At 28.8% G+C, this 72,089-nt stretch overlaps 9 protein-coding genes and 5 pseudogenes across 9 annotated transcripts; 10 read left to right on the top strand and 4 right to left on the bottom strand.

Annotated features, from left to right (window-relative positions):
* Positions 1–7,394: 7,394 nt before the first annotated feature.
* Positions 7,395–8,503, top strand: LOC126553973 (uncharacterized; annotated as a pseudogene).
* Positions 8,504–14,305: 5,802 nt separating this feature from the next.
* LOC126553983 (uncharacterized) lies at positions 14,306–15,296 on the top strand. The gene is made up of 3 exons (XM_050209095.1): positions 14,306–14,610; positions 14,681–14,840; positions 15,193–15,296. Exons 1-3 carry the CDS (start codon positions 14,407–14,409, stop codon positions 15,294–15,296), a joined length of 468 nt encoding a protein of 155 aa, XP_050065052.1. The 5' UTR covers positions 14,306–14,406.
* A 1,078-nt stretch (positions 15,297–16,374) lies between these two features.
* LOC114130658 (uncharacterized) lies at positions 16,375–21,103 on the top strand (annotated as a pseudogene).
* A 6,432-nt stretch (positions 21,104–27,535) lies between these two features.
* Positions 27,536–31,230, top strand: LOC126553981 (uncharacterized; annotated as a pseudogene).
* A 12,395-nt stretch (positions 31,231–43,625) lies between these two features.
* Positions 43,626–45,552, top strand: LOC126553980 (uncharacterized; annotated as a pseudogene).
* Positions 45,553–48,327: 2,775 nt separating this feature from the next.
* LOC126553979 (uncharacterized) lies at positions 48,328–51,077 on the top strand. Its single transcript, XM_050209092.1, has 2 exons — positions 48,328–48,369; positions 50,352–51,077. Exons 1-2 carry the CDS (start codon positions 48,328–48,330, stop codon positions 51,075–51,077), a joined length of 768 nt encoding a protein of 255 aa, XP_050065049.1.
* Positions 51,078–51,398: 321 nt separating this feature from the next.
* LOC126553978 (uncharacterized) lies at positions 51,399–53,038 on the top strand. The gene is made up of 3 exons (XM_050209091.1): positions 51,399–52,371; positions 52,662–52,772; positions 52,838–53,038. The coding sequence occupies exons 1-3, from the start codon at positions 51,946–51,948 to the stop codon at positions 53,036–53,038; spliced, it is 738 nt and encodes a 245-aa protein (XP_050065048.1). The 5' UTR covers positions 51,399–51,945.
* LOC126553982 (uncharacterized) lies at positions 53,035–53,938 on the top strand. The gene is made up of 2 exons (XM_050209094.1): positions 53,035–53,157; positions 53,262–53,938. Exons 1-2 carry the CDS (start codon positions 53,139–53,141, stop codon positions 53,750–53,752), a joined length of 510 nt encoding a protein of 169 aa, XP_050065051.1. The 5' UTR covers positions 53,035–53,138; the 3' UTR covers positions 53,753–53,938.
* Positions 53,939–55,562: 1,624 nt separating this feature from the next.
* LOC126553977 (ATP-dependent DNA helicase PIF1-like) lies at positions 55,563–57,641 on the top strand. Its single transcript, XM_050209090.1, has 4 exons — positions 55,563–55,842; positions 55,923–56,543; positions 57,128–57,292; positions 57,475–57,641. Exons 1-4 carry the CDS (start codon positions 55,563–55,565, stop codon positions 57,639–57,641), a joined length of 1,233 nt encoding a protein of 410 aa, XP_050065047.1.
* Positions 57,642–58,655: 1,014 nt separating this feature from the next.
* Positions 58,656–59,949, bottom strand: LOC114124526 (ATP-dependent DNA helicase PIF1-like). The gene has a single exon (XM_027987805.2). It carries the CDS (start codon positions 59,818–59,820, stop codon positions 58,693–58,695), a length of 1,128 nt encoding a protein of 375 aa, XP_027843606.2. The 5' UTR covers positions 59,821–59,949; the 3' UTR covers positions 58,656–58,692.
* Positions 59,949–62,438, bottom strand: LOC126553976 (uncharacterized). The gene is made up of 2 exons (XM_050209089.1): positions 62,125–62,438; positions 59,949–62,023 (listed from the first exon to the last, which is right to left on the bottom strand). The coding sequence occupies exons 1-2, from the start codon at positions 62,402–62,404 to the stop codon at positions 59,949–59,951; spliced, it is 2,355 nt and encodes a 784-aa protein (XP_050065046.1). The 5' UTR covers positions 62,405–62,438.
* LOC126553975 (uncharacterized) lies at positions 62,404–63,366 on the bottom strand. The gene is made up of 2 exons (XM_050209087.1): positions 62,909–63,366; positions 62,404–62,622 (listed from the first exon to the last, which is right to left on the bottom strand). Exons 1-2 carry the CDS (start codon positions 63,332–63,334, stop codon positions 62,404–62,406), a joined length of 645 nt encoding a protein of 214 aa, XP_050065044.1. The 5' UTR covers positions 63,335–63,366.
* Positions 63,367–64,730: 1,364 nt separating this feature from the next.
* LOC114125151 (E3 SUMO-protein ligase KIAA1586-like) lies at positions 64,731–67,210 on the bottom strand. Its single transcript, XM_050209086.1, has 3 exons — positions 67,118–67,210; positions 66,739–66,801; positions 64,731–65,966 (listed from the first exon to the last, which is right to left on the bottom strand). Exons 1-3 carry the CDS (start codon positions 67,208–67,210, stop codon positions 64,731–64,733), a joined length of 1,392 nt encoding a protein of 463 aa, XP_050065043.1.
* A 1,057-nt stretch (positions 67,211–68,267) lies between these two features.
* LOC126553974 (uncharacterized) lies at positions 68,268–71,975 on the top strand (annotated as a pseudogene).
* Positions 71,976–72,089: the final 114 nt, after the last annotated feature.

The raw sequence follows: 72,089 nt of genomic DNA, 5'->3' as shown, positions 1-72,089 counted from the left end.
ATAAGATAACAATATAATCGATTACGCGATGTTCTAAGTATTTTATCGGTATTTCGTCAGTTGTATGTCGTACACCAGCTTGCTGGTAAAGTATTGTTATTATAAGTTATACGCTATTTGTACATATTGTACGTTTATTCAATACCTAATTTTTAAAAAAATGAGTAAGCAAACATCTTTGTCAAATTTTTTTAAACAACCCTCAACATCAAATTCATCTTCAGCAGATGTGAACGGTCCTGATTCAGATGTTAGTGAAAATGAATTAAGACCACCACTTAAAAAGGTAAAACTAACTACAAAAATTTTGAACTATGATGAAAATTACGTCGAATACGGGTTTACTTATTTACGTGAAAATAATATAGATTTGCCTCAATATATTATATGTAGTATGGTGTTGGCCAATGCATCTCTAAAACCTAATAAACTTTTGCGTCATCTTGAAACAAATCACGTTCATTATAAAAATCGAAATAAAGATTTTTTTTTAAGAAAATTACACGAGTTTAAAGAAAATAAAAAAATTATCAAATCTTTTACTACTGAAGATAAAAAATACTTAAAATGTTCATATTTGGCAGCCATGCATATAGCTAAATCTAAAAAGGCATATAATCGGTGAAAAACTATTGAAACCTTGCATGATAGATATTTTTACTGAGTTGTTTGGTAGTGAATATGCAACTAAAATAAACAGTATACCCATGTCCAATGATACTATCAGCAGAAGAATAAATATTATGGCTGTTGACATTGAATATCAACTTATTCAAAAAATAAACAAATCTATATTTTATGGAATTCAAATCGATGAATCTACAGACATTAATAATGAAGCAATATTATTAATTTATATTAGATATGTATATTTGAATGACATAAATGAAGAGTTTTTATGTTGTTTAAATTTACCAACGTTTTGTACATCTGAGGAAATTTTCAAAGCTATTTTAGTGTACTTCGACAAAAATGATCTATCTATTTCCAAGTGTATTGGTATATGTACTGACGGTGCTGCAGCCATGACGGGAAAGTTTAATGGTCTTGTAGCACGAATTAAACAGATAGCTCATAAGGATATAATTTCAACTCATTGTTTCATTCACCGAGAGCAATTGACCACTAAAGATATGGGTGAAAATTTATTTGATGTTTTAAATACCTGCATTAAAATTATAAACTTTATTCGATCTAGTGCAGTAAATACGCGTATTTTTAAAGTCATGTGTGACGAAATGGGTTCAGATTACACTAGTTTGCTATTACATACACATGTCAGATGGTTATAACAAGGAAAATGTTTAACTCGTTTTTTTGAACTTAAAACCGAAGTGGAAATATTTTTGAGAGAAAAAAATCACCCTTGGGTGATTATTTTGAAAATAATTTATGGTTAGCAAATCTTGCTTATCTTTCAGATATATTCTCTATTCTCAACGATTTAAATTTGAGTTTACAAGGGCCCTATACTAATATTTTTACATCAAACAATAAAATAGAAGCATTTCTTAACAAAATCGAACTTTGGGAAAAAAGATTACAAAGTCAAAAGTTTACGTTTGATATGTCCCCATCTTTTTTTAATACGGTGGAAGAAAAAATAATAAATGAAAATGAAACAAATGAAATGCAAAATGTTATTGCGATTCATTTATTAAAACTAAAAGAAAAATTTCTTAAATATTTTGATCCAACAAAAGATATTCGTTTAAACAATTTATGGGTTATTAATCCATTTATTAAATCAGAAAAAAAAAATTATCATCATTAAATGAAGAAAAATTAATTGAGTTGTATTCAGACAAAGGGTTGGTACAGATTTTTCATAGTAATAAAAACATAAGTAAATTTTGGATCAAAATTCAATCCGAGTATCCTGCATTGACAGAGGAAGCTTTAAAAAAGTTTATTCCATTTTCAACAACATACTTATGCGAAGCAGGATTTTCTACGATGACTACAATTAAAACCAAATCGAGAAATCGGCTGGATATATCGCCAACAATAAGAATAAGTCTATCCAAATCTATTGAGCCAAGGATTGACAAAATTATTTCAAATCAACAACAAAAGAGTCATTAAATTAAAAAATATTCAAATGTACATAGTATACCTTTTTTTGTAAAATATTTAAGACGAAAAAAATTTAAATTTAATATTATATTATCTATTTATTTAAAATTATCTGTAAGTCGAATTAATTACTTTTTTTGTAAAATATATACATAAATAAATACAATAACAGTTTATTCAATTTTTTAATGCTTACTTTACAAAAGGGTCGTTAGACATCTTGGTGACATTATAGGGGGTCGCGAACTCAAAAAGGTTGAGAACCGCTGTTTTAGAGGATCATTTTAAAAATGCTCCAAAGAATGCAAGTTATTTATCACATCGTATTCAAAATGAATTTATTAATATTTTTGGGTCTATTACTTCAAATATAATTTTGGAACAAATAAAAAAACCTGAATGTTATTCTATCCTTGCTGATGAAACAATGGATATATGTGGAACAGAACAAATATCAATATGTATAAGGTATACATTTATAGAAAATCAATCCCCAACTATGAGAGAAGATTTTCTTGGATTTATAGCACTTAATAAATTAGATACAGAAAATATTTCAAATGAATTATTATGTCATTGCTTGATTGGGGATAGATTTAAATAAATTAATTGGTCAAGGATATGATGGTGCCAGTACTATGTCTGGTCATATTAGTGGGGTACAAAAACGAATTCAAGATAAGTGTAATAAAGCAATATATTATATACATTGTTCAAGTCACAAATTAAATTTAATTCTGAATGAATTAAATTCTATTCCAGAAATTAGGAATACAATCGCAATTCTTAAAGAAACAATTAATTTTTTTAAAGAAAGTTCTCTTAGAAGTTCAGTTGCTCCAAGTTTGACAAAATTGTGTTTAACAAGATGGTCAGAATCCCACAAGGCTTTGAGGAAGTTCTATGAAAACTATATTGATATTGTTGAAGCTCTTAATTATCTTAAAATAATTGGTTATAAGGATACATCAGTTAAATCAGTATATATTTTTAATTCAATAACTTCTCTACAGTTTTAGTTTGTTTAAGGGTAATTGCAAAATATTAAGCTATTATTGAACCAGTCACTAACAAACTACAAGGTGTAGATATTGATTTATTTTCAGTACACAAGCATGTACAAAATTGACTGATATTATTTCAGCGGATAGAAGTAATAGTGAACAGGTTTTTAACATTTTGATGAAAGATATTAAACAGTATGCTGACGATGTTGATATTGAATTTTTGGTACCCAGAATTACTTCAAAACAGACCTTGAGATCAAATTATCCTACAAATAATCCAATTGACTACTACAGAATGTCAGTTTTTCTTCCATATTTGGACTCATTAATATCATCTTTAACATTTCGGTTTCAAAAAAAAAATGATGATGATTTTTGCATATTTTCTCTACATCCAAAAAGTTTAAAAAAGTTCTCAAGATAGGAAATAACTGAGCATCTCAATCGAATTAAACAATTTTATGGAGAATTTGTGGACAATATTGTAGAGGAAGGTTTAGTATAGTATAATATGTGGAATTCAAAAGAAGTGTCAGATACGATGGATTTCACTGATGTTTTTAAAGAAACTGAATAACTTCCTTCTATACGAATGTGTGCTATGATAGCAATTTCACTTCCAGCAACGACTTGCAGTGTTGAAAAGTCTTTCAGGTATATTATTATTGTATTCATAAACAGGGTCGGCCTGGGTACCTGAGGGCCCAGGCAGAATTTTTTTTTGGGGGGACCCAATAATTTAAAAAAAATAAATTATATATCAAAATAAGGAAAGGAAAGTATAATTATTTTGGAATACATTTTTTAGTGCATAAAAATATTTAAATTTATCTTTATTAAAACTCACTTTTTTAATAAATGTATTATCAAGTAGATAATGTTAAATAATAAAATATATACTGCTATGTACATTAAAAAATTATTGAAGTAGCCTTTTTAATTCCATTGAGGATTTGGAAATTTCATTTATTATATCTTCTTTATTTATATCTTTAGTTAGATCTTTTTCTATGGATATTAGCATTGATGGAGTAAGTATATTTTGAGAAAGTGTTGATCTGAGTCTATTTTAATAATTTTTAATTTCGAAAAAACTCTTTCACATGTTACTTGTGTTAATGGTAATATTAAAGCACATTTGAAAACGATATATAAATTATTGAAAAGACTAGACTGTTTTGATAATTCCTCTATTAATATATAAGCACATGCTAAGCACTTATTACACTTACTACAATGAATGGATTCATAGTTAACTTCTGATTCAGATTCTGAATTGTTTATTATTTCATTTTCTCCCTCTTGTTCTGATATATTACTTTGGTGTTCTGGAATAATGCTATGATAGTAATTTGCAAATTGTTTTAATTCTGAGAGTACTGTGCTTCTTTCAACATTAGCTAATTTTGTTATTTCATTAAATACATTATCTGGAATTTCATTAATAGTTTGTAAATCACAATATTTTTTTGGATCCAACCAGCCACAGTCTTTCATTAATTGTTCATTTGGTATAAATCTTTCAGAAATACTAATTTCTAAATTATCAATGATGGAAAATACCATACATTTGAATTTATTAAATGATGTAATATTTCTTGAATCATCTGTTGCTGTTTGACCAAGAAGCATCTTTTTCTGTGAAACTCTTTTTTCAATAAAATCTTCCTCAATATTTATTAATGGTTCATCTTTAAAAAAAAATATTAATTTTTTTAGTATATTCTTGGGATCTTTTATATAAATATAAAATATGTTCATCATTTCTAAGTTTTTGAATTTTTTTTAACATAATACTAATCATTGACCATGCTTTTAGGTAATCCAAAGATTTTGATTGTAAATAAATTGATACTGGTGTGGTAATAGAATATATATCAAGAAGCACAAACGATATAAGTATAGTCCTAAAAAGTGACCATTTTTCAATTAGAGTTCTTGCCATAAACTTGGTGGACGAATTGAAATTGCCGTTATTTATTTCTATTAAAAATTGTAATAATGTAATTAATTTACTTTCTTTCAGCAGGTCAGTTTTAGTCGTGAATTCTTTATCTATAATAGAAGACAAGGCCTTTTCTTTACTCCACCATCTAGTTGTGCAAATTTTTTGGAGTATATATAATATATTATGTCCTGAATGGTTTTTCCCAGTAACACATTTCCAAACTTCCATTCTTTTATAAGAATCTGATAAGAAAACTGCTGTTTGTTCTACCAAACCAAAAAGGTTTTCAGCTTCAACAATTTTTTTTGTTGAATCTTCCATCGTTAAATTTAATACATGAGCTAAACAATGCGTATACACTATTAATGGATTGGATTTTTTCATATGTGCTTGTAATCCATTATATGCACCTTTCATATTAGCTGCACCGTCAAAAGAACAACCTATTACATCAGTCAATGAGAGATTTAGGGATTGAAGTATATTAACACAATAAATTAAAAAGAGCTAGACCACTGGAGTCACTGCATACAACCAAACTTAATAACCTTTCTTCGACTTTTCCCTTATATAAGTATCGAACACAAATTGCCAGTTGTTCTAATACTCCCGTATCTTGTGTACTATCAATCATGATACTGAATTTTTTACACTCTTTTATTTGATTAACTATAATCGACTGTATTGAAGTTCCTATCCTATTGATTATATTATCATTAATAAAATGTTTGGATAGAAATGTATTTAAAGAACCTCGACCTTTTTTATTCATCATTTTTTTGCTAGATTTAATTGATTCTTGCACATGATTATTTAGTATACTATCATAATTGGCAATTAGTAAGACCAATTCCAAAAAGTTTCCATGATTTTTATTTCGATCATCTAATGATGAGCTCCTTCATGTTTTCCTCTATATGCTATATTTTGTTTTCCAATAAATAATACTATGTTTATCAATCTATTGAGTACCATTCTACGCTGTTCTATTTCTTTTGCACGTTTCATAATGAAATTTCGATTTATCAATCTACCTATATCATTTTCCAAATTACAACGAAGAACTGCATTTGCAGCATTTTGATGAATAGTCGAATTTTCATGTCGTTCAATATCTTTATAGGGATTATGGTTTGATTTTGCTAAAGCATTATAACCAGAAATAAATTTTGATTCAGAACCAACTGAAAATGCCATACATGTAGCACAATAAAATAATTTAGTGTCGACTGAAAATGAAATCCATTTCCTATTTATTACATCACCATTGGACAATTTTTTAAAATAAATTCGATCTAAATTCAATTTTCCTACTTCTAAAAATGGCTGAATAGGATGATTTTTCCAAAATTTAAATTTGATATCTGCTGAAATATTTGATGGTGGTGGTATAAAATTTGATAAAGATGGCGTCATATTGTCATTATAAATATTTGAAAGTTCGTTTTGAAATGAGATTACATTTATTTTCATTAGTCCTTTTTCGTGTGAATTATTTTTCTCTAATTCATTTTGAGGTTTATCTAAATATAAAAATATGAATTTTATATAGTAAATAATATAATAACACTAATAACTAATAATAATATTATTATTATAAAAAATAAAAATTAACTGATAACATTATTTACTATCAGTTATCAAAAACACATTTTTATTTTTATTTTCCATTATAATAATGATATCAACTAATTGATTAGAAAACATTGATTATCATACAGTGGGACATTTGACGTATTTATTTGACGTTTTTGTATTGGTTGTGGAACGAGTTCTAGCTAGTGTTACAATCGTCCCGTGTTACAATCGTACCCAGTCTCCCCTACAGCAGAGCGGTACCCACTTACCCGCTTTTTTCAATTAAAATAAATATTCTAATTTATTCGTTATTTTTAACGAACATTTTAAATATTTTGATACATAAGTGTATAAAGTATCATACATATTTTAGTATTTATAAAACATATGAAAAAATAATATAGGCATATTTGAAAAGAGAACCCATGAATTAATATTAAAATTAAAAATTAATTATGTGCTTCGTTATATAATTATGTACAAATATTTCTTTAATTTTATTTCTATTAAAATTTTTAACAATAATTACAATATAGTAGGTACATACCATTAATATTATTTTTGATTTCATCAGTCACATTATTTTCATTTTCATTTATTTCCATAATACTCGTAGATTCAACATTTTTGTTTTCCAAATTTGATTCTATTTTTATATAAAAATAATGATTATAAAAAAACCTATAAGATTTTCTCTACATCTAATTTATCTATTTCAATTTGAATAACATACCATTTGTTGTAATGATAGTAATCATACAAACAGTGATAAGATCTATCTTATCACTGTGCAAGCATGTATATAGTATATAAGATTTAGAAAAGACAGAATATATATTTAAAATACATATTAAATGTAATGTTAAAATAATAAAAGTGACTTATATGAATATATAAAACATGGCGCAGTCGGTCGTTTCGTTCAGTAATCTGTAAAAGTCTGGATGAAAACAGATAAAAATGGAGTTCAACAAACCGGAGTGCTTAAAATTGTCTGGTAATATAGCAGAGAATTTCAAGCTGTTCAAGGATGAAGTTATTATATTTTTTGAAGCGACAGAGACAATAAAAAAACCTCAACCAACACAGGTAGCACGATTACTTAACTTACTTGGCACAGAAGGATTAAAGTTATACAGATCAATCAAATTACCTGTAGAGGAAAAGAAACAGTTGAGACAATCTTGAAACACTTGGAAAATTATTGTATACCTAAGTGTAATGAAATAATGGAACATTTTAAATTCTTTACTAGAAAACAATTGTGTGACGAAATTTTGATAAATACTACGCCGAACTGAGAGTATTGGTTCAAACATGTAACTTTGGAACAATGGAAGACAAATTACTAAGAACACAAATTGTATTGGGAATAGCAAACAAAGAACTACAAACCAGAATGCTGAGGGAAGAATTAACATTGGATAAAGCAATTCAATTATGTCAAGCAGTGGAACAAGCTGAGCTGAACAGCAAATTATTAGAAGATCAAACTAAAGAAGTTGATGTAATGGAACAATACAGAAGAAGACCATGGAATCAAGGAGGTGAGCAGAAACAGGACAGAAGACAGAACCAAAGATACAACAACGGGAGGAATGATCAGGATAAGATATTCAATTGTAATAAATGTGGTAAGCAACATAAAGTTAGGGAATGCCCAGCATATGGAAAAGAGTGTAGGATATGTAAAAATTGAATCATTTTGCCTATAAATGCAAAAACAATAAGCAAGTTGATATGGTTGAATGTGAAAATGATAATGTGAGTCTAGAGTATTTGACATTAGATGAAATAGCTAATAAAGATAATAAGAATACCTGGTTAGAAAAGGTTAAAATTAATAACATAAACACTGAAATAAAAATTGATACAGGGGCACAATTAAATGTAATGTCGATGAGTTTTATAAAAAATTAAATACAGAATAAAGACAGTAAGGTAGTAATCAAAGTGTTTGGGGGAACAATAATTAAGTCATTAGGTAAAGTAGAGGTAGCTGTTCTAGGCCAATCAGCACAAATTATTACAATATTTGAAGTTGTGAAATATGATGGAAAGCCAATTTTAGGGTATAAAGATTGTAAACGATTGAACTACATTAATGAGTTGAATGAAATAAAAGAAGAGGTTAATACAGAAAAGTTTATAAAAAAACATATAGATGTATTTACAGGTATTGGTTGCTTTCCAGATAAAGTTAAAATAAAGGTAAAACATGAAAGCGTACCAATAATAAATAGCTTCAGACGGGTCCCGATAAAATTAATGGAAAAACTAAAGGAATTGTTAAAAACGTTATGTTCTAAAAAAATAATTGAAAAGAGTAAAGAACCAAGTGAATGGCAAAATAGCTTAGTAGTTATTGAAAAACCGGATAAATCACTTAGAATGTGTTTAGACCCTAGAGACTTAAATAAAAACATTGTGAGAGAAATGGTTGAAATTCCAACACTAGATGAAGTTAGAAATAAATTGATGAATAAAAAATATTATACACTAGTGGACCTGAAGGATGGGTTCTATCAATGTGAGTTAGAGGACTGTTCTAAAAAATATTGTGCATTCAGTACACCGTATGGTACATATAATTTTAATAGACTACCATTTGGAATAGCGTGTGCACCTGAACTGTTTCAACAATTGACAAATAAATACTTTGGAGATATTCAAAATGTATGTGTGTACATTGATGACATATTAGTATACGGTAAAACAAAGGAAGAACATGACGAGGCTCTTAAAAAAGTAATGGATAAAGCCAGGTTATTAAATATAAAATTTAATCCAAATAAAATACAATATAAAAAAAATGAAATAAAATATTTAGGTTTAAAATTCAGTGAAAAGGGAGTAGAACCAGATGAAGATAGAGTAAAGGCCATATTAGATTTAAAAAGTCCTAATAATTTGAAAGAGCTGCAGTCAGTATTAGGAATGGTTAACTATCTAAGGGCATTTATACCAAATATGGCAGATATAGTAGAGCCAATGAGAGCCTTACTGAAAAAAGATAGTTATTGGTTATGGAGTGACAATTGTGAAAGGTCATTTAATACTTTAAAAAGCATTTTATCAAAGATTCCCATTCTAGCCAATTATGATGCCAAAGATGAGTTTAGAATTCAATGTGATGCATCACAAAAAGCTATCGGGTGTTGCCTATTTCAAAAAAATAAACCCGTGTATTATGCATCTAAATGTTTAAGTATAACTGAACAGGGATATGCTCAGATCGAAAAAGAAATGTTAGCAATTAAATTCTCATGTATGAAATTTCATAGACTTATTTATGGGCAGGAAGTAATAACAGTTCAAACGGATCATCAACCGTTGATTCCAATAATGAATAAAGAATTAAATAAAATACCGAATAACAGAATTAAAAGAATGAGGGTAAATTTAATGATTTATAACTTAAAGGTAGAGTACTGTCCGGGTAAATATTTATATGTAGCAGATTTGCTTAGTAGAAATTATAAACAAAAAGTTGAAAAAACAGATGATACTCTTAAGGATATTGTACATGCTATGGAGATTGATAACTTAAAATTTGAAAATAATAAAGAAGGTGAATTTAAAAAAGCTATATTAGAAGATAATACATTAAAATTAGTAGAACAGTATCTAAGAGAAGGATGGCCTAAAAAAATTAATAGTCTTGGGGATATAAGGTATTATCATAAAGTAAGAAATGAATTAATGTTGGAAAAAGGTTTGATTTATTATGGATGTCGTTTGGTTGTACCGAGAGTTATGTGTAAGTACATAATTAAAAAACTACATGAAACACATTTAGGAATAAGTAAGACATTGAAAAAAAGCAAACAAATTTTTTTTTGGCCTGGGATGGTGTCTGATATAACAAATACAATTAGCATATGTGAAACTTGTATAAAATTTGGTGTCAAAAAAATTAAAGAACCATTAAAACAGCATGAAAGACCAAGCGTTCCTTTTCAAAAAGTAGGTGTGGATATAGCAGAAATATTTGGCAATAATTATCTTATAATGGTCGATTATTATTCTAGATGGTTAGAAGTATTAAAATTAAAAAACAAATCAAGCGAGTCGGTTATTGAGTTACTAAAAGTTGTATTTAGCAGATTTGGAATTCCCAAACAGATTGTGGCTGATAATAATCCTTGTGGCTCACAAGAGTTTATAACATTTGCCAGGCAGTGGCAATTTGAAGTAATATTGTCTAGTCCATACTATGCAAAAAGTAATGGTTTGGCAGAGAAAGCAGTAGGAATAGCAAAAGGGATGATCACCAAAGCTAGATATGAAAAAAAAGATCTCAATTTATTTTTGCTCAATTATAGAAATAGTCCAGTGGCGGGTTTGGATTACTCACCCGCACAATTGTTAATGTCAAGGGAGCTAAGAACACTAAACAATTTTTTAAATCCAAAAATTTTTAAACCAAAATTAGTAAGTTGTGATGGGGAAATGCGAAAACAAGAAAAGTATCAGAAACATTGGTATGATAAAACTGCAGGACCTGAGGAAAAACAATTTACAAACGGTGAAAAAGTTTATATATATGATAAATTTAAAAAAGAATGGGATGAAGGAGAGATTGTAAAGAAAACAAAATGGCCCAGATCATACTATGTGAAAAATAGAAAAGGTAAAATATTGAGAAGAAATAATAATTATATAAAAAAAAAATGTAGGGTTAAGGACAATTTTATTGAGGATGAGGATATAAGTGTAGATAAAGAAGAGAATGATGACAATAGTGAGCATGAAATTACCAATAGTCAAACTGAAATAACTGGTAAACATAACAAAAAAGAACTAGATAGTAGTATGAAAGAAAGAGTGACAGAGTGCATTATAACAAGGGCTGGTAGACAAATTAAAAAACCAAATAAACTTAATTTGTAAGATCTTAGGAATTTGTAATTAGTATTTGTATTGTATAGTTGGTAGGTATCATATTTTAAGTATTGTAAAATTGTAAGCATATAACATTATTTATGTATATTATCACTTTGTATTATTAATTATTATCATCTACTATTATTGTTATATGTAGTCCTGAAAAAGGAGATGTTGTAATGATAGTAATCATACAAACAGTGATAAGATCTATCTTATCACTGTGCAAGCATGTATATAGTATATAAGATTTAGAAAAGACAGAATATATATTTAAAATACATATTAAATGTAATGTTAAAATAATAAAAGTGACTTATATGAATATATAAAACACCATTTATATTTTTCTTAGTTTCACCGACTGTGCAGTTAATGTTTTCCGGCAAAATTTTATTTGTTTCAATTGACTCAGAATCCTTACCCTACGTGCATAAAGAAGATAATGAAATCTATGTGATGTCTGTTTTTATTCTCAAAAGTGACATCTCATTGTAATATCTATGTGCTATCATATAGATTTACAGAAAAAAAATATAATTTTGCGATATCTATATTATGTCGCGCAACAGTCGTATATGTGAATACAAAAAGTATAGTTTTGTAGAAGTTATTAGTTGGTTTTAATAATTATTAATAATACGAGTATATGACTTCACAAAGAAGTTGTAACGATATATTTAATGTATAATTTGAATATGATACATATGTGACTGGATTTTTATTTTATCATGATTTAAGATATATATGTATATCTTAAATGGTGGTTTTTATTGAAAAACTATTAATAGCTTATATAATATGAGTTTACCATAATATACGTTACAACTTACAATATAATCACATTATTAAATAGATGTATACATATTGTTTATAATACGGCTGATAAGGACCACGTCCATTTATAAAATTACAAATCACTTTATTGATGTACTTTTCCAGGGAAATGTACACTAAATTTACACTATTGTCTTAGCATACTGCAGCGTCTCCCCCCCAGAACAATATCATAACTACGCCACTGGGCCAGGTTAATAAATGAATAGTAGATATTCAGATACTATTATAGGTATCTACAAGTTTATTAAATGGAATGTCTGGCCAATCTAATATTATATTATAGAATTATGTGTATAAGCTTATATTTATTTATGTAATTATTAACTTAAATATTTCTTAATTGAAGTATCTATTATATAGGCATCAAATATATATATTTATATATATATATATGATAATACTTAAATATTAATGTGTTTGTACAACTTGGGCGCATTACTATATTAGATTTAAATATAATTAATTATAAAAATTACAAGCATTTTAATATTACCAATCTACTTATTAATTTTTTTAATGTTTGTACATAAATATAAATTTCTATCTGTATCAAATAATTAATTTTTTTAATTTTAGTACTTTGTGTATAAACATAGGTAATGGTTAACATAGGTTTGTACTATTTATTTATATTAACATTGTACACTGTATAATTATTATTATTTAGTGGATAGTTGGATACTTTGAAGGTGAAAATAAGTACTCGGTTATACCAGAAAATTGGCTTATTATTTGTGGTAAAATGTATATATCAAAATGGCCAAAATCTGGTAATATCCCAAAAATGATATCTGAATGTGCAGAATCAGACATTGACTGGCCAACTTATCCAGTGAAAGTAGTTTCGCGGTTTTATAGTAAGTACATATTATATCGTATATAATCTTTTATTGTTAATATTCAATAAAACTAAAAAAATAATAATTATAATAATTAATAACTAACTAAAAATGTTGAAGTTATAAAAAATCAATTAAATATTATGAAATATAATTTTAAAATATTTATCTTAATGTTTTGATAAAATTAGATAGTTAAAATGTTTTTTTAATTTATTTTACAACAAATTGTAAGTAAAGTAAATTTATTTAAAATTTAATTATTTTTAATTATATTTTCTAGAAGAGCTAAGTAAGTGTGCACAATTCCCAATTAAGATTTTTCATTTCTGAATTGTTAATAATGATTAATGACCTATAATATGCTTATTATGTTTTTTTGGATTTTGATTTGTTGACATATCTTACTTATATAAACTATACTAAAAACAAAATACTTTGACTTAGATAAATCTGCTATCTTGTGTGTAGATAAATTATGTTTTTATTTTCAATAATAGCTATTTGTATGAACATTTTAATTAGGTACATTTAATTACTAAATAACCTTGCAACACTTATTCTGATAATTTCATTATTTAATATTGTTATAACAATAATTTATTTTGTATCATTTAGACAATTACAATTAAGCTGCAAAAAAAGAAAGAGAGTTATTCATTTCTGATTCGGCTTCTGAGCCAGACTGCCTCTCAAACGATCTCCCAGAAACATCAAAAACATCAAGAAAAAGAACTTATATTAATTTAAATGAAAGCAATGATAGCAGTAAGAATTTAATTCTATAAATTATTATTTTAAGTACCTACCTATATAGCTATTTTATAGATTATATTATAATTAATTAATTTTTTTTTTTTTATGATTAAATAATAATTTTTGATATGTTTACTATATTCTTTTAGCAAGCAGCAGTACACAAGTATCACCAATTAAAATATATAAGCCATATGTTGAAATTGCAGATAATACTGCAATTTGCAAAAATGCCACAGATACAACTTTAACAAATTTTTCCTCAGCGGATGCTAAAATGTTTTAATCCATAACATGTACGAGTATATATCTGAATTATATACATTATATACCGAATATTAAATTCATCAAATTATTTTTATTTGTAGCTGCTTTGACTGATTTATACGATGGTGATACATTTTCAGTTCATCAAATATCAAAAGACAACAACAACCAATGCATTACTACTGAACAAAATGATGTAAATAAAATAATGTTTGAAAATATTACAACTATACTAGCATATGTCAAGAGAATTGATGCCAAACTTGATGCAATAGGATGCAACTTATATACAAGTTATTCAAATACAAATGTCGAAAATAACTTCCTAAGTTTATTTCCCATGGAAACTGTGGAATCTCTTGATGAAATTGAAAGTAAACTTATATCGGATAATGCATTTGAAGAAAAATTGGTTTGTAAATAATATTTTATAAACACATTTTTTAATATATATTTTTACTTGATTGAAACTTAGTCTTTAGATCAATTGTGTTACTCAAATTGGTGGGACAAGTATCCACAATTTTATAAAAAGAGTTTATTCTAGACTTTTTACAAACCAATTGGCAACATCATACTCGTGGACTGGATTTAGAAATAATAAACAACTACAACATCTAAGAATTACTAAAATCATTAAAGGTAATCAATATAAACATATATTTAATATTTATATATCAGTAAACTAATTTACCTTCTATACACCTATTAGGGTTTAGATAGAACTGTGATAAATTTCTAATTTACTATGTTTAAATTATGGAACTAATTAAATTTTATTTAAACATAAATAAAAAATCTAAAAAATGTAGGTTCTAACATTTCTTGGTTAAAAGAAATCAGTTCTTTTTATTTCAGTATGTATTCATATTAAACTTTTGGAAAAGTAGGAAGGTTTTCACTATAACCTAGATGATGTGTCCGTGTATTACACTAATTTGTTTTGTAAATATTAAGTAAAATTGTTTGTATTAGTTATTATGTTATTTTTCAGATGTATGTATGAAAAACTTCAAAGGAACTGAATTAGAATTTGAAACAAACGTAAAAAATTGGTTTAAAAATGGAAGTCAACGTCAATCACGAGAAAAGCAATAATTTTTTTTATTTTTTTCAATTTTTGGTTAACCTTAAGTATTAAGCTCAAACACATTAATTTTTTATATTGTTATATTTTGACTAATTAGTTTTTAATTATTATTATATTTAATTTCAAATAAATATATTCCTTTTAATTATCAAGCAAATATTTTTTTATTTTTATAACTAGATTAGAAAAAAAAGACTTGCATTTGATGTCAAAGAGGAACTTCTTACGGAATGTTCAAAGTGGATTAGCTGTTCCATCTCCTGCAGTGACTCAAAGTACTGTAGAAGTGGAACCGTTAATACAAACGCATACACCACACCAAATAAATAGTTCTTTAAACTCTTCAAATATAAGTGATATTATTCCACCATCTGATCAATTCATTAATCCTGTTATTACAACATTTAGTACCGAGGGTGGTATTCCTAATTATTTTAATAAAAATAATTCTAATAAAATTGAAAAACTTCGTTAGATATAAAACTTAGTAAATGGATTTCACAATTCCATGTTTCTCACAGTTGTGTGAATGCTCTGTTATTAATATTAATATCAGAAGGACATGATCAGCCCAGGACTACACGGACCTTACTAAATACATCAAAAGCTAAGGATCATAGTATCATAAATATACATCCTGGATCTTATATTCATCTTGGTGTAGAATATATGATGACTAAATTCTTAACGGTACATTTAGAATTGTTTGATAATGAAACCATAATTGAACTAGGAATGAACGTGGATGGATTACCTATAACATCTAGTTCTAAATCATGTCTTTGGCCCATTCTAATTTCTTTTGTAAATATAAAATGTTTATTACACACTGTAATTCCAGTAGGGCTATACCATGGTAAGTACAAGAAACCAACTTCAAGTCATGAGTACTTAAACCCTTTTATAAATGAAATGAAACATATTTTATCAAATGGAATACAAATTAATGACAAAGTTTTGAGATTTAAGATAGTGCAAGTTGTATGTGATGCCCCAGCTAAGTCATTCATTTTAAATGTAAAAGGCCATAATGCCTATCATGGGTGCAATTCTTGCACTGTTGAGGGAGATTTCATACGTAGTCGAATGGCTTATTTAGATTTAAATGCTCCTCTACGAACAGATGATTCATTTCGCTGAAAAAAAGATGAATTTTACCATAAGGATGTAAGCCCTCTAGAAGAACTGCCTATTGATATATCATCTTCAGTTGTTTTAGAGTACATGCATAACGTATGTTTAGGTGTCATGAAAAGGTTATTAATATTTTGGGTAAAAGGTAAAAAACCAGTACGCCTTGAGAATTCTGAAACCATTTCAGAAGAATTAAATAATATAAAAACTTTTTTACCAACTGAATTTAATCGTTTGCCAAGGTCTTTAGAAGAGTATAATACTGGAAAGCTACAGAATTTCGAACTTTTCTCCTTTATACAGGACCAATTGTTTTAAAAGGAAGATTGAAAAACAGACTGTATAAACATTTTATGATTTTAAGTTGTGCCATCAGATTATTAATTTCTCCTAAAACCTCCTATACATATAATAATGTTGCTAAAATTTTAATTAAACAATTTGTTAGTGAATATTCTACACATTATGGAGAAGAATATGTAGGTTACAACGTACATGGACTAATTCATGTAGCTGATTTTGTATTAACGCATGGGAGTTTAGATACATTTTCTGCATTCAAATATGAAAATTATTTACAGTTTTTGAAAAAAAAGTTCTAAAAATTCTAGGTATCCACTTGAAGACACATATAATCGTATAATGGAACACATTAATATTGATTCTTCTTTTGTCCCACCCAATTATCCAATTCTGAAAAATGAAATTAATTATGACCCTCTAGTTAATAAATCAATTGATGAAACTTATTATAAAGAAATTATTTTAAACAATTTTGTAATAAATTCAAAAAATGTAAAAGATAATTTTGTCTATGTAAAAGACCATGGTATAGTGAAAGTAATAAACATAATTAAATTCTCAAACTGTAAAATTAAAATTGAAGTAATTAAATATAACACATCTCCTATGTTTCAAAATCCTATTTCATCAGATATAATTAAAATGTATTATATACATGACATAATCCCAACACCTCCTCTAATAACAATTAATATAGAATCAATAAAATACAAGTGTTTTACTTTTCCAATAAGTAATAATAAGTCAGTAGCTATAGCATTGTTGCATACTAATAATACCATTACCATTATTATTAGCTATGTTTAAAGTTTAAACTAAATGTTAATAATCTTAATGTTTTAAAATACCTGTTGAAATAAATAACTAGTGAAATATGATATTTACTATTAAATGTATTACCGGCCTATGTTCTATTTTTGTTTAATATAATATATATTTCAATACAATATTATAGTTTTATTTGAATTACCTACCCTTATTTAATGTAATAATATTATAATGTCTATATATATAGTTTGTATGTGGTTGTACTTTGCCATGTTTTTATAAGCTGTCATTTAGTTATGGTAGTTAATACATATACAAAGCCATAGCTACCTACATCCATAGCTAAATATATATATTTATAAGAGTACTATGATGTATGCAGAGGAAGAGTTGTTGAAATAATTGAACTGGTCAAATTCGACAATTATAACTAAATCAGTAGTGTCCCAGTAGGTTAGGCGTTAGATTAGATAGGTTAGGGTAGAGGGTTCGATACCCGGACCTGATGGTTCAACTGTGTACGTATGATTGTCCGCTGAGCGTAAAATTTTTTCATTTTTTAACGGCATTATTTAAAATATTAAGAAAGATAACGTTTCATAGACTACTACTTTCCGGTAATGAGATATCTATGTGAAGTTTGCGATTAGCAGCTATTTAATTCGAAAAATGCATTCTCTATCACTGTATATATAGCGGTTACATTGTGATGGTATTTCAATAGACTTTTTGTGATATCTCACAGACGAACTTCACAAAACCGGGCGTTAAGCGTCTATGCGTTGTCTCAGAGTAGTCACTGAGTAAAAATGATAAACTTCTCATGTCACAGTGCGACTGATATGTGACGGATATGTAACTAGATTTTGCACATAGGGTATTTTTTGATATTAATAATTCTAAGTTGGTAAAGTTTAAATGAATAAAAATTTGTATATTTATTTTAAAATAAATACCTATTAATTATTATAACCTAATAGTTATTACCTTGCTGAATACGTGCAGGTTGAAAATTTAATTTCTTTTGCTTTGGATTATTAGCATCTTCCATTAACTCCTTATGAAATTTCGCAGCTCTTTTTGCTGCTCCCGATTTTGATTTAGGCCCCATTAAAAGTATTTTCGAAAAAATACGAAACACGAAACTAATATAATAATTAAATAATTATAATTCACTTAATAGTTAAAACACATTGATCTCTCGACACTCGTACGTAACAAATAACGAAATACCATAAACGAAAGTGGGAAATGCCGGGTATGTTATCGAATTATCATCGCCGTCTGCAAGTATCTGTATAATAATTTATTAATAACTATAATAGTACATATAAATAATATAATATTTATATATGATATTACTTTTTGTTTGTGCCATCGACGTTATTACCCGCATAATTATTTGTACATAATGTCGATAACAATTTTACTTATACAATTAAATAGTATTAAATACAATAAAAAAATATTTTTGTTCTTTTTCCACATTCAAATTTATAACATAATATTTTTACTAAAAATAGAATAGAAAACTAACTGAATATTACAATACGAATTACGATTGTTATATTTAATAAAATATAATTCTTTAGGTAGTGATTTATTTAACTATGGTGTATAGTGTATTATGGGGTAACACAGTACAAGGGCCCAGAAACTATAATACGGCAAGGGCCCAGACAGGAATCCCAGCCCTCCGGCCCTGGCCAGGCCGGCCCTGTTCATAAAAGCATCTATAAAAGTAAACAATTTAATTTCATGGTTTTACCTTTAGAGATTTTCTATAAACAATGATAGTTATTTCAAATCTAAATTAAATTGTTTTATTTTCCAGGATAAAAAAACTTATTTATTTTATTTTATAATTTATAACATACATCTTTAAACTATTATACTATTATTTTAGAGTTCATTAAAAAGGTTAAAAACCTGGATCCATAATTCAATCTCAAAAGATAGATTAATCCATAGCTCTACTATAGTATATTCATAAAGACATTGTTAAAAAAGAAAAAGAAAAGGTTATAGATGATGTTATTCAGTTTATTTTGTATGCAACCAAGAAGAGTTCAATTTTTATTTAATGATTAATAATGTTTAAATGTACCTACAAATTTTAATGAATATAAGAATATTGTTTACGTAAAATTACTAAACATCTAAATATTATTATTTTATTATTAAATACTACTATTAATTTGATTCTTCTATTGTTTAATTAGTGAGTATATTATATTTTAAGTAATGTTTATTTTGCCTCTGGTGGGATTTTATCCAGCGGACGCGCCTTGAATACGATGCATTTTGTATTGTTCTCGACAAGACATTGGAATTACCAGACATAAAAAAAATCAATTCTACTGAAGATACAGATAATCCAAATTGGCCTTGTCATGACGTAAACGAAGGTAATTTTTAAAAATGATTAAATTACTTTCATTAGAAAATGAAAATTTTAAACTAATTTTAAATCATTATCAAAAATAGTAAATATACGTTATCTGATATACAAAATGATTTAATTAAAGCTACATCGAATCTTACATTACATAAAATAGTAAAAGAATTTTATCTTGGGAGCAACATTTTTAGTTTAATTGTTGATGAGGCTAGAGATGAATCGAAAATTGAACAAATGAGCGTTTGTATAAGATATGTACACGATTCAAAAATAAAAAAAAAAGCTTTTTAGGATTCATTGAATTAAATGAATTAAATGATCAAGCGTTGTGTAACGGATTGATATTATTTTTAAATAACATGGGTTTAGACATTGGTAAATGTGTTAGTCAATCCATATGATGGTGCTTCAGTTATGCCGGGAGAATTTTCAAGTGTTCAAACAAAAATAAGAACTTAAGCAAAAAATCCATGCCCATACATACATTGCCATGCTCACAGGCTAAATCTAGTTCTTTTTAATGTTACACAAAATGTTCAAGAAGTAGGCGAAATAATAGGCTTATTAGAAGCTATTTTTGCATTTCAATCAGTATCTACTCTTCGTCATCATGCTTTTTTCTAAGAAACAAATTTCAAAATTCCACAGCACTGTGATACTTGATGGGTCTCAAAATATAAAAGTATACAATTCTTCAAAACTCATTTTGGTAGTATTTTAAAAGTTCTTAATACATTTAAAGAAAGTTCTAAAAAACGAGAGGCTGCAGAGGCAAAAGGGTTGATTTTACAATTTGCCAAGTTTTAAGTTATTGTCATACTTGTTTGTTTAAATAAAATATTAAACATCGTAAACTGTCTTTCAATTAACTTACAGTCATCTACTTTAAATATAGGACAGTACACTATATTAATTAAGGCAACAAAAAAACAAATTGCGGATTTACGCAAGGATAAAAATTTCTATGAATTATATGAACAGTCATTGATAATTGCACAAAATGCAGACGTATCTACACCATCAAATAATGATGTTTCTTCAAATAGGATGTCTCAATGCTCAAGTAGAATGACAGATTATTGCATAACTTTTACTACTGTTAAATTACGTATTTTTTCAAATTATGAAAAAATACTGAACTTTAAAATAATATTTTATAATATTTTAGATGTCATATGTGTTGAAATGAACAGGCGCACAGTGGTCTAAAATTGAAAAAAGGTGGCCAAAAATGTTTATTTGTAACAATTACATTTCAAAGAGTGACTAAAAATATTTAAGTGATTTAATGTACACAAACTAAGTATATTATATATTTTATTCATAAAACAAGTTAGTTATAAATATATTTATATATACAATAAGTATAGTTTTATATTTTATTCACTTTCACTGCTGCAGCTTTGCTCCTCTGGTTCACTTTCTGTTTCACTGTCGTCGATAATAAGTAGATTTTTCACTGACTGATGTAATTTTCGCCTTTTCGTTTTTACTTCTCGAGTACTACTGATTAATGGATCTGATGATAACAAAAGACGATGAAAAATATCAGAGTTTATGTTCTCTCGTGATGTTTTGCGTGTATGATTTTCTCTAAAATGTTTTATGTCTGTATTTCTAGCTTCTTGTGCTTCTTCACTTAGTTGGCCTATTGGTATCATAAATGATACGGCAATTGAAGATCCATGACATAGAATTTTATGCACGCTAGGTGGCATGTAATACCATAGGTATAATTCTACGTACATTTCTGCTGTTTCCCAACAAAATCTATCAAACTTTTTAAAATCAAGTTTATGACCACTCGATAAACATTGAAGGATTATGTAAAACCGAATAATTAAATCTTCATTTATACCAGTTATCTCAGATGATATTTTGTGGTTTTTAAAAAATCGTCTTGCCGTGTTTCCATCATTACTACTTCCGAATCCTGGTTTTGGTACGTCAACAAGTATACCTAACCTTTTACGAAAATCGTCTTGAATTTTAGTTTTCCTGTCTTTCATTTTTATGTCATTGCCACTCTTCTTGCTTGCCTAGGATATAAAAATTATTAAAAAAAAGAATGTTTTATTTTTTATACACATATAAACAGTATATTAATGATTTAAGTATATTATAAATTACCTTCCACTGTTTGAAATCAAATCTATACGATACATGTAAAAGACATTCAAAAAATCTAATGTACGCGTGTAGTGTTGATAAACCAAATCTAAAAAATAAAATAATCAACATATTACAAAACATTATTTTAACCACCTGTCCACTAAGCTATATTAATTTCGATAATATAATAAAATACGTACTTAAATGTAGATTCTACTTCTGCTTTTTCTTTTATTAAACCCAAATTATTCATTTCTGAAATTTTTATGCCACATACATAACATATCATAGATGACGTTTGAGTTATTGCATTGCAAACCTATTATATTATTATAAGACTATTAACAAATAATAATAAAAAAAAAAATTAATAATATATATGTGTGTGTGTGTGTGTGTGTGTGTGTGTGTGTGTGTTGTGTGTGGTGTGTGTGTGTGTGTGTGTGGTGTGTGTGTGTGTTGTGTGTGTGTGTGTGTGTGTGTGTGTTGTGTGTGGGTGTGGGTGTGTGTGTGTATTAATATATACCTTTCCATCGATCATTGTTAGTTCCATATTAAATTTACAGTTCCAAACTCGGCTTTATATGAAGAAAGATTACTAATTTGTTCACCCATGTATTTTTCTTCATATTGTGATACTTCATTAGTTTCTTTTATATATTGTAGTCTAATTGGTCTACAATAACGAACTGAGGAACACGTGGGATTCTGCCATATTATTTCATTTGTTAATTCGTTCATTAAACAAATAGGTACCATTGATGTAACGAACAAAGTATTATCCTCAGATTCACCAGTAGTAACTTGCTTATATTTTGAAAATCCTGAAGTCCCATCAAAACCCCATTTGCAGTGCAGAATAAAATTAGTTTCTATGTATACAGAAATACTTTGCAAAATTCTCTTTGAAGTATGGTTTAAAAGTGATTGTAATGGTACCTAATAATATATTAATATAACATAAATAAAAATTGTATAAATTATAGTGTATTTATTTTATTTTATTACCTCGCATTTTCCCTCTGTGATTATTATACCATCAGGATAAGAATCAATTTAGCAGCAAGTACTTTAGCATAGGAAGGGTATAATTCGTGATTATGTTTTTTAGCATTACTTCGTAGAACATGTATTGGAACTTAGAAAGAGAATCTGTTATAATAATTGAAAGCGCTTCTTCTGTTGACATCAAGGATGGATTAATATTTTTTTTTTGTCTTTCCCATGATGCTCGAATCTTTTTGGCTCTATTTGGTGTAGTTTGCGTAATTTCATTAATCAGCTTAGCAGCGTCTTCATTACCGTCTTTCCTCAATGCTGTAGATGTAGTGTAGCTTAGTTGACTTGAACTATGTGATTTCGTTAACTGCAATGATTTTCTTCTTTTTGATCTATCACTACAGTCTTCAAATCTTATTTTTGGACGACCACGGTCATGGTCATGAGATGAAGTAGAAACTAAATAGTAATACAAATTTATTTAAAAAATATTATGATAGAGTGTTTAAATAAATTATTATTCATTTGGGAAAAATTACCTGGATTTATATTTAATAGATCGTAAGCAGTTTTAGAAAAATTTAATTTTGTACTAAGCCAATCGCAATTTTCTATTAAAAACCGACTATTATCTCTATAACTATCATTCCATTTCTGTATGTACCTAAATGATAGATATTAATAGTAAATATTATAATATTATTCTATTATTAATAGGTACTTTTATTTTTTAACTATTTACCGATTGAACATTTGTAAAGCCAAACACTTTTTCATATCAGCGACAGCAACCTGAATTTCAATGTTATGTTCATCAAAATTAAATTTACTTAAAACTAATTTCAATGCACTGTTTTTTTTTTTCTTGTAATGAACCGGACACGTTGTTAACAATAATATATTCATGGACATCTAACCGAGTAATGATAGGTTTAAGAGCCATATTAATGAATAACACTGTATCGAACGCGCGAATACAACTAATCAACTATCAAGTATCTTCGATTTCATAAACATGTCTAATTCAATAATATCTTATCGAAAGTAGAGCAGATATGAGCAACTTATCTACGTATAAACGTTTTTGGTATATTATCTAGTTTTATTGTATGTATATATGAATGTGACTATCATTGACTAAATAACTTAAAATCGTTATAGTCTTAATTACTTATAAATAGTCTATCAGTATTTAATTGAATTCAACGTCCTACAAAGTCGTACACATAGTTTAATGTTACAATAACAAATATAAATATTCGACAGTATATATTTACAATATAATATATCCAAAGATAAAATTAATTTTAACTAAGAGTCGTTTAAAATTAACTAATAATTAGTACAAAATTAATGATATTTTTAAATAAAAAAGAAACATTTTTCAACATAAATACAGATTTAGCATAAGTAAAAATGAATATTTTAAAATTTTTTTTTAAATATATAATTCTAAAAGAAGTGTTTAATACATTTTTAAAACAAAATCTTTAAAATGTAATTGTTACAAATAACTATTTTTGGCCACCTTTTTTCGATTTTAGACCACTGTGAGGCGGTTTGATGAAAATGGTGAATTTTATGCAGATTTAGGTGAATTAGACCAAACTTCAAAAGAATTTTTAGACTGTGAAATACTATGTAATTTTGCAAAAACTTTTCCACTTTATCGGTCTGATGAATTTCTCATTAAACTAAAATATCAATGTGCATTAAGGAAAACATTATTTTCATCTAGTTCTGGTCTTTTTGAACTGTTGAATAAAATACAAAGTTATTAAGTTGGATTTGAAGAATTAAAACAAGTAATTGAACTTATTGTTGTAATTCCTATACCTAGTGCTTCTGCTGAAAGAAGCTTTTCAACAATGAGAAGAGTGAAAACATACCCCAGATCAACTATGAAAAGTTCTAGACTAAATAATTTGACATTACTTTAAATAGAAAGGGAAATAAGTGGACAATTTATGGATAATCCATCGGCTATTATTGACGAGTTTGCTGTTATGAAAAAAAGAAGATTAGAATTTTTACTTTGAAAATATATTATAAATTAACAATAAGTATATTATAAGTCACAACTTTAGGAGTATATAAATGTATACTATATATATATTTATAATTGTATTTTGTAAAAATATTAGTAGGTATTTAGGTACTTAAATAAAAATAAAAGTAAACGTTTTATAGTGGGCCTACCAAAAAAAAAAAAATCCTAGCTACGCCCCTGGTGTCAAAATAAATATTCATTATCTGAATCTGGATTTAAATATACAGGAGTTGGAAATGTAGTTGAATGTTTTTATTGTGGACTTGTCTTGCAAAAATAGACAAATGATGAAACATCGTGGGTTGAACATGCACAATGGAATCCTTAATATATATTTGTATTACTATGTAAGGGAAATTAATTTATAGAAAATGTAAAAAATGAATATGTAAAAGCCGCTCATGTTTGTCATTGTAAGTCAAAATCAAATGATATAACTTGTTAAGTTATTTATTTGTATATTAAATATTATTTTAATAAATTGTATACATTTCTAAATAAATATCAAATTAATCAACTTAAATGTGTTAATATTTGATTTTATAACATATGGACTTGGTGTAAAGTAAGATAACGGATCAGGTAAGTATAATAATTATCCCTAACACGCGTTATCTGATTTCACGTTCACTTAAATTTGTTATATACATTTTAATCTAATAAGTTTGCTATATAACAATGCATGTGTAAGTAATATACTTAGTTTGTGAATATGCGTTATAACGATTATATCAGTGTTAATATCATCAGTGATTAACGTTATAATATTTATTTCGATACGTTTTTAAAAAAATTATCATCAGAAATCGACTACCTATATCAAAAAAGAAGACATCGTTATACAATATGATTCCATCAATTGTTGTAGCAAAATCTACATTCAGTATCAGAACTTTTAGCAAGAAAAGTGTGTCGGTAGGATTGTTGGTTGATAAACTAATTTCTGTTATTATATTACTAGAATGTAATTTTACTAAAAAATGTTAACGCTCGATTTACAACAGTGGTATATTATACTAATGAGTGAAATCAATTATAGTTCAATAACCAATAATCTACATTCTTATTGTAAACGTGTAAAAATAACTGATAACATATTTATTCAATCAATTTAAATCAGTTTACTATTAAGCACGATTTAAGATAGTATGGTTGCCCGACGACCTATGATAAGATCGTTTTAAATTGGCAACCAAATTAAATAACTAGAACAGCTGGAACATTGACCACTAGCGCTTGCGACGTGATGTGTACCGATATAGAAGCAGAATTTACGTGCTTATTATTTTTTTCCCGCGCTTTACTAGTATCAAATATTTTCCTAATATTACCCACAATAAATATTACCATTTGATATTACCACAGAATAAATGAAATTTTAGACTTCTATAAAAACCACGATTTGAATCCTGATAAATACTTCACTATACAACTATAATATCTACCTATTATCTATCGTAGTCCATAGCTCTATCATCTATGATAATATATACAAATTTACATCCTCAGAAGATAAAACAATAATTATTCATAGTTTTAAAATTGTATGCTTAATTGTATTTAAATTGAGTAATTGTGCTAAAAATTAAAATGCCGTGTTGTATACCTAATTTATTGTCCTTCACATGACAAATATGTAAAGATTAGTTCTTTCAAAGTTCCAAACAATATAGCCTTACGGTCTGAATGGGAAAATGTCTTAGGTATTTCCTTAACTAATAATTCTCGTGTTTGTCGTAACCATTTTAAAACTCATGATGTAATAGACACATGATGGGTATCTGGAAATGGAATAAATAAATACACGGTTAGTACCTTTACTTATAGATATATAATGTATTTATGAACTATTCAACTATAGGTAAAACATAACATAATAACATAATATATTTGTAGGTGTGTCTAAAAAAATCTAGGCTTAGAGATGGAGCTATACCGGTGAATTTATATATTGTTAACAATAATGAGTCAACAATTTTAGTAAGAATTTATAGTTAAATAACTTAACACCATAATAGACTTTTTTCAAAAAATTTAACTTTACTCATTATGAGTAGTTAAATAATAATATAACAACATAAACTATAAGAATGTTTGTACCTAGTACCTAACTAATTTAAACAAAATTTTATTTAAGAATGAAAAAATTAATAATATACCAGAAAGCCCAAATTCTGAATATATTGTGGACACCAATGATATACTATCATCTATAAATAATGATCATTGTTATGTATCAAAAAGTTCAGATTCTGATACATTAAATAAATCACCATTGCCCAAACGTAAAAAGGTTATAAGTATAAAATATACAACACATAGTGTATGCAAACATTAATGAGTCATATTATTGTTATACATATTACTATATTATAACAATAATATGCACTTATTTAAAACATTTATATTATCTTCAATTTTTATAATAATTATTTATGTTTGCATTAAAGGTAGAACAAATTACTTTATTTCAATCAGTAATGAGTAATACAAAGTTATTAAATATACCAGTAAAATGGTTTTATGATACTGATCGTACTGAAGTTGGTTCTACAAACAAAACTAGTAAAATGGTAATTTCATTCCACAAATTGGTATCATGTAGAAAAATGTTAAATAGATACATAGAAAAACAAATTATTTTAACTGAGGGTAATTATTAAAATATAATATATATCAAAATAAAATATTCGTTAATGGTACAATATTGCATAATTATTTGTATATTTAAACTCAGAAATATTTGTCTATGTTTTTGACAAAAAATTGGAGGTATTAGATATTGCATCTAGTTCATTGAATAAAATAGACACATATAGTGACTTGGAAAAATTTATTAAAATCTTTGATAGTATACCAATGTGTCAAGGTGCTGTGCCATTGTTCCAAAATAGAGATTTAAAATTATCATTTAGTCCAGTTGAATCAAGTGGCATGTGGTGGCATTCAAAATGTTGTACAATACTTCCTAAAGAAAACAGTAGTGATAAGTAAAACTAAAAATATTAAATATTTTGTGGTAAGATACATTAAAACACATTTTTTTTATATATATCAAAATTTTCAGTAGCACCTGTATCTGGTTTAAACGTTTGAAATACATAATACAAAACACAAAGTCACGGCAAAAAAGGAATCAAAATACTCGTACACTATTTTTTCCTAATCAAAAAAAAGTTATTAGTAAAATAAAGAACATTAAAAATTCATTAAAAAAAAATATTCAATGGCCAGTGTAAAAATTGGACGTTTATAAAATAATTTAAAAGAAATACAAAACCAAATGAAGATTGTCACTCAATCCACTTTAGAAGAAATGTTGGAAAGTTCTAGAATACCTAAATGTCAAAGTGAATTAATAATTGAACTTTTTAAAGCTGCTATATTAAAGGAACCCTAAAAATAGAAGATACAGCGAAAATTGGCTTTTACTTTATATGCTTATCCAAATTAGGTAAAATTAAAGTATGAAAATTGTCATGTAGATTGTCACTTACAAAACTGACCTGATTATTCCAGATCTCCAAGTGGTTATACATTTATAAGAGACCAAAATATATTGCCACTCCCATGTGTAAATACCATTAGAAAACATTTGTTGGCTGTAGAAATTGGTTGTGGATTTGATCCAAACTTTTTCAAACTTTTGAAAAAGAAGTTTTACACTAAAACCGAACAGCAAAAACAAGGTGTTTTAGTTTTGGATGAGATTTTCCTAAGAGAAAATATAAGTGTTAATAGCCGTTCATTAACATACTTGGAGTTGAAGGATTTTGGTCATGAATTGGAAAATAAAACAGATAGTTCCCAAAAAGCAAACCACGCGATGGTTTTTATGTGGCAAAGTTTAGCAGAAAAATGTGTCCAAGCAATTGCCGTATTTGCTTCACATGGAACTGTTAAAGGTTTTTATATTATATTCACTTAAAAAAGAGTTATTTTTATCCAATTTATAAATTATTTTTAATAAATATGTATTATGTTTAATAGGAGTGGATTTAGCAAAATTAGTAGTAAAAGCTATTTTATTAAAGGAAAGTTCTGGTGGTCAAGTTATAGGTCTTACATCGGATGGTGCATCTACTAATCGTACTATGTGGAATTTGTTAGGGGTATATATAAATATAATAATCAATAATAAGTATCAAAAATTAAAAATAATAATTATTAGTCATTTATTTATTTTTGATAAATTAATTTAGATTAATGCAAAGTTGGATAGTTTTAAAAACTATTTTGAAAATCCATTTGATAGTAGCAGAAAGGTATTTGTATTCTCTTATGCACCCCATCTTTTAAAGACTGTCAGAAATCGCTTATACAAAAAGAAACAATTACTTGTGAGTAACCTATATAATAATTAATTATTCATTAACTTCATAAAAATACAACCACATATGTCTATTTTTCATACACGATAGATTCATCCTTCAAAATCTTCCATAAAATGGGAACATTACCATAATGTTTTTAAAATAGAAGCCAATTAATTTACTAAAGTGTGTCCAAAAATAAACAAGAACCATTTTGAACTTAATAATCTTTCTAAAATGAAAGTTAAATATGCAGCAAAGGTAAATGGACCAATTTATAAATTTGTAAAATATACGAAAGATAATGATATTATTCCATAAAATATTTAGTTGTTTAGCATGTCAATGGCTACAGGCATAGAATTTTACAAAAAAAAAGAATTTGAATGGGTTTAGTGATTCTGATGAAACTGTGAAGTTTACCATTTTAATGAATAATCTGTTTGATTCATTGAACAGGAAATTTAGTGCAGAAGGAATAAAAAAAACTCCCACGACATAGAGGTTTTTTGTGTTATGTGTTTGTGTTATATGTTTATGATGTGATATATGTTTCCTATTTGTTGGGTGTTAAGGATTTCCAGCATAATATGCTATGTGTATGATTGAAAATACTACTCCATGTTGGATTTTAGATTGTTTGTTTTAAATGTTATAATGTTATATGGATTATATAAAACATAAGTATATGTACTAATTATATTATTTATATGTTAAATAGGTGTTAAAAGAAGCTTTGACGTGGATAAATACTTGGGAATCAAATTTAAATAATAATTTAATAAAAAAGGATGATTTTTTGACACAAGCCACAGCTGATGGTCTCAAAATAACTATTAAGTCAACCAAAGATATTGTAGATTACTTATTAAATAAATGTAATTTTATGTATGTTTTGACGGCCAAATTAAACCAAGATTGTTTGGAAGTAAACTTAAAAATAATTATACTTACCAAAATTTTTAGAAAAAGTATTCTAATATTTATTGACTTTATTTTGACAGAAGTTTTTTGGTATTATACGTCAGGTAGCTGGACCAAATGATCATCTGTCCACACCTACATTTCTCCAGCTTTATAGGATGCTGTCTGTATATTCACAACTGGTAACTGTACAATTTTTGAAGGTATATTTTTTTATAATCTAACATTATTTTGAACACCTACAATAATACAAAATCTTTTTTAAACAACATTCCAATCATTACAGTCACAGATTTAAAGGATATCATTAATGACCCAACTAATACTTCTGATAGAATTAATAAGATTGAAAAACTAAAAGAAAAAATTAATTATATTGTAGATAAGGGATGCTGGGATGCTGATGATGTTTTTACTGAACATAATTATACAAATTCTGCTGTTTTTGATTGTATTGTGTATTATTTAGCTGGGTAAGATATTTTAATATAGTTCAGTAGATATTAATAAATTGTATCATACATAGATATATAGCAAAACATTTAGTGACACGGACGAAATGTGATTTGTGTAAAATGTATTTAAAGAATATGAACACCTCTTCAACTATAACAGCAGCAAAATTGGTGAATTTAAAAAGTAGAGGTCACACACCCAAACACTAATTTATTTAAATTATTAAAATCATTGGAGATATCTTTTCAAAAATTTGCTGACTCACCTACAATCTTTGAAGATACATATGAAGATTTCTTTAGCAAAAATATCAATATTAATTTTCCATGCATTGAACATCAAACAGATATCTGCACATACTATCTGATCATGAGAATGCGCCAATACAGCTATCAACTAAACCAAAACAATAAAAAACAAAATAAAGTTAAAAAAAAACTTTCAAAATTGGTTAGTACATGATAGATGCAATTATTAAGTTTTAGATTCTGAACGAAGTGATGAATGTATTGATTTTACAATGATGTGTATTTTTATTTTTATTTTTTTTTGTTTTTTTTTGTGTCTGTGTACAGCATAACTAGTCGAATTAATTCTCCAATTTCAAACTATGGGGGTGGTTTCCGATGTAAAAGTGAATATCCTTGGTGCATTATAGAGGTAAAAAGTTTTCAAAAAAATCGAGAAAAACAAAAAAAAAAATTACGGAAAATTTTTACGCAAAACCAGTTTTCGACCAAATCGATTTTTTTTTTATAGTTGCAATTCAAAAACTAATCACTGAAAATACTTGAAATTTTCACCAAATGTTAATGTAAGTAGTATCTGTATATAGTTAAATTTTCAAAAAATTTTGACTTTTTTTGAGTTATTTATAGACCACTGAAATTTTCGATTTTTTTGAGAAATTTTTTTTAAAGTGTCAATAAAAAATTGTTGGATGACCAAAAAGTTTTGAAAATTTAATACAAGGTTCCTTATGAGTTGTTTTTATTGTAGCTAAAAAAAATTAAAAATCGTTAGTCACAATTTTTTTTTTATAAGCGTTTATAGTTCAAATTTTTACGAAATCTGTCGAAAACGCGAAAATTTGCAAGTAATTTCGAAATTGAAAAATCATAAAATTTGTTGTGTTCATAACTAAGGATTAAAATTATAACACTAAGTTTTCCTTCAAGTAGCTATAGAGAAAACTCATAACATCATTATAGGAAAAATTTTATGTGCGTTTGAATTTTAAATTTTTACGAAATAGCATAATGACAACGATTTATCCCAAACGATTTTAAATATTTGTTATTATTCAAAAAGTATAAGTCGTAGATAATTGAAAATTTTACCAGTTATTAAGATTCGCGTTTTCATTACGTGATTTAATTTTTAAAATATTTTGAATTTTTTTGAGCTATTTATAGACAACTGAAATTTTCAATTTTTCTAAAAAAATATTTTTGAAGTGTCGATAAAATTTTTTTGGCCCTATCAAAATACTTGAAAATGTAATACAAAGTTCCTCATAAGTTATTCTTATAGTGATTAAAAAATTATAAGAATACATAGGCACAATTTTTTTTTATTAGCATTTGAAGTTCAAATATTGTCAAAAATTCGTCAAAACCATGAATATTTGCAAATTATTTTGGAGTTGAAAATTCATTAAATTGTTTGTTATTATATGTAAGATTAAAAAATTAAACACTAAGTTTTCCTTCAAATAGCTATAGAGAAAAATTGAAGCGTCATTAGAGGAAAAATGTTATTAGCGTTTGAGTTTTAAATTTTTACGAAATCGTGTAACGCTAACGATATTTTATCCTAACACGAGTCAAACGAATTTAAATATTTGTTATAATTCAAAAAGTATAAGTCGTAGATACTTGAAAATTTCACCAGCTATTTAGATTGGTAATTGAAAATTTTAAAATTTGTACAATGATTGTACCACAGATGACAGATTATAATACATACATATATAATAATCCTACAGTAAAATAATAAAATGTATATATACCCATATTATACGAGATGAATATTGTGGTTACGAAATGTTTTCATAGATATTAGAGAATATCTATGAATGTTTTACAACAGGCGAAATTTGAGGGGATATTTTCCTTTTTGCATTACTAGCGCTGTTTTAGTGGATACTTATTAAACTAGATGACATTATTATTAGTTCCAAAAGTATCCCCCCGCACTCCGCCTGTTGTATTACATTTCGACTCCCCACACCCTCCAACCATACCATGACCAGTCTTGCATAATAGCTAAGATAATGTTATCAGCTTAGTTCATAAGGCCGTGGTCTGAACATTATAATCTATACAGTGGTACCCATATGTAATTTAAAACTTTCGAAAATCACGTTATATTATACATTTATACGTGATATTTCACTGACAGTCGCTATGCTCAAATTATTTTTATAGATATTTGAAATAAGTAATAACCTTAACGGCTTATGGTTATATCTAGACACGCGGTAGCGTGTCAAGCCAAGTTCTAGCTACAGAACTAGCGAGCAGCACCGTGTGTAATATTACACGAACCATTTGGAGCCACTTTTGACCCCCTCATAACTCAAAAACTATTCCACATAAACATGTCAAATTTGGCTCATATATTGAGACTTACGAAATACATATGTTTTCCAAATTTCATAAACATACCTCAAACCGTTATTTAGATATTAACGTCCCAAAATAGTCATTTTTATGACTGACTGACTTACCTATAGATCAAAATTCTAACCCAGTTCCAGATGACCTAGAAAGTTCAAATTTGGCATACAGATAGGTAGTTAGGTTAATACAAAGGAAAAAATCAGAAACTTGAAGATTTTTAATTTTTTTTAATTTTTTTAATTTTTTAATTTTTTATCAATTGATTTTATTATAATTTTGCAATTAATTATCTATTATGTTTTATTTTTCAATTAATTAATTAATTGCCTCTAATTTAATGTAGTGTTGACTTAAATTGAAAAATTAAATTAATAAAAAAAAAAAAAAAAAATTAAATTAAATTAATTTTTTTTTATACTTATGTAGGAAAATACAATAGTTTATTAAAAACCATTTGAAAATTATTTTAATATGATTTAATAGCTATTAATAATTTACTTACAAAAAAGTAATGATATCCCAACAAAACATTAATGTAAAATGATAGCCAAGTTCAATTAAATAATATGCTTTGGTTGTTGACTTCACCGACAAAAGAAGTGAGATCCAAATGGATGCCAAGTTCAATGGTCAGTCCTGAAATTTATTTATAACAACATAAAATATAATTTCTTCTTATCACATAGGATAATGTTTTGAAGCCTAAGGTCTGACTTGGCTAGTTTCCATATACGAATTATGTTATAGCCTTCGCAAGTTCTAAAGTTGTAAGTTCTTTTTTATCCTTCTAAAAATTTGGCTTGCTGGTAGAAACTAGCTATCCAACACAGTGCTCTTCCATGACTGTTTTGGTTGATACTTAATAATAATTCGTATATGACAACTAGCCAAGTCAGACCTTAGGCTTCAAAACATTATCCTAAGTGATAAGAAGAAATTATATTTTATGTTGTTATAAATAAATTTCAGGACTGACCATTGAACTTGGCATCCATTTGGATCTCACTTCTTTTGTCGGTGAAGTCAACAACCAAAGCATATTATTTAATTGAACTTGGCTATCATTTTACATTAATGTTTTGTTGGGATAAGTATATTACAGTGTATACTGTATTATAGGTGTATATAGTATAATGACGTGTAATGTGTATAGTGTACCTATATTGTGATTATCAAAACATTTAATTAATTCATAATTGTAAATTGTAATGGTATATTCATAGACTTATAATATTATATTATAAGTCTATGGGTATATTTAAACTTATAGACATTACTACATTAGACATCGATGAATGGAATAAATATAATTATTCAATATATCTGTGATTCTAGATTTACTTAATTTTGTGCTTACAGCTTGAATCTTTTTATGCTATCTTTGGTTTTTTGGTATTGAATGTTGGATAAAAATGTGCGGCTATACATTATTATATTGCCATGTAAACTATTACGATGCGCTGTGAATAATAGTTTAAATAATTGGTGCCATATTTTTCTTCGAAAACACGTGAACAACGTATGATAGAGCGATGTGATGACACCATGATTTAAGATCTTAAATCATGGATGACACTGATAACGCGAGAGGATCCGACTTTTTTATATTCTTATTCGTTATAGGTGAATATTAAGTGTAATATTAATGCCTGCATATTGCAGTATGGCAGGCACATAATTATAATTATTTTCAATTTTTTAGTGAGTTTTAATTTTTGTTAAAATTAAACGTTACCTATGCCTAGTTGTTTTTATTGTATTTTGTTAATATAATGTAATCGAATAACCTAGTGATTAGTTTAATTTATCAACGAAACTGTTTGCATTCGAAGCCCAATGAAATGAGTTTCTCTCGTTTTGTCAAGGTATGTTTACTTTTTTAATTTTTATTAGTTTAATAGTGGTTTCTGGTGTGAGTTGCATATTAATTGTAGCCTGCACGTGTGATTTATTTAATTTTTTTCATTGAAATTGTTTTGTCAGAATAGAATATATGTTGACCAATGAATTTCCAACTCCAACCGATGTGAGTATAGACAACTTTACTATAGACAAGACATTTCAATGCAATAATTGAAATAGCACAATGTATAGGTAAGTATTCTCAAATGTAAGTTAATGAAGATAATAATAATTCAATATGTTATAAATTTAAATAAACTTCCACTCTTTGAGCATTATTATGACTCTCTGATTATAATTAACAGGACCCTAATATAAATATTATTATATTTAAATATTCGATATGTGCATAGTGATATTTAAGTAGGTATTAAAAAAAAACTTACATATAGGTACGTATTATATTATTATGTTTTTTCTATTTTCTTATTCTTATTATTTCGTATGACTAAAAAAAATAAAACGGAAATATACTATAGTTAATTACCTATATATTATATTATATTATATATCTCTTAGATCGTATATGATCTAAATTCTAAGATATATCTATCGCTATGATATGTGGCTGTATGTCTACATGTTATCTACCTTAAAATTATATTATGTACCTACAAGCAATAATCAATATCAATATTACCACGATTATTATAAAAAAAGAACAAACATTATATAGATCTAGATTCTAGACATTAAATACATGTATCTAGTTACCTATTAAAATTGATTAAAATGAATAATAAATTATATAATTATAAATGAAAATTTAATAGAATTATTTGTATTTTCGGACTTTTTGACCGATTACCAATTACAAAGAACTCGTATATTATAATTTTCATGTTAAACAATAATAAATACCTATAATAGTTTAATATAAATAAAGCTCTTTAATTTTAGATATTGAACGTTTTTTTTTGTTTCCATAAAATATTTAGCATTTGGTTATTGAATATTACTGTAATAATTATTTATATAACATTTAAATCAGTCAATTTTGTTGGGTAATTGAATGGATAATATTATTGACATATGAATGTGGTTTAAATTTGTGTATCAATAGGTTAGTGTAAACTTGGTTAAGTCATAAATCTGAAATAAAGGGATTGATAGTTGTCTAACAACTTATATTATATCATAATATGTATTTATATCCATGTGTTTTCTATAAAAATAATTAAATTAAAAATATTTTTATACCGTTTAATGAAGTGATAAAATGTATTTGAGGGTAATGAACTTATATTAATTAAGTGAATTTATAACAACTACTTATAATACTAAAGTATGATACTAGTTTTTATTAAAAACATAAGAACGTGTGTAGAACAAAAAACAGTTTAAGTTTTTTGTCTTACTAAGTCATGTTTGAAAAAAATATTAACACATTTTTTATCATAATCAAATAACAATAAATTACAAAATTACATTGAATTTAATATTCATTAACTAAATCAATATTCTAATTACTTTTCTTGGTAGTAAAATAACATTAATTTGTTTAAAGAACGATTTATTCATAAGAAATGTAAACAAAACATAATTAATTTTAAAGTTTATTTTTCTATGTTCTTTTTACATATTTTACTTATTAGACACTATGAGTAGGAGATATTATTTAATATTTTAATTGTACCTAATTTTTAAAATATTAGATATATTTATTATTTATTAAGAATTAAGAGGACGCTACCCATGTGTAGTAACCAGTGATAGTTACCGCACGATTCTTTTACGACAAATGCACGTTCCGTCGTAGGTTGGAGAGATGAGGTATATAAGTTAACAATAAATTAATAAGATAATTGATATGTTTATTAACTTGTTAAAACAATAAATGAAAAGGCTTTCGTTAGCGTAAGCACAAGTACTTAGCTACCGGAGAGCAAGTGACAACACTGACTAAGTCTAACTGACTCTTAACTAACTTTAATTAAATCTATGATGAGGACTCATATTTATATGGAACATGCCGTGATGGAGAATCGGATGATCTACGTCTATGAAGTGGCGTGATGTGTTTAATCCAATCAGGACACGGCATTAGTGGTCCGACTCGGTGGCGTGATATAGTTATAGGCCACTGGACTTTAGAACTACGTTTTTATACTAAAAACGTCGGTTTACTACACATGCATTTGTTGTCTCCGTCTTACACACACCCGATATAGCAAAATTTCGTTCACTAGTTTCAATAGTGTGCTGTTAGTTTTGATATTAGATTAAATTGAACTATTATCAAACTTTTAGGTAAGAACATTATCTGTGCTTTTGGCAATTTTTCAATTTTTTCAAGCATACTATGAGCAAGTATGCAGTGAAATATCACAAATTAAAAATGCTCATATCCCGTTTGAAAATTAAACTATAGAATAAAAGCCAATGCTTAAACACAGATAATGTTATTATATAAAAATTGTATAATTGGTCAATTTACTCCAATATCAAAATTAACAGCCCACTATTGAAACTAGTGAACGAAATTTTGGTATGTCGGGCGTGTGTAAGACGGAGACAACAAATGCACGGGTAGCATCCTCTTAAAAAAAATAACTACTTTATTTAATAAAGGAAAATGAATAAAATAGGAATTTAGGGAACAAGGCCGTAACAACAATCAGCTTGTAGACGATGAAGATTGGGTACCAGACGATGTACTAATAAACGATGTTGGAGATTATGTTGAAAATACAAACACATCAGACGTAGATTCACCTAAAGATGGTGGTAAGATAATAGTGCACCTCATAGACAATGAACAGTTTAAAGACTTAATCGGATGTCTAAATGACGGTCAACGCCAACTCTTATATCATACAACTAATGTCATAAGTCAATTATGGGGAAAAGGTCATACTGCGATGAAAGTATTTATCACTGGACCAGCGGGAGCTGGAAAGTCAATGCTTATACGAGCATTAGCACAATCTGTAATTAGGGGAGCAAATCTTAGACCAGATATAGATGATCTGTCACTTCTTCCCGTATTGCTGACAGCACCAACAGGTAAAGCTGCATATGGAATAAAAGGATTAACACTTCATTCCGCGTTCAAACTACCATTGAATCAATTTGCCGGATTATTACCAAAGTTAAGTTCAGATATTTCAAATACACTACGTTGTCAGTTTGCCAATGTAAAACTTTTGATAATTGATGAAATTTCCATGGTTGGCATAAAAACACTGGATACATTGATCAACGATTGAGGTCTATATTAAGAATAAATAAACCATTTGGTGACATAAATGTAATAGTGTTTGGCGATTTCTTTCAATTAGCACCGGTATTAGCAACACCATTGTACGATAGTTTTGAAGAAATATTGTCTAAATTTCCAAGTGCTGTAGAAATGTTATTGACTAAATCTATTTGGGAAATATTCAAGTTTTATGAGTTGACTGAAATAATGCGCCAAAAAGATGACAAACAATTTGCAATAATGTTAACAAAGTTGGCCAGAGGACAGTTGGAGGAAGCTGATGTAAAATATTTCCAAAATCTTATAACCCACCTAGACATTACTTTTCAACCACAAGTAATGCATCTTTGGGCTACTAATAACGAAGTCGATGAAATGAACAAGAGAGTGCTTAACTCTATGAATCAAGTTAGTTTCATATCCGAAGCCATTGATACGTCTGCGAAACGATCGGATATTGAATCTGCCAAGAAACTGCCACTACAAAAGACTATGGGTTTAGCTTTAAGATTAGTTTTAAAAGAAACAGCTAAATACATGGTGATAGCTAACATTTCAACCGAAGACGGCATAGTGAACGGTGCAATCGGAGAACTCATGCAAATAAACAAAGGACAGACTGCAGGAGGTAAAGAAGTTGCAAAAAGGGTTTGGATCAAGTTTGATGAGCCAGAGGTGGGGTCACTAACCAGACAGAAGATAAGAGACAAACTTAAACCCGAAGGCGAACACACAGATGATATGTGCAAGTGGACACCAATTGAAATCATAAAATTAGAATTTCAACTCGGTAATGCAGAGCACCATAAAGTAACTAGATTGCAATTGCCCTTAGTAGAAGCTTTGGCATTGACGGTACACAAAAGTCAAGGTGCCACATATCAATCTGTAGCATTTCATATACCTCAAAAACTCTTGAAGTGCAATATGTTATATGTAGGATGTAGTCGAGCAACTTCGGCTCAAGGTTTGCGTATAGACTACTTTCCTGCAAAGCCACCAAAACCTTCTGCAAAAGTTGAACATGAAATGTGCAGACTCAGGACACCAAGTTGTGCTCTTATTCCGCGCTTTTCTAGAATTGTGACACACAACATGCCACTCTCCTGCATGTCACACAATATAAGGTCTTTAAAAAAATATGAAGCTCATATTAATGGGGATATCGTTCTTTTACAATCTAAAATAATGTTCTTCCAAGAAACTGGTTCAAAATCAACTGACACATATACCATTAAGAACCATACTGAATGCTGTAGAATAGACAGTATACATGCAAATGGTAAAAGTGGTTCTATTTGTTTTGTTGGAGAATCCATTAATCATAAAGAAATAACCTGCAGCACAACTTCAAGATCAAAAGAAAAACACACACTTAGAAGCCATTGAAGTTATCATTGAAAATATTACCTATATTGGGATATATTCATCGCCAAATTTTCCTGTACAGAAGCTTTGTGATTTCATTGAAACGGTAGCTTCCACCAAAAACAATGTTATCTTTATTGGTGATTTCAATATAAACTTCAACAAACCGCCAAAACAACTAGTTCAAATATTAAAACATTTCAATTACAAAATATTGGTTGACGGTATTACTACAGATCACGGAACAACCATTGACAATGTCATTACAAATGTTGACATTGCGGCTTTGGTGTACGAGTCCCTAATAAGTGATCACAGACCTATTTTGGTTATGGACATAGATACTTTCAAGGAAATAGAAAAATATTCTGAGACTGTTGATGACCAAATTGTACAAGAAGTCAAAAACAATTTTATTAAACCAAACGTTCCTGTAATCGATGGATTTCCTGTGGAAAAATCCAAAAAATCGATTAAATCAACTAAGGTCCTGAATAATAATAATAACTTGGACGATATTGAGTTCATACAGGTTGATAGTGACACTATTTTGGTTCCAGAAACTAAAACTAAATCAACCAAAATAGTTGATTATAATATCATAATTAATGATATTCAATTTATTCAGGTCAATAGTAATACTCTCAAAGTTCCAGAAAATTGCAACATAAGGTCAGATTCATTATTAGAAACAATAAGTGATAATGTAACTGTGTCAAAAAATCCAAAAACAATAAAAATATCAAGTATTAAGAATAAAGTTGACATAACATCAAGTAGTACATTTTGTGGCTTTACTAATACTGATGGTGTATCATGTTATGCTTATTCTGTCATACAGGTTCTTTTTAATTGTCAATCTCTTGTAAATGAAATTCACAATAATCAACTAGGACCAACACTTCAACATAGCCTACACGAATGTACAAGTAATAGTGGATCATGTGATACTCGAACAATCAGAGAATATTTTGACAACGAGACAATATTATATACTCTGCAACAGCAACAAGATTGTATAGAATTTTTAGAAGCACTTATGGACTGTAGTAGACCTACATTTGAATCTTTATTTGGATTTCAAGAATTGTATGCCATTCGTTGCAATACTTGTAAACATACAACGGCCAACAATGCACCTACAAGTTTGATTCTACGTTTTGAGATTCCACATCACAGATCACAAACTTTGCAAACATTATTTTCAACAAATCAAAATGTTTGGAATACATTAGATGACTACAAATGCAATAATTGTAATAACATCAGAAGTTCTGAAGATAAACATCAGATAATAGTGGCAAATGAGTATATAGTAATTCAACTAAAACTATTTATTCCAACATTTGTAAATGGTCAATTTGTTCCCAACAAGTTAACAGATCTAAAACTTAGTGGCGTACCCACCTCTATTTTGGAAATTGCTGGAGCACAATACAAAACTCAAGCTGCAATATTACATATGGGAGAAAACACGAGTTCTGGCCATTACATTGCATACCTGAGACAAGGAACTTCCAATTGGGTTTGCGCCAATGACATAATAGTTGCAGAAAAAAGATGGCCAAACAACTGCAAAGATGTATATGTTATCATTCTAAAAAGAATGTAAAAATATTTTCCAATTGGAAAAAAACAAAACATAACACAGCTAAAAATAAATTGTAAACTTAACCTGTAAGTATACAATCTGACTGTTATTGGATTCAAAAAGGAACGTATAAACCGCCAGGCGCCAACTATTCACTTACATAATATTATGTATGAGTTGTCAGTCCCAAGCCTGGATAAAAAGTGTGAGGGTGCTAACCTTATAATAATTGTTATTTTTTAACATAAGCAAAAACCTAGATTTTATTTTTATTTAAATAATATCGAACTATATATTATTATCCACACTTCTGACCTTAATACCTTATACTATGTATGTTTGTATTCAATCCTCCAAATACAAACTACAATTTTAATTGTGCGGTCTTAAGATTATCAACATTCATTATGTATTCACCTAGAATCATAACATATTTTAATAACTTATATAATATCAGTTATACAGCAAAGCCTATCTTCCAGTGTTAAGTATTTAGATGACTTTAGCCTGTATAATAGATGTTATTTTCCATACATAATTTAAATTGTATAGGACATTTTATTTTGTAATTTTGTGCCAAGTATATAATTATAATATACAGTGACTAAAAATAAATAATCAGAGTTTATTTAAATTTATTTATTCATAATACTTCATATTTTACATTGTACATTTAACTATGATACAACTCGAATACTAACAATTTATTGAATATATTATAATACATTAAAGGTAAAAAGTAAATACTTAAAAAAGCGGGCAAGTGAGTACCGCTCTGCTGTACATTAGGTGCCGTATGGATCATTATTATATATTATAGGAGTGTTAAATTTGAATCCAATGATAGTTATCATTGTATACGAAAAACGATTCTGAACGAAGATGATTTGTCAGCCTAGGATATAATTTCTAGTGGTTGGTGAAAAAGGTGGTTTATGTTTTAATGGCCTGAATACAACAAAATTTAAGTTCTTTTATAATAATTGTAAGCTAAACTTATGAAAAACCTTGTATTAAATTTTCAACTCTTAGCTACTTATACAAAAAATTTTATGAAATATACCTACAAAATAATTTGCAAGTATTCATAGTTTTGACGAATTTTTGTCAATATTTGAACTTCAAATGCTAATAAAAAAAATTGTGCCTATGTATTCTTATAATTTTTTAATCACTATAAGAATAACTTATGAGGAACTTTGTATTAAATTTAAATCACGTAAAGAAAACGCGAATCTTAATAACTGGTAAAATTTTCAAGTATCTACGACTTATACTTTTTGAATAATAACAAATATCAAAAATCGTTTGAGGCTTAACTGTTATTTAACGCGGTTTTGTAAAAATTTAAATTTCAAACACTCATAAAAATTTTTTGTCTGAATCCGGTAGAGTTTTTTTACAGATATTTGAAGAAAAATTTATAGAGAACCTTGTACCAAATTTTCAAAACTTAGTTATAAAAGAAAAAAAATTTATGATTTTTCAACTTCAAAATTACTTGCAAATTTTCGCGTTTTCGACAGATTTCGTAAAAATTTGAACTAAAAACGCTTATAACTCTACCTGTTGTGTTTTAACACTTAATAAATTAAATAAAAACACTAATTTATATTTAATTAATTCTTTATTAAATTATGCCTTAAAGCTTAGAAAACACTTATAACACATGGTCAACGAGCAACTGTGTATATATTTTATAATATTAATACTAAGTGTATTATCAACGTACATAACAACATCTAAAATCTTCCAGTGTTACCACACTACCAATCGTAGGTTATTTGAAACTTTAAGAGATGATGTTTCCATTATAAACCAAAGTAATTATTATAATTAAATCATTGTAATATCAGGGGGTCAAAAATTCAATTTAACTGTAACCACTGGCCACTGGGTTCTACTTTATTTTAAGGGAATGGGACATTTGGACGTGACCGTTTTGGCGTGACTGTTTGGACTTGACCGTTTTGGCGTGAGAAATTTGGACGTAGAATTATTATATTATAATTGTTAAAAATACTTTTTTTTAGACTAGGAATTTCTTAATATCGTAATCGTAATTGATTTTCGTTTATCACGTTGTTCTGTAATAACGACCGTAATTTATTATCATCGATAATAAGTTAAGATAGGGTACATTATTTGTTTCTTATTTTTCATTGTAGTGTTTGACAACGAAGTGCAACAATGTCTTGTTCACAAATAAAATCGGTTCGTGAACGAAATATTTTAGTTGAAAATGGTTTTATGTATTTGTTTGACGCGATGAGTTCTAATGGTCTTCTCCGATTTTGGCGTTGTCGCTATAAAACTGAATGTTAAGCTCGAGTGCATACATCAATTAACGATTTTGACATTATAAAAAGAATAAATGAACACAAATGATGCTGAAGCTGCTAAAATTTAAGCAAATGCCGCGGTTTGTCGAATAAAAAAGCGAGCAGCGGAAACGATGGAACCTACTTCAACTGTAATTAATGAATGTGTGATAGACTTATCTCAAGCAGCCAAGGTATGTAAAATTGTAATTATTACAAATAAATTTTTTTTTCAATGATTAAAAATTATTAGGTTTGGTCATTCATTAATTGATCATGTATATATATAATATATATATATATATATATATTATATATATATGTATAGACGAACTAATGATACAATAAGTAGTTATATAATATATATAGATACTAAGTCGTATATAAATTAAAAATTCTATAAAAATGCTATGGTTATTAAATACTGTTAATCATACAAAATTATATTGTTATTTGTGCATAAGTAATTATGACTTTCAACAAAAATATTGTTCTAATAACCCAACAACTTAGTACAAAATAAATTGTTGTCACGGACACAACCAAAATTGTTGGTTATAACTATCATATTCTAGTTATTATTACTAAATATTATTTTCCGTTTATAAACCCATTTTACCCCCATTATTCGAACACATTTTATACTGAAATTTCAAATTATTTCAAATATTTCAAACATATTTTAAAATTAACAATAATTTCATTATTAGGGAATAATTCAATCAAGCCAGACATTAAAGAAAACTGTCCGAAGACAACGAAAAATAATACCTACAAGCTATTCCAAACGCTCTTATAGATCTGATTTCATTGCAGATTCCCGAATCTTATAAAATATTTTCACCATCTAAAGATATAGAAGAACAATTTTTATTGGCTGATAGTGGTCCAGGGAATGACAGAATTTTAATTTTTGGAAGGCAAAAAAGCTTAGATGTTTTATTTCGCTCAAAAACATGGTTTGGTGATGGAACATTTAGGACGGCACCTCTCCTTTTTACACAAGTTTATGTGATCCTTGCTGAACAATTTGGCGGTGTACATCCCATTATTTTTGTGTTATTACCAAATAAACAATCTAAAACATATGAAAAATAGTTTGATATGTTACTTAAATTGAAACCTGGTTTAGATCCTGTTACAATATCGTTAGATTTTGAATTAACAGTAATTAATTCGGTACAAAAATATTTTAAAAATGCTCAAATATTTGGTTGTTTTTTTCACTTAACTAAAAATTTTAGAAAAAAAAATGGGTGAACTTCATTTGCTTTCAAAATATGCCAACGATCCAGAATTTAGTATAGTAACTAGGTATAATGATTATTTCACTAGCATTCGTTTGTATAAATGATCTTGATAATGCCATAGATGTACTTTCAAATTATTTACCTGAGGAACTACATTCAATGTTGGAATGGTTCGAAGATAATTACATTGGTAGAATGAATCGTAATAACCGAAATCGAAGAAAACCTCGATTTGCACCTCAAACGTGGAATTTATATGAACGTGTTTTAAATTATCAGAACAAAACAAATAATCATGCAGAGGCAGCGAATCGTAGGCTGAATATTGAAATGGGATGTGATCACCCTACGTTATGGTCATTTATAATAAATTTGAAAAAAATTCAAGCCGGTCGGGATGTATATTACAACCAGCTTGAAGCAGGGAGAAGTCCACTAAAAAAATTTAAAAAATATTGTGATACGGATAATAGGCTGTTAAAAATAGTTTAAGATTATAATAACAGAGATATCTTATCATATTTAAAAGGTATTTCTTTAAATATATCTTTAAAGTAAATAATAATATATTTCTACGTTCGGTTAAAATGTAGTGTAATGTATTTTTTGTTTTTAGATTTTAAACATAATTTTAGACAAAAGAATATTTTTTTTGATAATTTTAATAAATATTTTTAAAAATGTAACTTTTTTTACGCCAAAATGATCCTACGTCCAAAAGTTTCACGCCAAAACAGTCCTACGTCCAAAAGTCTCAAGCCAAAAAGGCCAAAAATGTCCAAACGGTTACGCCCAAACGGTCAAGTCCAAATGTCCTAGACCCTTATTTTAAGCATGGCTAAATATTTAGCTATGATTAAATAACTGCTGCTAGTGGTTAAATGTCATTGTTTGGGTAAAAATAGATAAATATAAAATATTATTAATAGATTAATATGAGATAATATTGGATATATGGAAATTATTTGACAAAATGACAAAATATAAATTATAGAATCAGTCAGTATCTATTCAATGATATAGGTACATGATATTTTGTCAAATAAACACACCTTTATGTTTATTATTTTAAAACTTAAAAGCTTATTTGTCAAAAGTCTTGATTATAATATTTTACTTAGTCACAGATATATATTTATACTTGTTATTCATTTAATTAATAGATTACTAATGTACATGTCTGATAAAAATATTTATAATTTTTATTTTTCAGATGGTAAAAACACAGTTTTATTGTATTTATTACAAGTTATACTAGTACCTACTGCAAAGAAAATTACTAAAGATCATAATGGGAAGAAGTGTCAAATAAAATACTCAATAAAAGATTCTCAAAACAGCTTCATGACATTTAAAACTTCAGTAGCTGAAATTGAAGACACATTGTTATGCGCCAGAATGAAAAAATCCAATTTAGCCATTTATTATTATTGTAGGTACCCCTACTAATCCTAAAGAAATAATTGTTTTTTCCGATTGTATTAAATATAAATTATTACTATACTATCTGCTGTAGATGTTTGCTTTAAATTATTTCATTTGTTTAACTTGGAATATCCATGTGAATCATGTGTAGTATGGCTCTTTATACAAAGTATTTTTATTCATTAACTACAAACTTTGATAAATAATTTCATGCTTTAGATCAAATTTTATCTGATTTAAGCAGTTAGTAACCACTAACCAATTGTGTTTATCAATAAAATAACATTTATAATATAAAATTTGTGGTTATATTTTATTAATTTAAAAAAGACTACCTACTTCAACCTACATTAATCTACAATTGTTTATCCTTACATATCCTTACATATCCTTACATAATCCTAGAATAATTCAAATAAAGTTCATCCTGAATTAGTATTAGTTTTTTAAACAGATTGTTGGCTCGCCTTCGGCTTTAACAATAATAGATTAATGGGCCTTAGCGGCCGGGAGGATAGGCAACTTATTGCACTACCGTCCCATGAATAATAATAAAAAGGCAATGGTTGTAATTGGAATTACTTAAATTTTGTATAATAATAATAAATTGACCACTTGGTCCAACAGATGTATAAAATTATAGTTTACAATATATATCACAGATTACAAATATCAGTCAATTTTAATAATATAAATTCTTACAAAAATAGTATACTAAATAATAATAATAAATGACCCGTCGGTCAAATGACAAGTTTATAATATAATATGGTGCACCACATACCATCGGGGTTATGACGTCTTGAGGTGCCAGGATCCGTATAATAATTAATTTAAATACAATAAAAAGTACAGGATTGATCCCGCACACACTCAAGAACGCCGCTAACCTCAACACGAAGAACAATCACAATACACACTGCTACAGCGGACACACAATTCAACAAACCACGAGAAACACAGTCTTCTGCTGGTAATCAATGACTGCCCAAAACTTGGGGAAAAACAATTAAATGATTGGCAATAAATGCGCGAACGATATTTACCAGACAGAAGTAATCACAAAACACAAGAAAAACGTGGTTTGACAGCTGCAGCAGGAACAAGAAAACAATATGGCACGGCTTGCTGGACAGTGGACAGCGGACAAAAGTGAAGTGAACGAATTACATATAATGGACGGGAGAACGAAAAAACTCAAAAGAACGGTCGTCTTTTAGTGTCACCACACTAAACAATAAAAAAATTAGAAACTTTGTGACACTGAAAGCATGACTAGATGAAAAACTTAAAGTTTTGAACATAACCGAATAATAAAAAAACATTGATAATGATTCCACAGCTGGCCGGTCGCACACTAACGCCTGATAAGCGTCAGCCGACGAAGGCTGCAATAATTGTGGAACGCACCGTTAGGTATGTGCACATATGTAACACATAACAAAATGAAACGAAACGGAACATGCTACATTGAATACCAACACAGATTATTGAACTAATTTGAGAATACCAACATATTTTAAATTTCCATCACAAGAAGTCTAACTAACTTGATATTTGAATACATAAATTATATTATTATATTATTAAGTAACAATTATTTTTGCTACACCATACCTATACTCCGTTCCACGAGAGAGTGCGACTGGGCGGCGACCAAAACGTGTTCATTTCCGCGCATCCCCACCACATTCGTGACAGGATGGCCTTCGGTCGGCATGTGTCGTTCGCCGTCGTATGATTATCGAACGACGCTGTTACAATATACAGAGTGGTTACTGGTGTAATATTATTTATTATCATTACATGTTTGTTATTCCATGCGGTTCAACGTGTACAATTTTCAAATTGCATTTTTTTTTTTTTGAAATCGTGTTACCTGTTCAACTATTTATAATGGCTGATATTTCACCTGTAAAACGGAATCGTCCTGGAAAGGTAAGTGTTTATATTAATAATATTTTATAAACAATTGTTTTAATTTTTTATGATGTAACAAAATCACTCATCGTAATTTCTTTTTACAATGATATTTATTTTGTTTCTACATAAAATACATAATCTATCTATTGATAGTATTCAAACGGTCTATAAAAACAAACATATTTAAATAAATTGTTATATCCTAAATATTTATTGTATTACTAATTTTTCGTATTTTTTTTTTAGTTTGTTGGTTCACGTCAAAAAGAAATCATTATCAATTTTTACAAAATTTAATGTTTGAACAACAATCCGTAGAGGAAAATAAAAACTGAAGTATAAGGAGATAGTCCAAAGAACTTCAAAAATGAGTGGTCTTGGATTAAAAACGGTGGAACGTACGTTGGGCAGAATATAAAACTAAAGGGACAGTTTCATCGCCGAATAAAAGAAAAATTAGAAAAACAATAATTCACAAAACGGACGATTTTGACCAAAACGCCATTAGGCAAAAGGTTCACAGTTTTTGGTTTAATCGCGAAATACCTACTTTAAATAAAATATTAGCTGCCGTAAATGAAGACATCAATTTGCCAAATTTTTCGAAGACATCTCTACACAGAATTTTAAAACACCTTAATTTTCAATATATAAAAAAAAAATCGGAATAGTGCACTTATCGAACGAAACGATATCGTGTGTTGGCGTCAGACATATTTGAACAAAATAAAGCATTTTAGACTAAGTGGTAGACCAATTTACTACCTTGACGAAACCTGGGTCAATGCTGGCGAAACGAACACAAAAACGGTTCCGAGACATTGGCGGTCGGCACATTTGCGGTCGGCACCTTTTGCGTGCCATTTGCGGTCAATTTATTTCTATCTACCTGACTATAAAATTTGGGTGCTATATATAATATTTTATATACAAATACTTAATTTATGTTAATCGGTAGGTACAATATAATACTTTTTTACTATAATTAATATAATTATATATTTGTCAATCACAATTCACTGTACTTACATAAAAAATATACCCAATTTTTTTTTTTAAAACCTTATTATAATTATTATAAAAAATGCACTAGGGCTAAAATACACGGTTGCAACTTTCATTTTAATCAAGCACTTTGGAGAAAAATTCAAAATATTGGATTAGCAAGTACTTATAAAGATAATGCAGATATTCGATTACACGTTAGAATGTGTTCTGTTTTAGCTCATATTCCAATTTGTGACATGAAAGTTGGATATTACAATGAGTAATACACCCGATAATGATAACCTTACATTATTTTATGACTATTTTATTGAACAGTGGTTGGAAAATCCAATTATTTCAAGGGAAATGTGGAACTGTCATAAAATAAGACACAGACCAATAATATTGTTGAGGGTTGGAATAGTAAACTAAATAAAATATTAAATACACCGCGACCAACGTTTATGAACTTATATAGCTGTCTTAAAAAAGAGACTGAAAATGCGGACTTTTATATGAAAGAAGCTATTTGAATATGGAAGGTAAAAGGAAAAAAAAATGTACGTACAGTTAGATGAAAGAATTAAAAAAACATTAGTAGAATATGAGACAATTATTATTATTATTAGACAATGATTTAGAAAAATGCTTAAAAAAAATAGCTATTATACAAAAATTAGAATAAGGTTATGTTTATTATGTACTGTGAGTCTGTGAATTGTGACAAATATATTATGTGCATTTTTTATATGAATACATTTTTTAAATTTTTTTATGTAAGTACGGTGAATATTGTGATTGACAAATATATTAGTATGTGAATTTTTAAGTAAAAAATACTGCCAGTCCTAAACCTGGAAAAGTGTGAAGGGAAGTTTAAATAAAATATTTGACAAGTATATAATTATATTAATTATAGTAAAAAAGTATATATTATACCTATACCTATTAATATAAATTAAGTATATAGTATATAAATACTATATATAGCACCCAAATTTTATAGTTAGGTAGATAGAAATAAATTGACCGCAAATGGCACTCAAAAAGTGCCGACCGCATCGGTGCCGACACCCACAAAAACATGGGTAGACACAACAATCGCTTCGCCCCGGGACGCATTCCTTCGAGGATTAACAACTGGACAAAAAGAACCATCTGGGAAGGGCAAGCGATTAATTGTATTACACATCGGGTCGTCTGACGGTTTCGTTCCTGGAGGCCTACTATCTTTTGAATCGAAGAAAAACACGTTGGACTACCATGACGAGATGAACGGGGACACGTTTTACGATTGGTTCATAAAAATCCTACCATCACTAAAAGAAAACGCCGTAATTGTTATGGACAATGCCTCATACCATTCAGTAAAAAAAAATCCTTTTCCAACTATGTCTTGGACAAAACAAAAAATTTTAAATTGGCTAGAAAGGGAAGGTGAGGTAATTACTCAGACAATGGTTAAATCTCAACTTTTAGAAGTGGCCCAAAAATATAAATCGTCGCACGAGAAGTATGTGATTGATGAAGAAGCAAAAGAACATGACAAAGTAGTCTTACGGTTGCCTCCTTACCACTGTGAACTAAATCCTATAGAACTAGCGTGGTCTTGGATAAAAAACTATGTACGTATGAACAATACCACATTTAAATTGAACGATGTGCATGATTTATTAAAAAAAGCCGTGGACAACGTAACAAGTGAAATGTGGACAAATTTTGTTGATCAGTTATAAAAGAAGAGGACAGTTTGGAAAATCGATTTCTGTCTGATGAAGTTTTTGACGCGGAACCTGAAACAGGAGGCATTATTAACAATTACAGCGATACTACTTCAGATTCCGACGACGAGATATTTAAATTATTTATTTATATACCTATTTTATTTTATTTTAAATTGTATGTGACGAATATTTTTTTTTTATTTTATGTTAGTTTTAATAATAAAAAAGTAATACTCAAAATAAATTATACTTGTAAATTGTTTCATATTAATAACTCCTATACTGATATTAGAGTTGAACATCATCCGAATAAAATTTTATTTGGATGATTATATCTTATATATAAAAATGAATCGCAAAATTTGGTAAGCGCATAACTCAACAACGCCTGGACCGATTTCGCTCATTCTTTTTTTGTTTGGGTCGTAATTGTCAGGAGAAGGTTCTTACGGACGAAAAATTTGAGAAAGTTATCGGGTTAGAGAAATATGACGAGGTGGTGATGAAATTACAGAGGCGCCATCTATCCAGCAAATAGTCAACTAAATTATTTTTGGTAGTCAATGGCAACCATTTAAATAAAATAAATCATTAATTTAAAATGTTTTTAAAAATGCATGCAAATAGACATACAAACAACGCAAATGTTCGCAAATGTTCGTTGAAGTCCAAGGATGGTTTTTACGGCTAGAAAAATTAGAATTATTGCTGGAAAAACCCTAAAAATAGCCCTTTTCTTTTTAAAATAGCCCTTCCTATAATATTTATAATATAATACTGATCGTATCCATGGCAACCAACAATCGTGTTTTGTGCAGAGTGTTTAGTTAGTTAGTGTTTGTTTAGTTCGTGATTAGTGAAAAAATAATTTATATTTGATATGCCTCCTATAAGACGAAGCAATTTAGGTAGAAGAACCAGAAATGCTACAAACCAAGCTAATTACCGATCTAATTCACAAACGCGTGAAGCGCGAGCAAGTTTGAATCGAGCTGCTTTTAGTTACGATGTGTCAATTGACTACAGTAACTACCAATGTGTTGTTATTGGTTCTATGAACTCGGTTTGCTCACACTGTAAGGCATTAAAATACAAAAACGAAGCCAATGGATTGTGTTGCGCAAATGGTAAAGTGAAATTGATACCATTGGATCCACCACCAGAACCATTGTACTCATTGGTTTCAGGAATAGGAACAGATTCTATACACTTTTTGACAAATATCCAACAATATAACAATTGCTTTCAAATGACTTCATTTGGGGCAACAAATGTAGTTCGGGAAAATTTTATGCCAACTTTCAAGGTATGTATTATAGCAGTTACTCATAATTATTTTAGCGAACAAATTTTTCTGTCACCAAAGTTAAGATGTGTCACTAATCTTCAATTTCTTAATCATTACGAAATATATCACTTAGTCATCATATTATGGTGTTTTTGTTTCAGTTTCAGTGACACTTTTATTATATTTTATATTTGATAGATATTAGTTAAAACTAAATATATACTTTTTAAGATCAAATATTATTTAAGTTTGATCACCGACAATCCATTAATTTATACCACACCATAATATATTTTTTTTATTTACAGATACAAGGGCAAATATATCACAGAGCAGGTTCACTGTTACCAGTGTCAGATAGCGACAACAAATTCCTGCAAATTTATTTTATGGCAATTCACCACAAGAAATTGATCTGCGTTGTGCACATAACAATTTAGTAAAGAGGTCTATTGTAGAACAATTACAAACTTTATTTCATCAGCACAATCAATTGATTATATTGTTTAAAACTGCCCTGGATCTGATGCCATCCGATAATCACAAAATTGTAATCAGAGCTGATAAAACACCTGCAGGTCAACATACAAGACGTTTTAATGCACCAACTATTGATGAAGTTGCTATCGTTGTAGTTGGAGAAAACTTGGAATCCCGTGATAGTTTTACGACGTCGTCGGAATGATCAATTACAACGTATAAAGGAAACACACCGCTCATATGATGCACTGCAATATCCCATTATATTTTGGCAAGGTGAAGATGGCTACGATTTCTCAATAAAAATGATAAATCCCATTGCAGGTAACTAAAATATTAGTTTAGCTATGGCGATAATATCTCTCAGTCATTATATTATGTATTTTAATTTTATATTTGAATGTTATTAAAACAAAATCTATTTACAGGTTCTGAAACCAACAAAAAAGTCAGTTCAATGAACTATTATTCATACCGCCTAATGATTCGGGAAAATGAAGATAATCACATATTGAAATGTCGGCGATTATATCACAAATATGTTGTTGACATGTATGTTAAAATTGAAACGGAAAGATTAACATTCATCAGGTTGAATCAAACCAAACTCCGATCTGAAGAGTATATTCACCTTCGAGATGCGATTAATACTGATGGAAATGCACAGAATGTCGGTCGGATGACTATTCTTCCAGCAACATACATCGGAAGCCCTCGGCATATGCACGAATATGCTCAAGATGCCATGTCGTATGTTCGTCATTATGGTACAGCAGATTTGTTCATCACATTTACATGCAATCCGCAATGGATAGAAATCAATCAGGAGTTATTCTCTGGGCAATCACCCATTGATCGTCATGATATTACAGCCAGAGTCTTTAGACAAAAGTTGAAATCTTTAATGATTTCATCGTAAAACATAATGTGTTTGGTGAGACACGCTGCTGGATGTATTCTGTGGAGTGGCAGAAACGAGGATTGCCACATGCACACATTTTGATTTGGTTGGTTGAAAATATAAGGCCAAATGAAGTTGATGCAGTGATATCAGCTGAAATCCCTAATGTACAAGTAGATCCTGGATTGCATGAGTAGTTATCAAAAACATGATACATGGTCCCTGTGGAACTCTTAATCAAAATTCACCGTGTATGATGGATGGTAAATGTTCAAAACGATATCCACGGACATTAATATCGGAAACAATTACTGGTAATGACGGTTATCCATTGTATCGTCGCAGATCGACAGCAGACAATGGAAAATCAACAATTGTCAAATTAAATCAACAAGATATTGAAATAGATAATCGTTGGATTGTTCCATATTCACCCATTTTATCAAAGACATTCAAAGCACACATCAACGTTGAATCTTGCCATTCAGTGAAATCTATTAAATACATTTGCAATATGTAGCCAAAGGGAGTGATATGGCTGTGATTGGAATTGGTGCAGAGAATTCCAATGATGAAGTTACCCAATACCAAATGGGCCGCTATGTCAGTAGTAATGAAGCAGTTTGGCGAATATTTTCTTTTCCTATTCATGAGAGACACCCTTCTGTTGTTCACTTAGCTGTGCATTTAGAAAATGGACAAAGAGTGTATTTTACAGCACAGAACGCAGTACAAAGAGCTGCTCAGCCACCATCTACTACATTAACCAGTTTTTTTGAGACATGCCAAAACGATGATTTCGCACAAACATTGCTATATTCTGAAATGCCAAAATATTATACCTGGAATCAATCCTCAAGGAGATTTATACGACGGAAACAAGGAAAACCAGTTCCAGGATATACAGATGTATATTCCACCGATGCGATTGGCCGGATTTATTCAGTACATCCAAGCAATGATGAATGTTTTTACTTACGACTGCTATTAGTCAATGTACGTGGCCCAACATCATTCCAACAGTTACGAACTGTTGATGGTGAATTGTGTGTATCCTACAGAGAAGCCTGTCAACGTTTGCAATTGCTTGAAAATGACGCTCATTGGGATCAAACTCTCAATGATGCTGTAATATCATCACACGCTCATCAAATACGAACATTGTTTTCTATAATCATATCTACATGCTTCCCATCAAGCCCAATTGATTTGTGGATCAAGTACAAAGATTATATGTGTGATGATATTTTGTATCAAATACAGAATAGAATGGGAAATCCAAATATACAAATCAGTGAAGAAATTTACAATGAAGCATTGATTTCAATTGAGGACATGTGCTTGATAATGTCAAACAAACTATTAATTCAATTAGGCCTGACCGCGCCCAATCGTCCAATGCATGACGCTTTTAACCAAGAGTTGCATCGAGAAAGACTGTATGATCTCAACGATTTGAAAGAATTAATTCAAACAAATCTTCCACTGTTAAATGAACAACAGAAGTATGTATTTGAAACTCTTATGAAAGTAACAAATGATGAAACTGGAGGGATTTACTTCTTAGATGCACCTGGTGGTACAGGAAAAACTTTTTTGATTTCATTAATATTAGCAACAATTCGCTCACAAAATAAAATTGCACTTGCACTCGCTTCGTCGGGAATCGCAGCAACTTTGCTTGAAGGTGGTCGAACAGCCCATTCAGCACTAAAATTGCCATTAAATATGCATAGCAATGAAACTCCAACCTGCAACGTTTCGAAGAACTCTGCCAATGGCAAAGGTTTTGCAGCAATGTAAATTGATTGTTTGGGATGAATGCACGATGGCACATAAAAAATCTTTGGAGGCTTTGGACAGAACCTTAAAAGATCTACGGAGCAATAATAACCGATTTGGTGGTGCAATGATTTTATTAGCAGGAGATTTTCGTCAAACATTGCCGGTGATTCCACGATCAACGCCAGCTGATGAACTCAATGCATGTCTAAAGTCCTCCAGTTTGTGGAAACATGTCAAAGTACTTCATTTAAGCAAGAATATGCGTGTCGAGTTGCAAAATGACCAATCTGGAAACATATTCTCTAAACAACTCATTGACATTGGTAATGGCAAATTTCCTATAGACATGTTGACTGGCTGCATTAACTTTCCTCTAAGTTTTGTCAGTTAACTCGAACAAAAGATGAACTTATTCAGAAGGTGTTTCCAGATGTTTCTCAAAATTACAGAAACCATGATTGGTTGAGCGAACGAGCTATACTGGCTGCAAAAAACATAGATGTAAATGAATTAAATTTCAAAATTCAAGAACAAATTACAGGCGAATTGATGATATATAAATCAGTTGATTCGGCTACTAATCAAGATGATGTAGTCAACTATCCACCGGAATTTTTAAACTCGCTGGATTTGCCAGGATTGCCACCTCACAATCTTCAATTAAAGGTTGGATCGGTGGTTATAATGTTGCGAAATATCAACCAACCGCGTCTTTGCAACGGTACACGGTTAGCGATAAAAAAATTACTAAACAATGTGATAGAAGCAACTATACTCAAAGGAAAGTATAAAGGAGAAGATGTTCTCATACCGCGCATCCCAATGATTCCGACTGATGTGCCATTTGAGTTTAAACGACTACAGTTTCCAGTGCGTCTTGCTTTTGCTATGACTATAAACAAGTCCCAGGGGCAATCATTAAGTGTTTGTGGTATTAATCTAGAAACCCATGTTTCTCACATGGTCAATTGTATGTTGCCTGTTCCCGTGTTGGAAAACCATCAGATTTTTATCTATGCGCCAGGTAATCAAACAAGAAACATCGTATACCACAAAGTACTACAATGATAATAATAATAATTATGATTCACATGATTAACAATAAAGCGATTACTTACTTTTAAATCATGACAGAACCGTCACCCTGGTGATAGGGCGTTGTGAATAAAAAATAATTAAATAAAACTATAACAGTTAAAACTATAACTACTTACTTTTAAATCATTATATATGTTTTATTTAATTATTTTTTATTCACAACGCCCTATCACCAGGGTGACGGTTCTGTTCAGGAGAATTTTTTAAAATACGTAGGCACAAAAACTGCCACATTACAAATCTTTCGTCGTGAATTCGACGTAATATTAGCACTATCAATAAGATTAAATTAAAAATTAACACACGGCATACGAAAATGCAAAAAAAGAAAGTAACACACGGGCAACGCCGTGTCGGGTCAGCTAGTATAATATAAAATTATTTATATTTAAAGTTCTTTCATGTAATAATTATTACTTTGTTACAATTTTCTGAGGCAATATTTTTTATTAGTGTACTACATCTTATAGGCCATAGCATTAAAAATTAATATATAATATGTTCTTTCAGGAATAATGTATGATGGATTATCTGAACTTGCTGACTTATCTCTACAGTTACAAGAACGGAGTTTGTCACTTTCAGGAGCAAACAAGTGTGTATTACGTACAATTAGAATATTTGATTCAATGGCAAACACTTTTGGACCAAGAACACAAGAAGTGTTAAATTCTGGTACTTTATTGAAGTTTAAAAATGTACCATTAGCCATAAATAAATCCGTACCAAAAATTAACCCAGGCCAGTTTTTTACTAGCCTTGCTAACAACATGCGTTCAAGGCTTATCAAACTCAAGCAACACATGTATCAAAAAATAAAAATGAATTTAAAGATCAATATTTAGATCTTTTTAAAGATTTAGATGTATTAGACCCCAATAACTGGCCAGATAGTATTGACATTCAATATGGTGATGATAGTGTTAAAAGATTGGCTATAAAGTTTCATTTAGATGAAAAATGTACAATTCGAGGATTTAGAGAATTTAAAGACTTAAAAGATTCTTCAAAAATACCTACTTAAACCACTTATAACTGCAATTTCACTATTGCTATATCATCATCGAATGTGAAAGATCATTTAGTTCCATGAATACATCTTAGCCTAACAGAAAGCTTAACTCAAACACTATAAAATCATTAGTGTTTATTAATTGTGTCGGTCCGCCTAAAAAATTTCAATTTTTTAAACCAGATGAGTATGTAAAGAGCTGGATTAAACTTGGTAAAAGAAGTGCAGAAGAAACCAGATGTCAAAAACGAGACGAACAAAGTGAAAGTGATCATTCATATCAACATTTATGGACGTATTTAAATTTATAAAATAATAATTTTGTACTCTGATTGATATTATATTAATTTTGAAATAAAAAGAAATGTTCATTTTTCATTATATAATGTAAAATATGGTGATATTTGGGGGTGTGGGGGCAAAGCCCCCACGGGTTATTTTAAGTTAAATTTTTTTAAGGGACGCTACTTAATTTTAAATCTCATAGTCCCCCATCTTATAATTTCCAATCAAGCACTGAGTATAATGATTTGATTTAACATCATATATTTAAAACCGCTCTCTCCGTAGATATATTATGTTGGTCAAAATTACATTTTATGACTGTTTGATTCTCCCAGATTAGTTGTTTAAATTATAATATTGAAATGTCATATTATATATATTTTTAACTAGCTGACCCGACACGGCGTTGCCCGTGTGTTACTTTCTTTTTTTGCATTTTCGTATGCCGTGTGTTAATTTTAATTTAATCTTATTGATAGTGCTAATATTACGTCGAATTCACGACGAAAGATTTGTAATGTGGCAGTTTTTGTGCCTACGTATTTTAAAAAATTCTCCTGAACAGAACCGTCACCCTGGTGATAGGGCGTTGTGAATAAAAAATAATTAAATAAAACATATATAATTTAAAAGTAAGTAGTTATAGTTTTAACTGTTATAGTTTTATTTAATTATTTTTTATTCACAACGCCCTATCACCAGGGTGACGGTTCTGTCATGATTTAAAAGTAAGTAATCGCTTTATTGTTAATCATGTGAATCATAATTATTATTATTATCATTGTAGTACTTTGTGGTATACGATGTTTCTTGTTTGATTACCTGGCGCATAGATAAACAAATCTGATGGTTTTCCAACACGGGAACAGGCAACATACAATTGACCATGTGAGAAACATGGGTTTTCTAGATTAATACCACAAACACTTAATGATTGCCCCTGGGACTTGTTTATAGTCATAGCAAAAGCAAGACGCACTGGAAACTGTAGTCGTTTAAACTCAAATGGCACATCAGTCGGAATCATTGGGATGCGCGGTATGAGAACATCTTCTCCTTTATACTTTCCTTTGAGTATAGTTGCTTCTATCACATTGTTTAGTAATTTTTTTATCGCTAACCGTGTACCGTTGCAAAGACGCGGTTGGTTGATATTTCGCAACATTATAACCACCGATCCAACCTTTAATTGAAGATTGTGAGGTGGCAATCCTGGCAAATCCAGCGAGTTTAAAAATTCCGGTGGATAGTTGACTACATCATCTTGATTAGTAGCCGAATCAACTGATTTATATATCATCAATTCGCCTGTAATTTGTTCTTGAATTTTGAAATTTAATTCATTTACATCTATGTTTTTTGCAGCCAGTATAGCTCGTTCGCTCAACCAATCATGGTTTCTGTAATTTTGAGAAACATCTGGAAACACCTTCTGAATAAGTTCATCTTTTGATCGAGTTAACTGACAAAAACTTAGAGGAAAGTTAATGCAGCCAGTCAACATGTCTATAGGAAATTTGCCATTACCAATGTCAATGAGTTGTTTAGAGAATATGTTTCCAGATTGGTCATTTTGCAACTCGACACGCATATTCTTGCTTAAATGAAGTACTTTGACATGTTTCCACAAACTGGAGGACTTTAGACATGCATTGAGTTCATCAGCTGGCGTTGATCGTGGAATCACCGGCAATGTTTGACGAAAATCTCCTGCTAATAAAATCATTGCACCACCAAATCGGTTATTATTGCTCCGTAGATCTTTTAAGGTTCTGTCCAAAGCCTCCAAAGATTTTTTATGTGCCATCGTGCATTCATCCCAAACAATCAATTTACATTGCTGCAAAACCTTTGCCATTGCAGAGTTCTTCGAAACGTTGCAGGTTGGAGTTTCATTGCTATGCATATTTAATGGCAATTTTAGTGCTGAATGGGCTGTTCGACCACCTTCAAGCAAAGTTGCTGCGATTCCCGACGAAGCGAGTGCAAGTGCAATTTTATTTTGTGAGCGAATTGTTGCTAATATTAATGAAATCAAAAAGTTTTTCCTGTACCACCAGGTGCATCTAAGAAGTAAATCCCTCCAGTTTCATCATTTGTTACTTTCATAAGAGTTTCAAATACATACTTCTGTTGTTCATTTAACAGTGGAAGATTTGTTTGAATTAATTCTTTCAAATCGTTGAGATCATACAGTCTTTCTCGATGCAACTCTTGGTTAAAAGCGTCATGCATTGGACGATTGGGCGCGGTCAGGCCTAATTGAATTAATAGTTTGTTTGACATTATCAAGCACATGTCCTCAATTGAAATCAATGCTTCATTGTAAATTTCTTCACTGATTTGTATATTTGGATTTCCCATTCTATTCTGTATTTGATACAAAATATCATCACACATATAATCTTTGTACTTGATCCACAAATCAATTGGGTTTGATGGGAAGCATGTAGATATGATTATAGAAAACAATGTTCGTATTTGATGAGCGTGTGATGATATTACAGCATCATTGAGAGTTTGATCCCAATGAGCGTCATTTTCAAGCAATTGCAAACGTTGACAGGCTTCTCTGTAGGATACACACAATTCACCATCAACAGTTCGTAACTGTTGGAATGATGTTGGGCCACGTACATTGACTAATAGCAGTCGTAAGTAAAAACATTCATCATTGCTTGGATGTACTGAATAAATCCGGCCAATCGCATCGGTGGAATATACATCTGTATATCCTGGAACTGGTTTTCCTTGTTTCCGTCGTATAAATCTCCTTGAGGATTGATTCCAGGTATAATATTTTGGCATTTCAGAATATAGCAATGTTTGTGCGAAATCATCGTTTTGGCATGTCTCAAAAAAACTGGTTAATGTAGTAGATGGTGGCTGAGCAGCTCTTTGTACTGCGTTCTGTGCTGTAAAATACACTCTTTGTCCATTTTCTAAATGCACAGCTAAGTGAACAACAGAAGGGTGTCTCTCATGAATAGGAAAAGAAAATATTCGCCAAACTGCTTCATTACTACTGACATAGCGGCCCATTTGGTATTGGGTAACTTCATCATTGGAATTCTCTGCACCAATTCCAATCACAGCCATATCACTCCCTTTGGCTACATATTTGCAAATGTATTTAATAGATTTCACTGAATGGCAAGATTCAACGTTGATGTGTGCTTTGAATGTCTTTGATAAAATGGGTGAATATGGAACAATCCAACGATTATCTATTTCAATATCTTGTTGATTTAATTTGACAATTGTTGATTTTCCATTGTCTGCTGTCGATCTGCGACGATACAATGGATAACCGTCATTACCAGTAATTGTTTCCGATATTAATGTCCGTGGATATCGTTTTGAACATTTACCATCCATCATACACGGTGAATTTTGATTAAGAGTTCCACAGGGACCATGTATCATGTTTTTGATAACTACCTCATGCAATCCAGGATCTACTTGTACATTAGGGATTTCAGCTGATATCACTGCATCAACTTCATTTGGCCTTATATTTTCAACCAACCAAATCAAAATGTGTGCATGTGGCAATCCTCGTTTCTGCCACTCCACAGAATACATCCAGCAGCGTGTCTCACCAAACACATTATGTTTTACGATGAAATCCATTAAAGATTTCAACTTTTGTCTAAAGACTCTGGCTGTAATATCATGACGATCAATGGGTGATTGCCCAGAGAATAACTCCTGATTGATTTCTATCCATTGCGGATTGCATGTAAATGTGATGAACAAATCTGCTGTACCATAATGACGAACATACGACATGGCATCTTGAGCATATTCGTGCATATGCCGAGGGCTTCCGATGTATGTTGCTGGAAGAATAGTCATCCGACCGACATTCTGTGCATTTCCATCAGTATTAATCGCATCTCGAAGGTGAATATACTCTTCAGATCGGAGTTTGGTTTGATTCAACCTGATGAATGTTAATCTTTCCGTTTCAATTTTAACATACATGTCAACAACATATTTGTGATATAATCGCCGACATTTCAATATGTGATTATCTTCATTTTCCCGAATCATTAGGCGGTATGAATAATAGTTCATTGAACTGACTTTTTTGTTGGTTTCAGAACCTGTAAATAGATTTTGTTTTAATAACATTCAAATATAAATTAAAATACATAATATAATGACTGAGATATTATCGCCATAGCTAAACTAATATTTTAGTTACCTGCAATGGGATTTATCATTTTTATTGAGAAATCGTAGCCATCTTCACCTTGCCAAAATATAATGGGATATTGCAGCAGTGCATCATATGAGCGGTGTGTTTCCTTTATACGTTGTAATTGATCATTCCGACGACGTAAAACAATATCACGGGATTCCAAGTTTTCTCCAACTACAACGATAGCAACTTCATCAATAGTTGGTGCATTAAAACGTCTTGTATGTTGACCTGCAGGTGTTTTATCAGCTCTGATTACAATTTTGTGATTATCGGATGGCATCAGATCCAGGGCAGTTTAAACAATATAATCAATTGATTGTGCTGATGAAATAAAGTTTGTAATTGTTCTACAATAGACCTCTTTACTAAATTGTTATGTGCACAACGCAGATCAATTTCTTGTGGTGAATTGCCCATAAAATAAATTTGCAGGAATTTGTTGTCGCTATCTGACACTGGTAACAGTGAACCTGCTCTGTGATATATTTGCCCTTGTATCTGTAAATAAAAAAAATATATTATGGTGTGGTATAAATTAATGGATTGTCGGTGATCAAACTTAAATAATATTTGATCTTAAAAAGTATATATTTAGTTTTAACTAATATCTATCAAATATAAAATATAATAAAAGTGTCACTGAAACTGAAACACCATATAATATGATGACTAAGTGATATATTTCGTAATGATTAAGAAATTGAAGATTAGTGACACATCTTAACTTTGGTGACAGAAAATTTTGTTCGCTAAAATAATTATGAGTAACTGCTATAATACATACCTTGAAAGTTGGCATAAAATTTTCCCGAACTACATTTGTTGCCCCAAATGAAGTCATTTGAAAGCAATTGTTATATTGTTGGATATTTGTCAAAAAGTGTATAGAATCTGTTCCTATTCCTGAAACCAATGAGTACAATGGTTCTGGTGGTGGATCCAATGGTATCAATTTCACTTTACCATTTGCGCAACACAATCCATTGGCTTCGTTTTTGTATTTTAATGCCTTACAGTGTGAGCAAACCGAGTTCATAGAACCAATAACAACACATTGGTAGTTACTGTAGTCAATTGACACATCGTAACTAAAAGCAGCTCGATTCAAACTTGCTCGCGCTTCACGCGTTTGTGAATTAGATCGGTAATTAGCTTGGTTTGTAGCATTTCTGGTTCTTCTACCTAAATTGCTTCGTCTTATAGGAGGCATATCAAATATAAATTATTTTTTCACTAATCACGAACTAACAAACACTAACTAACTAAAAACACTGCACAAAACACGATTGTTGGTTGCCATGGATACGATCAGTATTATATTATAAATATTATAGGAAGGGCTATTTTAAAAAGAAAAGGGCTATTTTTAGGGTTTTTCCAGCAATAATTCTAATTTTTCTAGCCGTAAAAACCATCCTTGGACTTCAACGAACATTTGCGAACATTTGCGTTGTTTGTATGTCTATTTGCATGCATTTTTAAAAACATTTTAAATAATGATTTATTTTATTTAAATGGTTGCCATTGACTACCAAAAATAATTTAGTTGACTATTTGCTGGATAGATGGCGCCTCTGTAATTTCATCACCACCTCGTCATATTTCTCTAACCCGATAACTTTCTCAAATTTTTCGTCCGTAAGAACCTTCTCCTGACAATTACGACCCAAACAAAAAAAGAATGAGCGAAATCGGTCCAGGCGTTGTTGAGTTATGCGCTTACCAAATTTTGCGATTCATTTTTATATATAAGAATAATCCCATCCAATAAATTTATTCGGATGAATGTTCAACCTAATACAGTATAGGAGTTTTATAATATGAACAATTTACAAGTATAATTATTTGAGTATTACTTTTTTTTATTATTAAACTAACATAACATAAAAAAAAAATATTCGTCACAACTTTAAAATAAATAAATAGTATCTAAATAAATAATTTAAAATATTTAAATATCTTTTTCGTCTTCGGAATCTGAAGTAGTATCGCCTGTTAATTGTTAATACATCTCTCCTGTTTCAGTTTCCGCGTCAAAACTTCATCGACAGAAAATCGATTTCCAAAATCTGTCTCTTCTTTTATAACATGATCAACAAATTTGTCCACTTTCACTTGTTACGTTGTCCACGGCTTTTTTTAATAAATCATGCACATCGTTCAATTTAAATGTGGTATTGTTCATACGTACATATTTTTTATCCAAGACCACGCTAGTTCTATAGGATTTAGTTCACAGTGGTAAGGAGGCACCGTAAGACTACTTTGTCATGTTCTTTTGCTTCTTCATCAATCACATACTCTCGTGCGACGATTTATATTTTTTGGCCACTTCTAAAAGTTGAGATTTAACCATGTCTGAGTAATTACCTCACCTTCCCTTTCTAGCCAATTTAAAATTTTTTGTTTTGTCCAAGACATAGTTGGAAAAGGATTTTTTTTACTGAATGGTATGAGGCATTGTCCATAACAATTACGGCGTTTTCTTTTAGTGATGTAGGATTTTTATGAACCAATCGTAAAACGTGTCCCCGTTCATCTCGTCATGGTAGTCCAACGTGTTTTTCTTCGATTCAAAAGATAGTAGGCCTCCAGGAACGAAACCGTCAGACGACCCGATGTGTAATACAATTAATCGCTTGCCCTTCCCTGATGGTTCTTTTTGTCCAGTTGTTAAATAAGGCTACATAGTTGTTCCATACAGCTTTTAACGTTTTCTCACTGGATGCCACCCATCGGATGGTAAAAATTTTGCCAATATGTAGTAATGATTGTTCAAGTGAAACTGCACACGCTTTAAGTTCATGCATATTCTTAGGTGATTGGTGATATATTGCATATAACTTTTCTAAAAATGACTGAAAGTGATTTGTTCCTTGGATTTCTTTTAAGGTATCAGATACGGCTAACTCTAAACGATGATTACAACAATGCCATATAATTATATTGGGATACATTTTTTGTAGTTGAGTACCAACACCAGAAATTCTACCCAGCATATTAGACGCACCATCGCTAACAAACGCTACCAAGTTTTCTTTTAAAAAATCTTCATTTAATCCATATTTTGAAAGATCAATTAAAATAGCTTTTTTAATAAAATCAGCAGATGTATTTTCTACTTCAATAATGTTAAAGAAAAATGTAATTACTTTATCATTATTAGCTACAGCAGCTCTCAAACAAATAACTAGCATGGTTTTCTGACTCAATGTTGTAGATTCGTCAACAATTATGGAAATCTTTCTTTTATTTTCTAACAGATCTAAACACAATTTTTTTCGCATTTCAATACATATATGGTCAACAATGGTACTACATGATTTATTTGTTTGAAGAATTCGTCCCATTTCTAAACTATTCATTATTTGAAGGTCCACTAATTTTGGCATGTCAACATAGGGCCTTTGATTCTTCGCAATAAAATACGCAGTTCTAAAAATTCTTTTTGTACTTTCAAGGTCAATTTTAGAAGTTTTCAATACTTGGGCAGGCATAATTTCAAATTTTTGTTTTTCTAAAGTACTTACAGCATTTAAATGAGTTTGTGAAGATTTATGTTTTGCTATTTTTTTTCGTAAACTTGATTGCTGTTTTCCTACATTATCACCAGCTGGAATAATATTTCCACTATTCCATTCTTTTGACCCATGAGTACCTTGGTGTTTAGTTAAGTTGTGATTTACTTTACTACATATATTACATCCTAATTTTTTTTTATTAAAATATAGCCATGGATACTCTTCTGTGAAATATTTCACCTGGTTATTATCCCAACAATCTGGTGGTTCTGAAGTTATTAATTCTTCATCAGTTTCAAGATTTTTTACATTAACTTCCATCTATATAAAATAAATTTGTAAAATATAATCATGTAACTAATAAAGACTTAAATATTATACAAAGATGGCACATTAATAGAAATCAGTAGCTAGGTACAAAATTTGTCTAAGGTTATTTTTAATATGTCTATTAATAATTACTGTTAATATTAATATAACTAGTGTCTGCTTATCATTATTAATTTTAATTAGAAAAAATAACAGTAATAACACTAATTTAAATTTATTTAAGTGGGTAATCTGAAAATTCAAAACAGTTTGTGAAATTTTAAATTATGTTTTCATTACAAGTAGTTGTAGTAGTTGTAGTTCACCATTGGTGAAACCAACACAGATATTTTCTCTAACAGTCTCATACTCTCATAAGAAACAGAAATAGATAGCTTCTATTCTGAATAGTGCCAACCAGTCTTTAAAATAATAAATGTTCAAATTTCAAAGGAATAGATAATAGTTTATTCACAGCCATATTTGTTTTTTTATAAATTATAATGTTTAGCTTAATAATTGATAAATACAATAATATAACTTTTAATTATTACAATAAAATTACATTTTTTGGGTGATATTTTATTGTATTTTTATTTAATTATAATTATAAAACATAAATACCAACTATAAGTAATAACCCTGCTTATACATTATAATAAAACAAAAAATGTTAAAAAAAAATGTTAAGTATGAATCAAAATATAGTCAGATGTGTTAGTGTAGAATAAAAATTAATGCTATAATAATTATTTAATTAATTTTAATAAATGTTTATTCTTACCCGTGGTTGAAGATTATTTAAATCATTAGTTTCTAGTTCATTAGGAAACAATGTATTCAAGTTCTATTATTTATAAAAAAAAATAATTAAAACAATTACATATTGAATTTTATGAAAAAAAATATAGATATATATAATATAATATATACATATTTGATACATTGAAACTTACATCTTGTGATTGTGATTGTAATGTCAATTTTTGGCGTTTTGATTTTGAATTATCAATATTATTTTGCTGTAAAGTATTACATAATATAACATATGTATTAAAAGGATTTATTTTTAATATAGATTTGTCTTGATTTTAAAATGTATTATTGTATTCACAATATTATATGCATTGAATTTAGTAAATAAATAATTATTAAATACTAACTTTGATCAGTGAAAGCGAAGAAGAACTAAACTCAGCTGTATCTTTTGATTTAGTTTTTGAGAAAAATGAAAGTAAAGTACCATTGCGTTTCATTGTTTTAAATAATAAATGTATTTAACAAAAAAATATACACATTACACAATAGATACACAGTAAAACTTAAAATGGGGTATAATAACTATAAGTATAACACATGAGTATAGTTGTTGTAGTGTTATACGTTTGTCCAATTGTCCAGTTTTACTGATAGAAAATTACAAAGTTTAAAATGGTAATACTGCTAATAGTCGTCAGTCGATAAATAATCAAGTTTTGGAGGTAACATTATATGGCTTGATATGATAATAAACAATAATTCGAAATCTATTTTTAAAAGGCAAATTAAAAATAAACTATGATAATGCCATAGAGTAATACTCCATGGATAATGCTTACGACGCAATGTCGCATTGTATTGTATGATTCGATACAAGGACAGGGGATAGCGGTTCATAGATACGACGCAGTGGCGATAATTTATATTCTAAAAATAAATTTATTGAATTTATCGACATAAAATCTTTATCATATTATTTGCTTTAATAAAAATATTTAAAAACATGAAATAACAATTATTTTTAATAAAATTTGAAAAACGAGTCTTGAAAGCCCCGTCTTCAACGTTGCATCATGAGAAATTAGAAGGGGTACGCTAAAAAATATTGAAAAAAGAAGAGGTACTCCGTCCCCCTACGTCCCCCCCAATTCAAGCACTGATTATAATTAGAAACAATGTGCGAATAAAAAGGAGTAAAATTTACTGGATATCTAAAATTAGCTCAGACTTCCCGTCGCCGTGTCCGTGTCGCCCAATTTTCCAAGATATTGATAACTGCGTTTGTATATCATTGTTCAACGTTCATGTGTGTCTGTGACTTATCTTTTATTAGGTTGTATTAATAGTTTTATTACGTTTAATGTGCTATTTCATACGTATTACGTAACCGATCACCGTCCGTCGATGACCAATTTGACAATGTTATTTCAAATTTTAATTCATTTTCATCTTTCGTCTGCGATACCTTGCAACCACATACATAAATCGTTTACGTTTATGATAAATGTGCACAGTTATTTTGTATACATTTATGCATCACCATCCACTACGAACATGGATTTGTTTCAAGATAACGTACGTGTTAAATTAACTGTGTACCTATTTTTAAAGAGTTCAATTATTAAGTGTAATTTTATTTTGCGTTCGAATATTTTCTTTTCTGTAATATTATAGTTTTTATATCCGAATTCATTCGCACCACCACAGACAACTGCAGTAGCACAGGAGTTTGTTGATGAACATTTTGAAAGTACTGAGTCCAAGATATTTCATAATTATTATACTATCCCATCTACATCTATAACGCTGCATCAACGTCTAAGAACAGTTCAAGACCATCGCCATTGGAACATAAGAAATATGGTAATTATAAACCAATGGAATGGACGATTGAAGTAAGTTAATTATTTAAATATTTTAAATTCATATAGGTTATAGATTTTTTAATTCAATCAATTTGAAATAGGTAGGTAGAATTTCATTTAAAAAATCTTACCTAGATATATTTAGGGTTTATCAAAACATATAAATGTAACAATAATAAAATACTATAAGCTAATTTTTACTATTATTTTATTAACTTAATTAGGTAATTTAACATTTTAAATACTTTCCTATGCTTATTTATAAACAAACTATTTACACGCTATTTAAATACACAAGTACTTAACATATTTTAAGGACTAAATTTTCTTTATAGACATTATTAGATTTAATACACACAACCAATGACGGTAGATATTTTTAGCTGATGCTAAACGAAATGATGGTCCTTATCTGACGATTCGCAGAATTTACTCACACAACTTTTGATAAACCATCTGTTCAAGACAATAGCAAGTAAGAATATTTTTCATAATTATTAGTTTTTTATCCTATTAAAATAGTTAAAGTTATATTACCTATAATATAGTTTCCATAGTGCATGTGGGAGTAAATGGTGTAATTTAATGTTAAATCTTTTTGCTAATAATAAAATCAGAACAACATTAGATTCTATTTGATTTTAATAGTTAAAACTATAAAAGAGTTAATTTCTGTAGGTACATAGAAACACTGGTTCATCAAATTGGTAGCATAGGTACTTTATACGAATATAATACTTAGGTAATATATTTAAATTAAATATGTTGTGATAATGCAAATTAAGTATGGTATGTATTAATCATTAAATGTAGAATATTGTTTAATAACTTTTTTTTACTCAGAATAAAAAACTATCAAGTAAACTAATTTGAAGTCACATATTTAAAAATGTTTAATTTTACAAGAATACAAGGTTTAAACATGAACTGAATCCAAAACTTAAGTCTGCACACACCTATGGCTATGATTATTTACTGTAGTTGCAGAATAAAAAGACATTTGAACACAATATAGGTAGGTATAAGATTGATAATAATAAGTTGTATTGTTTATTTACAGAGGCACTGATCTATTTTTTAGAAAAATTGCCGATTTAATTGTAGAAGTATTTCCTAAGGAGCCAAAAGTAATGAATACTATAATATTAAAATACTTTTCACATTACAAATTTATAAATGTTATGTATCATATTTTTAATTAATTCTTAGTAAAGTATAATATTTACAATATTATTTTAGAGCGTTTACTTACTTTATACCTGCTAAAACAGAAGGTCTGCATCAAGCACATGCCAAAGGAAAGTTGATAGAACGATGGAAAAATGTGGCTAGACGTTTACGATCAGTTGGTGTCTTAAGTACTGTAAAAAAAATTTCCAAAATTTTGGCAACAGAACAGACAATTTCATTTTCTGGTAAAAATTTTTGTAGTAAACTGATTTAATAGGCTTGTAATAGTTTTACAAAAATAAATAAAATGCACATAATATTTATGTAAAATTTAAATTTGTTGGTAAAATTATTATTGAATTACTATTAAATTACTTTTTTAATTTATAGAAGATATACATGCTGCCAAGCAATGGTTAGCAAATGATGGATTAACAGCTAGTTTTGAAGATGTTTTATGTAAGTGGCAATATACATTAGAATTAAGAAAAAATGAAATTCTGAATCCTAGTAGTCAATGTTTAACAGACATTTTTAAATCGTGGCCAGTTCTTCAAGGTCCAAGAGGATTTGAATTGGTATGTTCTTTGCATTTTTATTTACTTTAATAAAAAAGGTAAAAATAATATAGACTAAGAAACTTTTATAATAAATATAAAAAGAAATTAATTTTTATTCCAGATTATTAAAGACTTTGAATTATGTTACTCAGACTCACATGAACAATTTAAGGATTGGAATTGTTTTTTGAATAGTTGGGATATATTTACTACTAAGCTCTTAAAAATTAGAAGAAGTTCTATTAAAGACAAATATGCTTTAAATCTTTTATCAGTACTAGATTTGGCTGAATTAAATGGAAGTATGTATAACAATTTATTTTTTACTAAACTACAACTAGTTTTTTCAAGTTCAGCTCAAATTTCTAATTTTATATTTTCTAAACATTTCTTATCTGAAGTAATAAAATATAAGTATTACTGTAGAGGGTTACTTCTATATAAAATATATACAAATACCAGCATACTCTAGTTTCACATACATATTTTTTAAGTTTTATTATTATATTTATTATTATTAACCAAACTATGTTTTATTAAATTACTTTAATTTTTATTTGTTTTTTAGATGTAAAAACAACTCATGCTTTGAAATTACTTTTGCTTCCCTATTTAATTCCAACCAAAACTCTTATTTGCAATATAACCCAAAACGGACAAAATAAATCTTGGAAGCCATCTTTATTGGAATCTGCTTCAGCGTTTTCTTATTATTGCACAGTTAGTATAGTTGTTCTATACAATTTGACACTAATTTATTCTAATAATACCTTTAAATTTGAATAGAATCTCATTGGACTTCAAGAAGACATTGAGAAAAGGCGTTCAAAGTACAGTCAACAAGGAGCCACTATTCAACCTTATATAATTATTGTTGGTAAAGATTATAACTCAATCGATACTTGTTATATTAGGGTAAACGAGAAGTTATGGTCATTTGGTTGTCCTGTTAAAGCATTTGAGGTTTGTTTTAAGTCTTATTTTGTTTTCAATTGTTCGTATCCCAAGGAGTGTTATGATCCTTGGATAGTAATTCAACAAGAGTTGTTTAAACTTGTAACTGCGTATGATAGATCAACTGCAATGACAACTTCAGTTATTAATAAACTAAAATCATTGTAGAAAATAAAAACATTTTCATTTTTTAATTAATTTTAAACTTAACTGTATTAATTAACATTAATATAAAATACTGTATTAAGAATAACAGAAATATATTTACTTTAAATCTCATTTTTATTGTACTTTGATATTTAAATTAATAAAAAGTAAAAGTAAAAATGTATTGCTGTTCATTATGTAATTTAAGATGTTCGTCGATTAATCAGCTTATTTTGCATTTGAAAGTCTATCATAACTTTAATGTTAACTCAATATACACATGTAACCAAGGAGAATGTGTGAGGGATTTTCAAGGATCTGAAAAATTCAGAAAGCACTTAATGGTAGTTCATTCCCAGAATACTGAAACAATTAATTTGGATACTCCATTGTTAGAATTTACTAATAATTTAAATAATAAATCTTCATTCGAGCATGAATCAAATCATATTTGTAGTGAAACTAATATAACATCTAGTGCAACTAATACAACATCTAGTACAACTAATACAACATCTAGTGCATCTTATAATGATATTATTATTAATTGTGTATTAGAATTTATTACCAGCTTGTATACAAAACCAACTGTAACAGAAATCCTAATACAGCAAATAATAGATGGAGTATCCATGTTATTTTCCAGTGAGCTTATTTTACATTTAAAAAATAAAGTCATG

The sequence above is a fragment of the Aphis gossypii genome, unplaced genomic scaffold (assembly GCF_020184175.1).
Source record: "Aphis gossypii isolate Hap1 unplaced genomic scaffold, ASM2018417v2 Contig00392, whole genome shotgun sequence".
In the NCBI taxonomy this organism is placed as follows: domain Eukaryota; kingdom Metazoa; phylum Arthropoda; class Insecta; order Hemiptera; family Aphididae; genus Aphis; species Aphis gossypii.
The sequence above is the reverse complement of the archived record's forward strand: the minus strand, read 5'-3'. Positions and strand labels throughout refer to the sequence as shown.

What these genes read in the sequence shown, in the direction of transcription:
- LOC126553983 (XM_050209095.1), top strand. Translation starts at nt 14,407, where the DNA reads ATGTTTGAAAATATTACAACTATACTAGCATATGTCAAGAGAATTGAT. An exon ending in ATGCATTTGAAGAAAAATTG is followed by an intron (nt 14,611 to 14,680) that starts GTTTGTAAATAA and finishes CTTAGTCTTTAG; the next exon opens with ATCAATTGTGTTACTCAAAT. An exon ending in AATTACTAAAATCATTAAAG is followed by an intron (nt 14,841 to 15,192) that starts GTAATCAATATA and finishes GTTATTTTTCAG; the next exon opens with ATGTATGTATGAAAAACTTC.
- LOC126553979 (XM_050209092.1), top strand. Translation starts at nt 48,328, where the DNA reads ATGGCTGATATTTCACCTGTAAAACGGAATCGTCCTGGAAAG. An exon ending in AACGGAATCGTCCTGGAAAG is followed by an intron (nt 48,370 to 50,351) that starts GTAAGTGTTTAT and finishes TTTTATAGTTAG; the next exon opens with GTAGATAGAAATAAATTGAC.
- LOC126553978 (XM_050209091.1), top strand. Translation starts at nt 51,946, where the DNA reads ATGCCTCCTATAAGACGAAGCAATTTAGGTAGAAGAACCAGAAATGCT. An exon ending in ATTTTATGCCAACTTTCAAG is followed by an intron (nt 52,372 to 52,661) that starts GTATGTATTATA and finishes TTTTATTTACAG; the next exon opens with ATACAAGGGCAAATATATCA. An exon ending in ACCACAAGAAATTGATCTGC is followed by an intron (nt 52,773 to 52,837) that starts GTTGTGCACATA and finishes TTATTTCATCAG; the next exon opens with CACAATCAATTGATTATATT.
- LOC126553977 (XM_050209090.1), top strand. Translation starts at nt 55,563, where the DNA reads ATGGCACATAAAAAATCTTTGGAGGCTTTGGACAGAACCTTAAAAGAT. An exon ending in TAAACAACTCATTGACATTG is followed by an intron (nt 55,843 to 55,922) that starts GTAATGGCAAAT and finishes CTCGAACAAAAG; the next exon opens with ATGAACTTATTCAGAAGGTG. An exon ending in ACAAGAAGTGTTAAATTCTG is followed by an intron (nt 57,293 to 57,474) that starts GTACTTTATTGA and finishes ATCTTTTTAAAG; the next exon opens with ATTTAGATGTATTAGACCCC.
- LOC114124526 (XM_027987805.2), bottom strand. Translation starts at nt 59,820, where the DNA reads ATGCATAGCAATGAAACTCCAACCTGCAACGTTTCGAAGAACTCTGCA.
- LOC126553976 (XM_050209089.1), bottom strand. Translation starts at nt 62,404, where the DNA reads ATGCCATCCGATAATCACAAAATTGTAATCAGAGCTGATAAAACACCT. An exon ending in AATGATAAATCCCATTGCAG is followed by an intron (nt 62,024 to 62,124) that starts GTAACTAAAATA and finishes ATCTATTTACAG; the next exon opens with GTTCTGAAACCAACAAAAAA.
- LOC126553975 (XM_050209087.1), bottom strand. Translation starts at nt 63,334, where the DNA reads ATGCCTCCTATAAGACGAAGCAATTTAGGTAGAAGAACCAGAAATGCT. An exon ending in ATTTTATGCCAACTTTCAAG is followed by an intron (nt 62,623 to 62,908) that starts GTATGTATTATA and finishes TTTTATTTACAG; the next exon opens with ATACAAGGGCAAATATATCA.
- LOC114125151 (XM_050209086.1), bottom strand. Translation starts at nt 67,210, where the DNA reads ATGAAACGCAATGGTACTTTACTTTCATTTTTCTCAAAAACTAAATCA. An exon ending in CTTCGCTTTCACTGATCAAA is followed by an intron (nt 66,802 to 67,117) that starts GTTAGTATTTAA and finishes TATAAATAATAG; the next exon opens with AACTTGAATACATTGTTTCC. An exon ending in TAAATAATCTTCAACCACGG is followed by an intron (nt 65,967 to 66,738) that starts GTAAGAATAAAC and finishes TATTTTATATAG; the next exon opens with ATGGAAGTTAATGTAAAAAA.